The sequence below is a fragment of the Cupressus sempervirens genome, chromosome 7 (assembly GCF_028749045.1).
Source record: "Cupressus sempervirens isolate cs-2001-9-10 chromosome 7, ASM2874904v1, whole genome shotgun sequence".
Taxonomy (NCBI): Eukaryota; Viridiplantae; Streptophyta; class Pinopsida; order Cupressales; family Cupressaceae; genus Cupressus; species Cupressus sempervirens.
The window spans coordinates 792,340,227-792,412,315 of record NC_143124.1 but is presented as its reverse complement, the minus strand read 5'-3'; positions in this window follow the sequence as shown (position 1 = coordinate 792,412,315).

The window sequence follows — 72,089 nt, the reverse complement described above, 5'->3', positions numbered from 1 at the left end:
AACTTATCTTGCAAATCTCAGATCACTTCTCGGCTCATACTCTTGTGTGACCTTCAATCTCTGCAACTCTTAATAGCTTGCCTTTTCTTTCAAGCTTTGTCTCCTTGAGTTTCGATACTCAATGTACTAGTGCAATCATCTCTTCATGACCACTCATAGAAATAGAGCCTTAGTGCTCTTCCTTCTCCTAGATGTCTCCTTCTTGACACCCTTTCAACCACTTTGCATATTTGGCACTTTTGTAGCAATAGTATCAACAACTCTTTGCTTCTTGGTCTATGACTCCTTAAATAGAAGTCTTGGAGTTCCTTTTCCTACTTGATTCTTCCATTTTTAAATTTCAATTCACATGGATTAGGTAGTATTCATTGTATCTAACCCATATTCTATTTTCTCTAGAAACTTCTTGACTAATCCTTTAGAATTTGCCCAAAAATGATTTACATAGGATTCTGTGCCAACAAGTCATCATCCTTATCCTCCAACTGGTTCAAAAAATTCATTGCAACCACTATGTTGGCTTAGATTTGGCGAATCTTCATTATTTGAAATAATGCAGTAGCTCGACACTATTGAAATACTGGTGCTCGACACATACTGTATTACTTGGCATCAACTATGTTTTTCCTGATGCTTGGCACTTGATCTTTACTCTGCAGTTGAAGATTACTTGGCACACACTAAAGTACCTATTACTCAGCTCCCATTGAGAATTTGATTGGCTTCAACTAACTTGCTTGGCACCCACTAAAGATTTTAGTCTAAGCTTTGTAGTCAACATTGTTACAAATTCTTCCTCCAATGTTTCTAAGTGTGACCAACCTCTATGTCTATGAGTATATCATCAATACATTACTTAACCATTGTCTTAACTGATACTTGGACTTCATTACAACATTATGACTCAACCTTTTTCCTTAGGTGCTCTTGTTACATCTTGTCGATCAAATTCTCTTCATCAATCAACTAAGTGATAGCACTTGGATCTCATAAGAAAATGTCATTCCTACAAATAGTAGGTTTGACATCAATGGCAAAAAAATGATTGAAAACATTCTTTTGCAACAATCTCCCTCTTTGATCTTCAACAACAATGAGATTTTCAATCAAATTTCCAACAATCTCCCTCTTTGGCATTGATGGCAAACCAAACTGATCAACCATCAGAATAAACTATTCAACCACAAACTAACTAGGTTAGAATAGTAAGTCAAATGCCAAAAAGTAAATTGTGACATCACATCTCCTACTACTATTTTGATTGATTCATTTCTCTTCTCCCTCTTTGTTGTTGTATCCTTGTTCTTTTTCTTTCTCCCTCTATATTGTTCATATTCTACTATTTTGATCAACCTCTGAAATCTCCCTCTATTTTTATTTGTTTAGTTGTCTACTTCTCCCTTGGTCTGAATCTTTTATCTTCAACAATTTTTGATCAATTGTTCAATTCTCCCTCTTTGAAAATAATTCCAAAGACATAGTAGCATCTTAATATGTAGATGTAGCTCTTATATGTTCAATTAATGTCTCCCTCTATCACCTTGCTTGTGATTAATTTGAAGTTTCAACACTTCTACTACTTTAGGCATGGGTCCCAAAGTAAACATCTTCTGCATCAACGTGTAAAATTTTCAACAATCAACTTATTTGATGCAAGGCATTCTTACTTTTTGGTTCAAGTAGCCTTAGCTAGGGGTATCACCCCTAACTTGCTTCTAAGATACTCAAAAGCATCTTTAGGTAGTGCTTTTGTGAACATATCAGCAATCTATTTCTTTGCACTAACATATTCCATCTTCACTTGTTTGTCTTCTACTAGCTCTCTAACATAGTGATATTTGATGGCAATATGTTTAGTTTTAGCATGCATTATTGGGTTCTTTGATATGTTGATAGAACTTTTATTATCACAATAAAGTGTCATAGGCTCAATGACTTCTTCCTTCATACCCTGCAACAAATGTTTGATCCATACAATTGGTGCAGTTTATAGCAATTGCCACATATTCAGCTTCAGTAGTAGACTGTGAGGTGCAACTTTTCTTTTTTCTTGTCCATGTAATCAACCTCTTTCCTAAGAAAAGTGCTCCTCTACTAATGCTTTTTCTATCATCAATGTTACCTCCCCAATTTGCATTAGTGTAAGCTTTCAGTTCAAACTTCTCATTTCTCTTGTAGTATAAACCAAAGTCATCAGTTCCTTTCAGGTATCTCAATATTCTCTTTACTACCATTAAGTGGTTTTCTCTTGGATTGGTAGAAAATCTTGCTACTATTCCAATAGCTAATGTGATTTCTAGTCTACTATGTACAATGTATTGCAGCTTTCCAATCATTGACCTATACAATGTCTAATTTACTTCAGTAGATTCATCATTCTTAGATAGTTTGTGGCCTACTGCCATTGGTGTGCTAACTAGTTTGAGTCTTCTAGAATGTTTTGAGTATTTCCTTGATGTATTTGGATTGGGTCACAAATATGCCATGTTTCAACTGGTGTACTTGTAATCCAACAAAGAATTTGATTTCTCCAAACATTGACATCTCAAATTCATGCTTCATTTGATTAGCAAAATCTTTGTATAAAACATCTTTTCCTCCAAATATTATGTCATCAACAAAGATTTCTGATATCAAAATGTCTTACCTTAGCTTTGATGTACAAATTTCTATTGTCATCCATTCTTTCAAATCGTATCTTTACAAGATATCTGTGCAACTTTTCATACCATGCTCTAGGTGCTTGCTTTAATCCATAAAGTGCTTTGTGTAGCTTATAGACCATATCCTTGTTCTCCTCATCAACAAGTCCCTCTGGTTTTTCTATGTATACTTCTTCTTCTACTATACCATTCAGAAAAGTTGATTTCACATCCATCTGGTAGACTTTGAAACCTTTATATGCATCATATGCAAGTAATGTTCTTACTCCTTCCATTCTTGCAATAGGGGAAAATGTCTCTCCATAATCTAGTCCTTCTTCTTGTGAATAGCCTATTGGCTCTTGATTTAACAGAGTTTTAATAACCAGGTATATAGGGTAAGATTGCAGATATGGGCAGCTATCTCCAATAATGGACACAATTCACCAAGAACCTTGGCCAACTATAAGGGTACACTCCTTCTACACTTTAGGCTCTGCAAAACCTAGGCAGGTGAACCTCTTAGGATCCAATTATGTGACTAGTGCAATGAGCATAATAAGAATCTAGAATAGCAGATGAAAACCCCTTAATTCTTCTATAGTTAACCAGTACTTCATAAGCATGAAATAGCTAATGACCTGACTCATGAAACTGGTAAGTTAAGTGCAGGTTAAACTTTGAATAACTTTCAACATGAAAGGGGAAAAGTTTGACTAATGATGTTGATTCAACACAATCTCAAATATGCAAAAGTATAACAAGTGATCCTATAACTGATCAATGCCTAATCCATTGGGCAATTTCATGAATTCAAAACATACATCTATGACATCAAGACATATTTCATATACCTAGACATCAGATCTATGTAATAACCTTGTGATTTAGACATCAGTGTTCATTCAGATCTCATTCTCACAAAATATTCTTCTCAAGTAACCAATAACCTTGTTAAACATATCAAGCATTTACTTGGCCCTTTGGTCCAACAGAAAAATATATCAAACATACAACCTGAAGGGGATGCAAATGGATCTTAGATCTTTGTTCCAAGACCACATAAGACTTACAGATTGCTAAGATAGGAGACAAGAACCAAAATGAAACTATAGAAATTATTGCTCATATGTATTCATCTCCTTGAAACTATACATTCAGATGCATAAAATTAAAACATGAAAACACACAACATATTAGAACTTGTTGTATTATCTCTACTACTGTTGTTCACATGAGAGAATTATGTTGAAGAATGGTGTCAAAGTTAAGAAAAAACATGTCAAAATACTGGAACCAATGGTCTCACAGCAATGAACTTTTTCTTCCCAGAAACTGGAACCAAAACCCTAAGAAATAAAGGGAATGATATAGGAAGAAGTGAATTCTCAGATCTGTTGTAAAGATGACATGTGTCCACCCAGAATTCCTTCCCAAGAAGATGAAAAACTTCTTTCTACCCTCTCTCTTCAACTGAATATCAAATATCATCATTTGGCCTCAAAGGTATAAAATATCCCAAAACATGATGATGAAAGAATGCAATTGATTTCTGATGTTAAAATGCATTCACAGTAAAAAGTGAAAAACTAGTTGAATATGGTCTTCAGAATGCAATATAATCCTTTCTAGCTTATTTCCACCACATTCTAGCTTTATAAGTCATCAAATTTTCCCTCTAACAAACTCTGATGCTCAATGATCAAATTTTCTTGTTCTACCGCCAATGCCCTAAATTTTTACAAATTGGCCTATAGTGTGAACTGATGAGGACCTGTGCAAAAACTGACTTCAGATTCAAAAAGTTTGGATTCTCCCGATTTTGTTGGTATATTGGAATGCCTATTTTGATTTAAAAATGCTCCTATTATGACCTTGTGAAGTTCAGGGCTCTGCTCATGGCTTTCAAAGCGATAAAATTGCAAAAATGTATCCCTTTTCAAAAGGCAAACTATAGAATAAATCCTCAGTTGGATTTAGAAAAATTCTTGACTTGCACATACTTCTGAGAAGGAAAAATAAACTTTTAATTTGAAACCTTAAGCATTTATTGCTTTTTCAATTTGGATCAAACTTGGTTGACCGACCTTGCCATGTGTTGTCTTCTGATTGGCTCAGACTTGGGCAAGTGTCACATGTCACATTCTGACTAGCCATCCACATCAGTGCCATGTGTTGTTTCCACCTTAACACTCGCTATGTCACATGTTATTGCTTGAGCAACTTCTCCTTGGTGAGATAGCGAGGACCGTTGGATGTGCCATGTGGCACGATCTCCTTCCTCTGTCTGTGACCACGCCACATCATCTTGCTTGCTGCCACTTTGCATTACTTGATTCATTGCTCTATATCCTATGGCAGGACCTACATGCTTTATTTAATTCTCACCAAATTTTGAATTTTTTCAACAACTCGCTATGTCAGTAGCGAGAGAACCTGGGGTTTTTCAGCTAACAAGGTAGCGAGCTATCAGATTTCTTGACTTTTTTGATCACCTGCAACTTGTTGATGTCACTGGTTTTTTGCATGTCTTCATTCAAAATTTTGCTGATGTCATCATCCAATCGAGCATGAGTTGGACCCACCACACATCACGCGGCTTCACAAAAGCATATTTCTTTAGGACGTGTTGTCTACTATGTGCAATAGTATTTAAAAGTTATAAAACCCCCTCACACAGGTGATGTGGGATTATTGCCTTTTACTATTTTTTGCCACCTACTCTACGTGAAACTCCCCTTTTCTTGTGCGTGAGTTTTTTTTTTTGTCTTCTTGTTGCTCTCCAACAGTTTCTCTTCATTCACATGGAGTTCTTTATGCTATATAGACATCCTTTAGCATTGCTTTCAAAAATGTGCTAGCATCCTTTCCAAATGCTGGCCGTGGGATGCCTCTAACACTACCTTACTCCCCTGCTGAATTCACCTTCAGTCTTCCTGCCACTATGTTTCCTTTTTTTTAAACGTGGCTTTGATGTTGGCCTTTTTTCTTTACTATTTCAAACATCTTTCTCCATCATGGTCGGCTACTTTCTTCATATCGCAGGTTGCCTTCCCTTATGTGTTTTAAAAATTTCCCTCAGCCGTCCCAATTTCTCAATGCCCAACACCTATTGTGGGCACACATTACTGACAACACTCTCAAGGCATCTTATTAAAATTCCAATACCTTATATATTCTGCAGCCGTGGACAATTCTCAATGAAGACAGTCTTCAATGCCTTTAATTCTTTCAAACATATCATACCCTGCATCTCTATGCATTTTTTAATCCAGATTCTCCTCAGCCCCTTCAACTAGTCAATAAGAAGTTTGAACTTTTTAACATGATCCACACAGCTCCCCTGCATCGACTTTGAATGGTGCTGACTGTCTTCCTTAGCTGCATCATCCACAAGATTCCTTGACTGCTACGACCTTGTCTATTGCATGTAGCTGCTAGGTAGTTTTCCTACATGGGAGCTCTATTATTTTCATGTGTGGGGACTCCTTGGCATGTCTTTTACCTCTAATACTGTGGGTTTCTACTTTTCTAAAGTTGACTACCCCTGCAAACTCTAAATCACTATACACATCACCATTAGATTCTTTTGACTAGCGTTGATCCACTTACTTGCATGATCTCTCTTATAAGTTAAGATGACATTCAATAGGAGTTGTAGTTTCTTAAAGCTTTCTTGCCCTACCTGTTAATGCATTGTTTTCTTGCTCATAGCAATGATGCGAGTCTTTGTATTCTTCAACGCTAAGATCTCTAGCCCCTATAACAAGAGTCCATAAGTCCTGGGATGTATACTAATGAAAATGTCTCTTCGTGGAAGATATCAAGTCTGTGGAGGATCCCTCAACATCTGTGCCCAAATCAACATTTGAAGACTTGTCTATAATCCCAAGCATAGAACTATCTGCTCCTTTCACCAATAATTTTAGAGTATTATCAAGACATTAAACTATTACTAACATGCACTTACAGTCATTGTCAAACTCATGAAGCCCTAGAACATCCAATCTCTTCCTTTTTCCATGCACATCAATGACAATGTAACCAAATGTTTGCTCTATCAGATTATACACATAGGCACCTAGAGCATAAGCTAGTGCCCGCTCATTAGGAGATTCACCTTGATACTCAATCAATTTCTCACCTTCTAAAATTTTAGTTATAATGGGCACTACCGTATTACAAGCAGCTAAAGCAAGGAAATAATTATGTACAAATCTTGTCTCCTGTGTGACAATATTTTTGTGAAGCAACTGCACAAGTCTAGGATTCACTTTAACCTCTATTTTAACCTTCCAAGTCTCTCCATCATTTACATATGCCAAAATCTCCTTCTCTTCATTTTTATTTGTCCAAGTTCCTCATTGATATTTAGTACTCAGCATTGAACTTTGATTTAGAAGCACCATCATACATCCTTTTACCCCTAAATTCCAGCATCTTATCAATCTAGTGAAAATTAGTTGGGCCCCAAAGTGGGTCCGACTAAAAAAAATTTTGTCTTCAGACAACTGGTACTCAAATTGATCTTAAGAATATCTCAAACTGATTAAAATCAAATGTGACCACTGAACAATCATTTAAGAGTCACTTTATCTATTTTTTGCAAACTATCAACTTTGCACTAGGAGGTCTATTGACTGGCCTTAAAAACTGACCAGAACACTTGATCGAGCTCTGAAAGTTGGCACACTGAATCTTTGTTCTGCATACTTGTACCATGTCAAATCTCGTCTCATCAAAAATTTGGGGTCAAAATATATTCTCTATCAAACATGACCTTTTAGAACTTCCTGAAAGAGAAACATGTCAGAAAACACTAAATTGTGTTAGAATCGGCTTCAGAAACTGGGTAAACTAACACTTGGGAAGATGAAAATTGTGGCACTGGTTCTCTGTCACAAGAAGAGTATGAATCTAGGATTTGGGCTCATGATGAATAACAGGACACAAATGGCAGACGGTCAAAGTGGGCTATTCATAATTTTGCAGATTGAAACAATGGCAGAAAAATATTTTTTGCAAATGGAATTGACCTAGAAAAGTGTGGAAATGGATTCGTCAAGACTTAAAAACTGGCACACTTGAAGTATTTTTAGTGGAAAACACAATGGTATAATCAATTTGATCTAGGTAATCACAGGTCTTAAGTTCTAACATCACGAATAGGGGTACCAAACAATCTGTATTCACTGACACAAGTAAAAAGATAGAATTTGCGTTAGGAATCGTGTTTTGAAACTGATGAAACGGATTCATCATGAGCTAAAACTTGAAACATAACAAGTATCTAAAGTCTATAATGAAACAAAAAAGAAATTTTAGCATTTTGGTCAATTGGGTCAAAATTACAGCATGTCAAATAGGGCTTCCTAGAAATGTGTGCAATGTGCATCAACATGAAAATAGTAAACTACCAACTTTGAGGGATTCAAAACCTAGTCAAACGGACTCGAAATAACTCAAAATTTGAAACATAGGTTCTCGGGTATGGAAACTAGACACTTCCAAAGAAAAAAGTCACAAAACATTTCTGGATGTGAGGTACTCAGATGCAAACATGGCCTCCTATTACTTTTTTGACACAGGTGAAAATGCAGAATTGACAAGTGCTCAAAACAAGACTTCACAAAATGACTTAGAATCTCAATTTAACTTCATGAAACACATATACACAGTAAATGAAAGGTGTTAGAAACATTAAACAGCTCAGGGGCCTCAAAGGTACAATCGGGTACATATGCATTTATGGGGCTTGATTTGACTCAAAATATCAAATGGACGCTCAAAATGGGAACACAATTTTGAGCGCCAACATAGCCTTTGCAAACTAATTTGGATTTTTTTCTTATTATTTCACCATTCTCATCAAGTTTTTTTCTAAACACCCACTTGGTAACAATCACATTCTTATCAACTGGTCTAGGAACTAGAGATCAAGTCTTGTTCTTCTTAATCTGATCTATCTCTTCTTTCATGGATTTATACTAGTCATCATCTTGTAGTGCATCTTTTATTGTTTTGGGTTCAACCTTAATCAGTAGACATGATTCACTTCTGAGCCTATTCCTTGTCATGGGTCTAGCATCCTTGTCACCAATGATTTGATCTGCAGGATGATGTCTTCTTACGTACATGGCTAATATGGGTTTAGTCCTTCTTTCCATGTTTGATCCTTCAGCTTCAAAGTCATTTTGTTCTTCTTCATCTAGCATTTCATCATTTCTTTCTTGCATACTATTTTAGAACCAGAATGTGCATTTTCTAAATTCTACAGCTCAGCTTCTGAATGTAACTTGACATTCACTAATTGAGACTCGAGAGATATTGAAGTTTGTTGCTAATTCCCAACATGATTTGCAGCATTTTCTTCTATTGTCATTCCTTCATAGAAGTATACAAAGGATCTATAATCCTCTATTTTCTTTGACTCATCAACTTGAACTTCTACATGTTCATCAAAATTTAGATTTGCACTCTCCACAACTTTGTTAGCTTTAGTATTCAAACACTTATATGCCTTACTTCTAGTGGAGTATCCAAGAAATATTCCTTCATCACTTTTTGCATCAAACTTTCCATTTCTAATGTCTTTTAGAATATAGCATTTACAACCAAATACTTTGAAATGTTTAACATTAGGTGAATGACCATACCACAATTCAAAGGGTGTTTCATTTGTACCTTTCTTGACATGAACTCTATTCAGTGTGTAGACTGTAGTACTTATAGCTTCTCTCTAGTATTTTAGTGCAACATTTTTCTTCATCATCAAGGTTCTTGCACAGTCAATCACTGATCTATTTCTCCTTTTAGTAATACCATTTTGTAGTGGAGTTCTTGGTGCTGATGTTTTCCTTTTGATACCTTTTTCATTGAAAAATACCTTAAATTCTCTTGATGTGAACTCACCTCCTCTATCTAACCTTAGGCATTTTAGATTCTTTCTTGTTTCCTTCTCTACTCTAGCCAAATACCACTTGAAAATTTGGAATGCATCAAATTTTTTCTTTAAAAACATAGCAGTCATCATCTTGGAGTAATCATCTACAAATAGCATTATGTATTTGTCTCCTAGGTAGCTTTGTACTTCTATTGGGCCACACAAGTCTGCATGAACTAACTCTAGTACTTCTTTGGAAGTGTATGTTTTTCTTTTGAAACTAGACTTAGTCATTTTCCCTAGTTGACATTGTTTACACATTGTGTTTTTAGGTTTCTTCAACTTGGGTAATCCTTTGACTTTCCTTTTCTTGTTGATACTAATCAAATTATCAAAGTTAACATGACACAACCTTTTATGTCATAACCACAAATCATCAAGTCTGACAATAAGACATGTTGCATCTTCCATATCAAGATAAAACTGATTAATCCTAGTTTCTTCACCTTTTCCTATCAGATTTCCATCAATATCATAGATCTTGGCAATTTTGTTCCCAAATTCCACTTTGCAACCTACATTTCCTAACTGAGATACACTCAACAAGTTGTAGTTCAATCCTTCAACATAGTATGCACTATCACATGAAATTTTCTTTGTAAGTTTGATAGAGTCTTTTCCTTTGATTTGACATGGAGCATCATTCCCAAATCTAATGTTGTTTCCATCATATTGAGTAAAGGTAATGAACTTACTTTTATCTCCTATCATGTGATGTGAGCATCCACTATTTATGATCCACTTGTCATTCTTCTTCACACAAGTAACAAATGTTGTTGCTTCATCTTCATCTTTATCTGATTCATCCTTCATGACTACATAGACTACTTCACCATCATTTTCATCACAGTTCTCTTCAACAATGTAGCATCTTTTGCCTTTCTCCTTGTAATCTTTGTTGTCATCTTCTCTTTTGTTCCTAAACTTGTTTCTTTTTTTATAGTTTTTCTTCTATGGACATCTTGTAGCTATATGACATACTTCATTGCAATTGAAACATATGATAGGAAGCTTACCTTTGAATTGCCTTTACCTCTATGGAATCTCCTGGCCAATAGTGCTTCTAACTGTTCCACATCTTCCTCATTTGTGCTGCTATCACTGGATGCATATTTTTCTTTTCTTCTTCTCTTACTTGACGTGTCCTACTCAGTAACTTTTATTGTCATCTTGGCCTTGAAAGTAGATTCAAGGTTCTTAGTTCTGTAGTTGTCAAAATTGGATAGCTCAAATGCAACTAGTCTTCCAACTATTCATTCAAAGGTTAATGTGTTCTATTGTACACACCTTAGCTCTTGGATGGCTAAAACTCTTATAGCATAGATAGGAAGCAGAGTTCTTAAGTATTTGTTGGTAGATGTTTCTTCTTCCAATTTTCCACCCAAACTTCTTATTGCACTCACCACTTCGTTTATTCTTGCAACATATTGAGTAGCATTTTCACCTTCCTCCATCTTCATGTCATCAAACTTCACTCTTAGGCTCTCTCTCTTTTCTCTCTGGACATTTTGATCACCTTCATAGATGTATGATAAGGTTTTTCACATTTTGTATGTAGTATCATAGTCTTTGACATCATCATATTGAGCATAGCTAAGTGCAGATGCAATTTCCAACATTGTTTGGTTATGCTCCTTTTTGTTTAAGTCATCTACAGTGACAGGTCTTATTGGAGTTACATGCTCTATTCCAATTGAAGTTTGTGTATAATCACCTATTGATCCAAGGTCCAATTTTGTCAAACTCTTCCATGTAGCAAAGTTGTCTTTATTAAGCTTGGGAACTTCTATCTTGGACATCTTGATCTTCCTACTTCTAGTACGTTGAAACTAAGTCAGCACATGGCTCTGATACCAATTGTTGGGGGCGGGGGGGGGGGGGCGTTGAATCAGTTATTCAAGGTCTAAATGTCCAATTCAAACTTTTTCACTAAGCATAGTGAAATTATTTAACCATTCATCCATTCATGCTTCTATTTATCTAATCAACAAGTTACTGTAAATCAACATGTAAGTAAAACACACAAGAAATCAACACATGACACAGTGATTTATGTGAAAATCCTCTAATCCTCTAACAACACACTATTAGATGTGACCTTGTTAGAGGATTTAACCACCCTATTAGAAGTGGTCATAGTTAGAGGACTTTAGAACATTCACTTAGAATGCCACCCTATTAAAGGATTTACAAATGGCTATTAGGCCAACCTAAGTCAATAGGATTTTTAGATCTAATACAATTGCTAGAGATTATTAGAAAAATATTGACCTGACTACAACATACAACTTCTCTTGTAGATATTAGATCACTTCTCAGATCATACCCTTGCCTGGCCTTCAATCTCAGGAACTCTTATCAACTTGCCTTTTCTTTCAAGCTTTATCTCCTTGAGTTTCTATACTCAATGCACCAATGCAATCATCTCTTCATGATCACTTGTAGAAACAAAGCTACAGTGCTCAAGTTCTTCTCCTAGACGTCTCCTTCTTAACACCCTTTCAACAACTTCATAGATTTGACACTTCTACAACAACAATATCAGTAGTTCTCTGCTTCTTGGTCTATAACTCCTTAAATAGAAGTCTTGGAATTCATTTTCTCACTCAATTCTTCCATTTTTCAATTTCAATTTGCATGGATTAGGTAGGATTCATTGTATCTATCCCATATTCTATTTTCTCTAGAAACTTCTTGAATAATTCTTTAGAATTTGCCCAAAAATGATTTATATATGATTCTATGCCAACAACTCATCATCTTTATCCTCCAACTCGTTCAAAAAATTCAATGCAACCACTATGTCAACTTAGATTTGGAAAATCCTCATCATTTGCAATAATGTAGCAGCTCAACACTATTGAAATACTGGTGCTTGACACATACTGTGGTACTTGGCATTAACTATGTTTTTCCTGATGCTCAACACCTGAAGATCACTCGGCACCTACTAAATTTTTTCTGATTCTTGGCACTTGATCTTTACTCAGCACTTGAAGATTACTCAACACACACTAAAGTATCTGTTACTCAGCTCCTACTGAGAATTTTCTCAGCTTCAACTAACTCGATCAACACCCACTAAAGATTTTTGTCTAAGCTTTGCAGTCAACCTTGTTACAACATTTTCCTCTAATGTTTCTAAGTGTGACTAACCTCTATGTCTATAAGTATGTCATCAATATATTACTTAACCATTGTCTTAATTGATCCTTACACTTCATTACAACATCATGACTCAACCTTTTTACTTAGGTTCTCTTGTTACATCTTGTCGATCAAATCCTCTTCATCAATCAACAAAGTGATAGCACTTGGATCTTATAAGAAAATGTTATTCCTACAAATAGCATGTTTGACATCAATGAAAAAACAATGATTGGAAAAATTCTTTTACAATAATCTCCCTCTTTGATCTTCAATAACAATGAGCTTTTCAATCAAATTTCCAATAATGTTGTGTGTGTTATTGCATGTGTTTTCTTTATGTTCACTTAATATGTTTACATGCATGTAGTTTATTTTTAGCTATTTTATTTAAATGATTAGAAAAGGTTAAAAGTGTGGTACTTCTAATTCACCCCCCCTCTTAGAAGTACTCTTCCCATTTTGAACATTCCAACAAACCCAATTAAATTGGTCTAGTTGATGATTAGCTGGGTTGATTACAAATTGCTGTAGAACTATCACCAGATTAGGTATAATAAAATGAGCAATCAACTTTACCAAAAAATGATCTAGTTGCATACATATTCTAGAATCCAAATAATAAAACAATAAAACTCACTCAACTTGTGCTAAGTGACTTATCTCAAGATCCTACACAAAAATAATGTAGACCATGAAACATGGGTAAAGTTGCAAGAAATTTTACAAAAACATGTCATAGCAGATATATTTTAGAAGAAACAAGCCATAACCCAGTTAAATTGGTCTACTTTCTGATTAGCTAGGTTGATTGCAAATTCCTATAAAACTTTCAACATATTAGGTACAATAAAATGAACAATTAAATTTACCAAAAATGATCTAGCTCATACATATTCCAGAATACAAATAATAAAACAATAAAACTTACTCAATCCATGCTAAGTGATTTACCTCAAGATTCTGCAAAAAAATAATGTACACCACAAAACATGGGTAGAGTTCATAAGAAATTTTACAAAAACATATCATAGCAGATATATATTTTTAGAAAGAAACAAGACATAACCCAATTAAATTGGTCTAGTTGCTGATTAGATAGGTTGATTACAAATTCTTATAGAACTATCATTATATTAGGTGCAATAAAATGAATAATCAGTTGTTCCTAGCTAGCAGGATCAAATACAAATTTTGAAGGTGATAAAATTGCATATGCAGATGCATCACTTGCATGCTAGGCATGAAGTGCATTCCCCAAGTTATAACAAATGGTTGGATATGAAGGCTCCATATGATAGCCCAATAATGGAAGCCAAGGATGTAACCATGCATGTATTGGAGTCTCCCTACGAGGATCCCAAGTATCTAGTTCCAATTTTAGTTATGGGTGGTTTCATATTAAAATGTGGTTTGAAGATAATGGTTTGTAATCATAGGAACTCTCTTTGTTCAACTCTCTTTTTTTAGTTCTTATTCATGGCTATATCTTAAGAGTTGTTGGATATCATTATGTATTTGGATATGGCTTATTGGGACCCTTCCTATTTCAAAACTTTATGCAGGACATAGGTTTTCCAAGTAAGCCTTTCAAGTGAATGAGATACATATAAAACTAATGTAATCTTTAAAATTAATAGTATAATATTCTCTTTCTCATTGTCCTATTATTGATTTTTGTGTGGACTAATAAAGTACACATAATGATATTATGTTTAATTCATAATTATACTTAGATACTATATGACTCCCTATTTGAATTTTGTTCCCTCTATTTTTTGCTGAAATTGTATGTATCAAGATATTACTTTGTGCATACTTTAATTGTTATAAGCATGTGATGATTAGTTGGTTTAATATTTCATTAAATAACATTAGAAATAAAAATTATTAATTTAATTTAAATCATTTTTGAGTATTTTATTCATATATTTGTAACCACTTTCCTTAGTGTTATCCTAAGATGATATGGGCTTTTCTAGGCATCTTAAAAACATGGAGAAAGAAATTGAAAATCTATTCTACAATATATAACAATAGATAAACAATACAACTAGGAGAAGCAAGGATTTAGGTGAGTTGAAGATGGAGAAATAATTTTTCAATTGAAAATAATTTGAACAAATTAGTTGTTCCCAGCTAGCATAATCAAATAAAAATTTTCAACATGATAAAATTGCATATGCAGATGCATCACTTGCATGCTAGGCATGAAGTGCATTCCCCAAGTTATAATGAATGGTTGGATATAAAGGCTTCGTACTCTGGCCCATCAATGAAAACCAAGGATGTTGAAGAATAACTTTAGTGAATAGTTGAGTGAAAGGAGTTGAAGAAGCAATTTCTACTTTTGTGTAAATGCCATAATCATGAGGCTCATTCCTTTGTAAAAGCCTCTGCCACAATGACATTACCTCTAAACCTCAAAACATATTGAGAGACATTTTGTGGTCAACATTGAGGCCCTTTCAAATGATGATCAACTAGGACCCTAAGGTGCAAATTTCTTGGACATTAATCTAAGCACCCAAGATCATGATTAAGGACTTCAAAGTCATCGGGATAAACTAGGTGAGATCACCTCAAAGTGAATGTGATGGGGATAAATAATAATAGCCCAACCCATTAGGAGTTAGCAAGGTAGATCTAATATTGACACCATGTTCTTGCTTTTGAGCTAATAGTTATTCAGGTGCATTTTCTTCTAAAATGTTAATTTTGTTGAACAATTATATACTCTTAGAAAATGCATTCTTCTTTTCTATTACCATTGACAGGCTTCTCTTGAACAAAATCAAAATGAAGAGGCATAAATACACCAATTTTTTCATTCAAAATCATATGAGCAGATATAAATTTTAAGTACAATATGTTCAATATTTTGTAGATATACACATTAATAACAAAAAAAAATTCTTTCAAAACCATATATGTAGATATAAAAATTAAGTACAACATGTCCAATATTTTTGCAGATAGGCACAATAATCAGACCATTTTTTCTTTCAAAACCATGTGTGTAGATATAAACATTATGCAAATGATGTTCTTGATGCAAATGATGTTGCTATTGATCACAATGATGAGGAGGAGGGGGATGATGATGACTAGGATAGTGGTGGTGATTATGTCGATGACGATGACAATCTTGATGATGAGATTGATGAAGAATAATATCCATGATCGATGGGTTTGATTAGCTAGCATTGGTGGTGGGTTTGATTATCAATCCAAAGAATGAAATGTACAGCTATGTGATCAATGCCTATGCTATTCAATATTAAATTATTGATAGATCAGTGATTAATTTGATTAACTTTTCATGTACCTTTTACTATTTATAATTCATATGTGATGTTAATATTTGATGTAATTTTGATTATATGTATCATTAATTTTAAGCCAACATAAGACAATTGATTTACTATTGTAGAAATACGAAGCCCTTTCATGAGCATCCCACATGGTCTCATGGATCATCAGGTATAAGTTAGTACACCCCATAGAGATTAATTTTTTTTACCATTTGTAAAATATCTCTCTTATTGCCACCTATCTCTATTATTTCATGGAGTCTAGGTACTAGAAAATAGGTATTTGTCAGATTTGTCTTCCTCGAGGGAGGAAAATGTAGGAATAGAATAAGAAAGTGAGACATTTAGTATGTCTAAATCAAGGAGATCAACTCTAGGTCAAAATATTAGAATGAATTTCAATAAGTGCATGAAAATTTTCCTTTCTCAAGAGGGATAATGTTCTTATGATGATGAGAGTAAATGTGACTCTGATGTACCCTTTAGGTACAAACATCTATAGAAACAATGGGTCCCCAATGAACTTCCTACAATAAACATTGATTTTTGTGTTGCAGAGAGGACATATCACATAAAACCATCCTCTTTACATGGGTTGGGCCTATTTTCCATGGATGGCATAAAGGTCTCTTACAATAAGGTTGTTGAATTGATGAAGCACATCTGACATTGCTATGATTTTAGTAGTTGGATGCATATTGTTAAATATAGAAAAGTATGTGTAGGTATGCACACATGGAAAATTATATACAAAAAAAAGTTATTGAACAAATTTAAAAAGTAACTATATACATTGGCAGAAGGCCAAAAGCATCAGGGAATATTGCAGGTTTATAAATAGTACATGAACTGCATCAACTAAGAAGCGACCCAATTGCATATTTGAGGTGAGCAAGGGAAATCATGTATTTGGATGTGTGATAAAATCAACATATGGAGGCAAAGAGCTTGTCATTTATTACAATTTGAATCACATAATAAAAACAAAGCCAGTATCATGGGAAAGGTGGTACATACGAAGTACTTTTATATTCAACTGTAAGCAATGAAGATAAACATACCATTAGATTTGTATATCTTTTTTGCTAAATTAGAATAATAACATGTGTTTTAACATGTCTCAATGATTTTTTTTCGATGCAAGGCTACAGTATGGATCAACAGCCACAGGATATACATGACAAAAATGGTTCTTCGTGATAGGTAAAACTCATTATTGTTGTACAAATTAGAGACAAGAAATATGTTAATGCATATGCCTTATTATGTTTTATTTTTCACTACTATTTTGAGTTTCTTTTAAATATAGAGCTAATAATATTTCTCTCTAAAATGAGTGCTAATAAGGACAAGGGAATGGAAAAAGTCATCCATGAGGATGAGGAGCCGCATGATGAACTAGATGAATTTACTATTGATTTTGATTCATCCCCTGGTCTTGCGATTGTATTAAAAAGTTGATTAATGATATAGGAAGAAGGTTATCACAATTGACATTAACTCAACCTTAGGCTCATACATTACAAGATATCGAGAATAGGTTGGTGAACCTAGTTCACACATATACAATAAGTATAAATGTAGTTTTTAATTATAAAAAAAGTTCAATAATGGTTTTTATAGTATACTCTTTTATTTATGTCATTAAATAAATACATGTGTTATTTTTTCAAAGGATGCTAAGGATGTTAATGGGTGATCCCCCAGAGAGTGATACTTTAGGTGGTTCAAGTACATTGCATGTTTTGTCCTACACTTGTGTTTTGCTTGAACAATACTTTTTTTTATAACTCTAACAATCTTGTTTTATTGTGCTCTAACAATCTCAATTTTTTTCTCCTACCATCGATCCTATGTTCACTATGCCACCTTCTACAAGGAAAAAAAATGAAGAGGCATTGCCGACTGCAAATTTGGCAACATGTAGCTCGACGACAGATGTAGTGGCACTACCTATTGGTAAGTAGATTCCTCTTTTTCTCTCTCCTTTTTTATGTGTTTATTTCACTTGAACTATTATTTCTTAGGGGGAATTTTGTAATATTGGATTCATTTGATGCAGGAGGCTATGAGGACCTTCCTAGGTGTTCATGTGTTAGAGGTATGAGAACAATAAAGAATTGTGATCAATTGCTCATTACCAATGAAGATGGTCTTCCCTTGAAAGTACCCCAACTTCTAGGTACTTTAAAGATTGATCATTTCTTTTAGTATACAATCTTATACTCATAATCAAATGCACTAACCTCCCATGCAATCCCTTGTAATAACTACTAATCACATTATTAATTTGCAAGGGATAATATATTTTATGAATGTTTTAATGATGAATATTTGCATATATTTGGGCTAACCATATGCATAGGGTATCATATTTTGATTTCATTTATAGATCATGTTTCCTTAATTTGATTAATTTCTTCAAGTAAATTAAAACATCTAGCTTCAGTTCATTTATGAATATAACAATTTTTTCTTTTCTTAAAAGGTGGAATTGCAAGCAAAAGAGTTAAAGGACCAACTCATTGATGCCATGACAACACTTTTTGGAACAATGTCTTTCAAAGACTTGGGCTTCTTGAGAAAGTGAGACAAGATTTGAAATATGTTAGGTTCAACTACATGACCCAAATGAAGAAAAAACCCTTGTTATCAGCGACAAGCCCCTATATTCCCATTATTAAGTGGAAGAATCTTATAAAGGATGCCATTAAGAAAAAAACTTTAGATGATGGAGAAATGATACTATCCAAGGAAAGAAGGTATATTATAATATTAAGAATTAAATTATATAATAATTAATCTTAATACTTATGTGATCTAACATATTTCAAACTTCAAATAGGTTGCCTGACACATCAAAGGCAACCAAAGTAGGAAAACAAAAGCATGGGCAGCACAAGCTCAGCTTGGGTGGATATTCAAAACTTGTTGCACGAGTTGTAAGTATAAGTAAATGAAAAATTATATGCAAATATTTATAAATTGTAAAAAAATTGATCTTTTGATGAAATTGGTTAAGAATAAAATTCATGATACCAAGCAAAAATGTAGGCCATGGAGTTAAAAATAATAATATCTGAAGAGGACAAGAAACTAGCCTACACAAAAGGCTATACAACCATGGTTGAATGACTTTGAGTAATGAGTGTGAAAGGTTCTTTTGTTAGATCTATCGATGAGGTAAATAAGTCAATTGATTTTTGTTTCAAATTGAATACTTTAGCAATTATTGTATTTGATATTAAGTTCCAAAAATATAAGTTTTTATATTTTTTTAAGTAAGGAAATAATGATTATATAATTGTTTAAAAATTTAAACTAAATGTATTCATATGTATTATAATGAATGATTAAGATTTCTTAGTATTTTTCTTGTATTTATATGTATATATTGCTGATAAATGCACCAATTATTTACATTGGATTGCAATATGATGTTATTGGACAAGGTAAAGAGTGCTAAAAATATTTAAAGAGTGCTAACAATTTTTAGTTGCAGAGCAATTCTCCTGTTATCAAAATCTGATAGATCATTGGCAACATCATACATTTTTTCAATATGGTCATGGGAAGACCTTATAACTAAATAACATAAAAGGGTGATTTGTTTCTCCCTTTCTCCTCACTTATTAACAATAGGCTTGAGGGTTTCATCATGGGTTTTTAGTTCCTCCCATATACTTGTTACTCTTGCCAACTAATCATAGAACAAGGGCCATTCAATTTTATCTACTAAATACATTAGGGCCTTTCTAAGCGTATCCTCATATTGCATATTTAACTCTACATGTAATGCCCATAGCTTGCTTTTCTCTTCTTCAAAATCCTTAGCTATCTAATATTCTAGCCTTTGAGGTGTGTCTGGTATTTTTACAAGGGGGGTGGATTTAAAAGGTTCCACTAGAGGATGGGGGTATGTTATTCTTGGCTTGGTAGACTTCCCCATTAGCTTGTCTTCAAGCTCAATTCTCCTTTTTACCTCCTTATTATAGGCCTCAAGAATTGTTTCATATTTATTCTATAACTCAAACATAGCCTATTCCTCCTTCTTAGCAGTGGCCAAAAGAAATTTGGATGAATCCACATTCCAGTGTGTTGCCTGCATGTGTGAAGTATCAACAACCCTTCTTACAATTATGTTTCTCATCAATCTAGACTCATATGATTTTGATGGTGTGGCTCTAGATCCTCTTGTTAATGACCAACTAGCAAATGCAACTTGATCCTTGACAAATTCAGTGCCCCTGAAATCCTTTTCATTGTGATCTTGCAAATTCAATTTATTTGAAACAGAACTAAAAACTAAGGCATCAACAATATCCCAATTTGGTAACAATAAAATGTTAGATGCCTTCACCATTTTCCTCCCCTCCTTAGGGTTTATATTCAAAAATTCTTTCATCATTTCTTCTTTAGTTTGTTTCTGGATGGAAGCTTCATTCATTTCTAGATGCTCTATTTTTAAGCTTTTGCATCTCTCTTCAAAAATATCCATGTTTGCCCTCCATGCAAATTGCTGGAAAGCCCAAGATCTCATGAAACTGTTATCAGCCAAAAATTGATGACTTGCCTATTCTAACACAAGGTCCAATTCCTTGCCTCTATAGTTTGCTATTGTTAGATCCAAACTTGGGAGGGGAGGTTCTGGAGGGTTGTCCTCATCTAATTCTGCTTAAGTAATAAAAATACCTCCCTATGATCCCATCTATTCAATCTACTCACCAGTGAGCTATTCTTCTCCAATCCTTAAAGGGGATTGAGTGGGTGAATATTCCTCAATTTGAGGCCTCTTCTTTCATTACCTTCTACCTCTTGGGACTAGGTTCATTAGGTCTCTCCTCTTGGGTTGTACTGATGGATCCCATTATTTGCTTGCCATTATCTACAAGAGCCCTTTTATTTTGAATTATAGTGTAACCAGGCTTCTTTTGTACAATTATTTGACCAGCTCCTATGTTAGGAGTGAAAGCCAACCTCCTCATGACTTCTCTAGCCTTATCAGGATAAGAATCAATAAAAAAATATCTTCTCATTCATAGCTTCTATTATTTTAGGGAAGTTACTCATGAGCTTATTTATTTTTTCAACCTTTGTATTAACATTATCTAGAGGATTATATTTTTGATCAAAACAATGAATGAATTCTAGGACCCAAGAATAAACTTTCCAATTTTCTTTTTTAGTTTCCTGCTCCTGCAATGAGAATTCATTCCTTATAATGTCCTCTGGATAATATGAATCATGTTTGACCTATCCCAGCTTAATTCTATGCCCCAAGGTCTAATTAAAAAATCCCTCAAAATCACAAAAATGGGGATGGGAGATAGCCATCATATACTGATCCAAAATTTTATGCAAAAAGAGCCAACCCCCTTTGGTAATCACAAACTAATGAGCCACTATACAAGTAGGGAAAATTGACCCTAGTTTCCTTTTCAACAGAAACATTTCTTCTACTCCTTCTAATTTCCACAAAACTTCAACCATTCCTACCTTCAAAGGTACTTGGTAAGGCAAGACATGAGGACTCCCTTTAAAACCATAGATTCTAAAAACTTTAGAAATAGGGTAAGGAATGATATCTCCCCAATTATGTGAAATTTTCAAGTTATAGGGTTTGTCCATAGGTATGAGGAGGTCCATTAATGCCTTAGGGATTCTATGATTGTCTCTTAATATGAGACATCTCAATTTAGAAGCAAAATACCTATCAAATCTGACAAAATTGGCTTTATTTGCATCCCAAGTCATATCCACACTCCACAACTGGACTAGTAGTGCTTCCCCATTCTCTTCTCTATTCAATTCCATTTCATTACCAAAATTTGTCACCCCCTTGAACAAGAACATATGCATCAATAGAGAATAGTGGCCAAAAGTTTTCTCCACTTTGCAATTCGCAATTCCAACTAAACCAATATGAATTTCCTCAGCCAAAAAGGAGACAAAATCAAAGATAACATCTACACCAAAAGAAGCAATCTAAACCATCATATACATAAGGCCAATGGGCATGAAATCCTGCTCATCCTCACCAAAAACATGCCATAGGGTTTTGTATATTTCTACAAACCAAGAAGGGAAAAGACTCTTCCTAAAAGGTTCCCTAGAGGCTATAGTAATTACCAAAAGAGTTCCTATTGTACTAATGTGTGCCCTTAGTGCACCTCCCCTAATCGCATCCTTCTTTTCTTTGTATTCATTTTCTAGTTCTGGTAGATTTATCGGCACATGGTAATCTGACAATGGTTCTAGGTGAAAAACCTCTCTAATTTCTTTATGACTAATCGAGATCAGAGGCACACCATCATTAATTCTTGGCAATGGCTTCAAGAAAATCATAATCCATGAAAACACTTGTGACTACTAGCTTTCCCAAATCAAAATTCCAGACGTTAGCATGTGGGGCAAACAAATTCCTCTTTGAAAACCACTTTTTAAACAAGACAAGACCAATTTGCATAGTTGTTGCATCCCTAACCTAGTTCCTCTTATCATATAGGCCATCAACAATCTTAAGCATAAGGTTGACTTGTGTAGGCTCAATGGTGGATTGTAGGAGTAATTCTAGCAAATCATCATGGACATTTCTATCCATATAATTAATTTTCCCATAAAATGCTTTCTTAGGAGGCATCTTGATCATAATAATAGGAACTAGAATGCTATAGAGGTTGTATGTGAATACTTACTTGACTTGCTAGACTTTTTCTTCTCTAAACCTCTGCAATTGTTCTTCGAACAGATAAGAAATTGCCTCACATCTTTACCAGGCTTAACACAATACAATCAACAAGCTCTTGTGCTCAGAAAATGTGAAATCTTTATTTTGTGAGACTGGAAGTGATTACATCTCCTATTTTGTACTCTATTTTTCTCACACGTGAAGCTTTCATTCATCATAAATGCACAAAGTAGAGAAATAGAGAGGCACCATACTTCCTTTTAAATTTGCACCATTAATCTTCGAAAACTCCTATAATCACGGAATGAAAATTGGGCTGACTCACATTTCCTCTTAACACGCTGGCAGTCAACCAAATAAAATAACTCCATTTGTACCTTTCCTCTAATGCTGGAATTTCAAATTGGGCTCACAGATGACTGAGGACACATGTCATCAACTCACTACCTCACTATACATAACTTTCGAGCACCTTTCTATAGCGAGCTAGCAATAACCATTAATTTTACTTTGATCCTATGGTAGACATTTGATACAACCCTTAAGAGAACAATGGTGGGTCCCTCAATCACTACCTCACTATACATAACTTTCACACATCTTTTCATAGCGAGTTAGCGAGTATTGTCGATTTATGCTTGATCTGATGATTTAGAATCATTTACATGTTCTATGCATGGGGAGTGGGTCCAAGATACTACTATCACTGAGCTAGCTTAACATGCTGGCACACATATATTTATTTAATTTAGAATGAAATCATTTTTCCTTGACTCTATCATGTTTTCCATTTTCAGGCATGTGGCTACCTCGCTACTAGTGAAAAACACAAACTTCCTAATAGTGACATAGCGAGCTCCGATGGAGTCAAAACTTCCAGCCTATAAATGCTAAGTAGGATGCCACTGTGTCATTTAATCTACACAACTCATTTATGAAAAATCATTTGTTCAGGGCCCATCTCTTTTAAAATTTCCATTACATCACAACCCTCCGACTAGTTGCTACCTTGCTACTAGTGAAAACACCAACTTCTCGGCTAGCAAGATAGCGACTTTCAGTGGAGTCAAAACTCTAGTGATAGAGAACAAAAACACATTGATTGAAAATTTGTCAATTAATACTAGTGTCAGAGAAGGTGATCATGCATATTTATGAACTTGCATGGGAATTTCTATGATCACATTAGTTTTTAAAACAAATTGTTGCTTCTTTTAAAATTCGGGCACTCGCTATGTCGCTATCGGCAAGTTGCATAGATTTTTTGATAGTGACTTAGCAAGTCACTAGAGAAACTTCAATTCTAGTGAAACCATTTATGAATTCCTCCTCGTACATCCTTTTTTGATACTGACAATCCTAGGCCAATTCACTAAAGCCTTCTTTAATATTGGCAATCCTAGGACATAGGACGTGATCATAATGTCTTGATATTAACAAACCTTTTTCGGTGCTAGACTTCATTTTTTAGTACCAGGACATAGTTCTCCGATGGTCCCTACATCGCTATAGGAAATAACCTCACAACTTTTTATAATGAGTACATGACATCCATTGATTCTAACAAGATCCAAAGGTGGGATAAGATTTTTCAAAAGGACTCAACAATGACCTCGATGTAGGAAGGAAAGAATATTCAGTTGCTGTTAAGACTTTTGTGCCAAAATAATATTTAAAAGGCAAGACCTAGGGCTTTACACAGATTTTAAAAGATATAAAAATATGAGACCAAAACCTAAAACCCTAGGACCTAATAAAAGAACTCACATCTGATTTTTTCACCATGATTCTAAGAAAAATTAATATGTAAAAAATTAGACCAACAGAATGGTCTATAGATACCATCAGGATAAATTGTAACTATGGATAAATCATCATATTAAAGAATCACAACTATGGATAAATCGTCATTTAGAACTATTTTCACTAGTAGCTAAGATATCAATTTGCATCATACATGGAAGAAGTTGAAGAGTAGTCAATACACATCAACATCATGAGAAGAAATGATTTGGTTAATGAATCAATTACTAAATCAATATGGAGTGATAAAAAATAGCGAATGAGGATTTTGTAATGGGTATTCTGGTTCCCAAATGCTAGCAAGTATGATAGCTACTATGAAGACCAAAAACCAAGTGATAATTGATCAATGATCATATGTATATCCAATGATGGTCCATGATTACTATGTAACAAGATGATACACAAATCAGGAGAAGTTGTATCAATAAACATAAATAATCAAGAGGACATCAATCAACATATGAATGAGTAATAATAAGCATACAACACTCATAACTGATACCGATATGGAGGAACAACAATATGTTATGATAATGATTAAGTGAAAAAATGACAAACTTTGAGATTTATTGAACCAATGAACCATATTATTATACTAGCTCATGCACACTAACTAGTGAGATTATTACTATTGGCATCCAATAAGGAGAATATTATAATCAATAACTAAAGGCTAATTAATTATTGAATGAAAGGATGCAAATCTAACAAGGAAAAGGCGTGTCTAGAAATGATCATGATGGGATACAATCTTCATTATTAAAAAATGTTATACTAACTGATCTTATTGTTAGAAGACTTGTAATGGAAAGGTGCAATTAGCAAAGGAAATGAAGGGACATGAGACATGTCCCATACAATGGCACTCCTCACTCAAGGATGTAGCTATAAAAGAGCTTTTCCATTGATCATTTAGAAATACAATACAAATTATTCAAAATACAAAACAATTTAACACAAATGTCTTATATTCATTTAAAGAGGCCCTTTAAAATCTATTTCTTCTTTCAATCATTTTATCTTTATTATTCCTAGCTAAAAGAAATGAATATTTCTAAGTTTTGAATCTACATGAACAGTGCACAACTTTTATTCAATAGAGGTATGAAGAATACTCATGATAGATAGTCATTGTTAGTACACTCTAGAATACTATCAGCTGGCTTCTTCTCGTATGTTTTGATTGTCTCCAAGTAACAAGCACACAACAATCTCCAAACAACAATCCTAACTAAAGACAAAAATGTTCTCCCATTTAAAAGAAAAGAAAATAGTTTTTCATGCATGTTTGACCCTATGTTATGAGTGTTCCTTGGTGGGGTAGTACAAAGGACCCATGGTGTCTTCCTAGGAAAGTCTGCAAGAGGTTGGAACATAGTAAATTAGAAGAAAATTCTAGTAACAAATGTATAATGTATAGTAATATTAAAACCTAGAAGGATTGCTACCAAAGAGGCAAAACTAATGCTAAAGATAAAAATTTGATTTTGGAAGGTGAAGTAAAAGCAATTGCAATAGATGATCTAGTACTCAATTATGAATTATTTGCTAAGACTTCAAAAATTGTGGCAAAACATTCATGTGAGCTAGTATTTTAAGAAAGAAGCCACATTTTATACATTTGTGAAGTTTTATATTAAAAGCCTTACTCAGCATTTTGACTTTTACTAGCTTTGAGGATGAGTCTCTTTAAGGAAAAGGGCATGTTGTGTGCCTAGACACAAAATAACATTATACTTGTTTTCTAGCCTATAGCCCTAGTTCCCAAAAATACATCTCTTCTTTTCAAAATGCAATAGACAGTTAGGAATTTGAGCACTCTTTTTTTACAGTTAGGAATTTGTAGCTGCAGTTTATCTTAGGAGAGCATGTACTTACCATATTTTGCAAATATGGTGTTGTTTGATATTTTTCTGCAATTCATTCTATGAATTTTTAAGGAACTCCTTAGAATCTGCACTATGAAGGAAAGAAAAAAAATTCAAAACTAAAATGAAAACCATTTATTTCATTGTTAAATAGTAGGGAACACAGTCCTCTAATAATAGAAATGATATCTCAAGGTGAAAAAGGATTCTAAGGAGATGCAAGCAAGATGATTAAAGAATTTTTTCGTTCTTGATAGATAGAATCATACCTCAAAAATCCATCCACATGTTCAATGAGAGGTTCCCAAAAGTCATGCTTTTCATTGTATGACCTTGTCACTAATGACAGATTTACTGTTGAATTTAAGTAGTCGAGTCTTCCATGTAAACTAGACATGATGCCAGTGAAACAAATGTTCAACAATGGAACCATCTGCATGGACAAATGAGAAGTGAAAACTAATGTCAAACCACTGATGGATTCCATGATTTAAACATCATCATATAGATCAAAACTATTGAGATACAAAATTTACATAGCCATTTTCATCACTAAATTGTGAGAGTACATGCAAGCGAATTGTCACATCGCAACATTCTTGCCCATGAAATGCTTACTAGACCCCCAAAATCATCAAAAAGTGTTGTTGAAATCCTTTGTACTTGGGCATCATTCACTAAGTCATCTAGTTCATGGGAATTGGTCTAATCAGCTAGTCTCAGGGAAAACCTTCTTGGTAGCCTTTTTATTCCAATTCTTACAAGCAATTTACCAGCCTATAAATTGCCTCACATGGTCAGATTCTAGAAAAATAAAAAAAGAATCTCAATTATCCTTCTGCAAAAGTGATCAACAAATTATACCTCACTATCTAGCATCCATATGCTAAAGTATTCTCTTGTCTATTTAATTTTAGTTGCATCCCAAATATTGTTATTAGGGAACTGAGCTTTAGTTACTAAATCATTACAAATACAATGCAATGAATTGAATTCACCTAGTTTTGGGGGAGATTTGCTTGCAATGCATCCTCTATGTTTTAACAACTTCCCCTTTGTTCTTTACATAAGATTGAACTTTGACTCTGCATTTTAAATTCCCCTATTTATAATCCATGGCTTGGTCTTTGCTTTGGCCATTTATAGCGTAACATTCTTTCTTTTTAAAATATTGGTTCCTCTAACCTTGCCATTTCACTCAGCACCTGCAGATCTTTTCATGCTGATGCATGGGTTCTTTTTGGTCACAATGTGGATTTCTTCTTTTTAATGCATGGGTTCCTGCTTAGCGCTAGTCTACCCTATGATTCAACATGGAAACTTGCTTCTTTTTCTGGTCAAGTCATCCCTCTAGCTTTTTCCCTTTTGTTTTCATGTAGTGGGTTTTCCCTGCTTCCATTCTTTACGTGAGATTCCTGCTTTGTTTGTAGTGGATTCCTATGGCTTCAACTAGTGATTGCTCATGGCTTCTACCTCTTTCATGCCTTCTCTTTTTTACTTGCAGCTTTTCTTGAGCATGGAGCTCCTTGTTCATTTTTTTGACTATGGTCTCATGCTCCTTTGATCATGGCATTTTCGTCTAGACCCACTGGCGACTGAGGAGTATCGATAGGTCGCTACTTCGCTATACATATAGAACAAGCACCTTGCCATATCGAAGTAGTGATAGCCATTGATTCGATCTTTGATCCTATGGATTACACGTTACCACATTGGTTAGAAGAGTAGTGGTGGGTTTTTATTTGCTACCTCACTATACATATCCTCTGAGCAACTCTTCATAACAAGCTAGCACTAACCATTGATTTTACTTTGATCCTATGTCAAACATTTGATACAACCCTTGAGAGAACAATAGTGGGTCCATCACTTGCTACCTTGCTATACATAAATTTTGCACATCTTTCCATAGTGAGTTAGCGAGTATCATTGATTTATGCTTGATCTGACAATTTAGAATCCCTTATATGATTTATAAATGAGTGGTGGTTCTAGGGCACTAATGATGCATGAAATTTTGCATTGCCAGTAATAAGAAAAACCCTTTTTAATCTTAGTCATCTTTCCATGTTGCTTGAGGTCCCACCACGTGTTCATTTCACGGTTCCTTGCTATGACACGCGGCACAAAGGCACATTCCCACATTCCTTAAATTTTGAGAAATTCTTTATTGTGAGCTTGCACTAGCTCTTAATCTTTGAAGGATTTGTGGCTGACCAAACTTCAATCACATCTAGCAAGGAAACCTCCTTAACACCACAAGTGGTAGTACATGTCAGCAATCACTTTTCAATTTGGTACACCACAACATATACTAAGAACTCTTGATCCCCCCTTGCTATGCATCCAAAAAACCGCTTGCCTGCTTTATTTAAAAGCCTTGCATCTCAATATTGTGGGAATGCGGTACCCATTGATCTGAACAAGATCAACGGTTACACAAAATTTGTATCACATTGGGCTTTTCTAGAATAAAATAATATGGTCAATAAGTTTGTAAACAAGCTTTTAAATAAAACCATGCTCACGTAAGCCTGACCTTAGGGTAAAATGATATATTTTCAAAATCATTTTTATGAAAAACTATTTCGAAGGCTTTTCAAAACTAGGGTAAAATAAGGCATGGTACTAGGGTTTCTAAGAAATTCTCTGAAGACAAACCTTGAGAATTTAATAGGATTTCAAAGACATAGAGACCAAGCTATGAACTAGGGCAATCTAAGGGTTTGAAAAATAAAAGGAACAAAACCCTAATTTGCAAGACACAAAGACTCAAATGATTTTTCACTAAAAATTTTCAAAATTTTTGCATTGTGAAAAATCAAACTCAAGTGATACTTGGATAGTTATGCGAAGTTTTGGTTATGATGATGAGATTAAGCCAAGAGATGAACTCCTTACAACTACACAATTCAAGTGAGCACCTGACCAGGTTTTTTTAAAGATTATATAATTTTTGAGGGTCCTCATTCATGTTTGACTATTACCTCATATAAATCAATAATCCACTTGGATATAGAAGCTAAGTGACTATTACCTACCAAATAAGGGTGTGGCAATAATAGCAACTAAGAGTTGTGCAACATAAACAAGATATGGTTGGAAGTAAGTCTTCATGTATTTTGTGCAGCTGGATAGTCTACAAATGTCCCAAAAGGGATCAGACATATGTCATAAACAAAAACAATGTTGTATGGTAAATTTCAAAATGATAACCAATATGACCAAGCCTCCTTCATGATGCTCTTGATTTTCCTATTCGAATATTGCTAGTTTTTTAAATGCAAGGTAAATACCATTCAATCACCTTTGATTACTATATTATCCATATTAAAAGCTTTGATCATTTGGAGGACAAGAAGCAGAGCTTCAACACCTATTTTTCTGGGACGAAGTACCAATGGTGGTCAAGTCTTAATTTCATAATTAAGAGAATGTTGAACAAAAAGATATAACTTATATATATATATATATATATATATATATATATATATATATATATATATATATATATATATATATATATATATATATATATATATATATATATATATATATATATATATATATATATATATATATATATATATATATATATATATATATATATATATATATATATATATATATATATATATATATATATATATATATATAAAGTTATATAATAATAAGCTAATACAACTATTCTGAAAAGACTAGATAAAATTTTGTATTAAGAGAAATTACAAAAAGTTTACCCATAGACTAGTTTGCATAAAATGTTGCATGGCCTAGTTTCCTTGATCTCTTGTGGGCTCCATTTTGAGAGGAATCTAATTTTCCTTTGTCTATTGCAGCTGCACTCCTGTCTCGTGAACTAGTCAAGGATCTTTTAGAAGTTGATTTTAATGTTGCCACAACCATCACTAGTTTGAGCACATGCCAACCTAATTGAAAAGAAACAACATATATAATATTAGATTACACGTAAAATTTGGTAATTCCCTAAAAAGGAACTAGAGGATGTAAAAGGCACTAAAAGTGCAATATTGCAAGTTTCTTCTAATAGATCTATTTGAAGTTCTCTGCTGTCACAAGAAACGTGACAACCTATCACTATTTTGAATAAATTTAAGGAAATATGCCTCTCCCACTTTTTTTGATTAAAATGTAACTTGTGGGAGAGGTAATTAAGCCTATAAATATGATGTTTTTACTATGATTTAGATGTAGGTGACAGTGAACAGAGAAAGGAATAGTGGGTAACTGATGAACAAATAGTGAGGGTGCACTTAGAAAGCATCACATGGTGAATATAGTGATCTGAGGGTTGGAGTGGATAAATGAGTGTTGGAAACAATTGTGGGAGTGTATTGTAAGGTGTCTAAAGCATTAGAAAGGTTTTGTGAAACTATTAAGGGTCTTTTCTAGAGAGCCCTAGGCTAGAAACCCTTAAAATGAGGGTTTGATGAATGAATGCTTAGATGTGAGTGGAAGTTCAAAAAAATTTAGGAATACTTCTATTTAATAGATTCCTTAAGACTATGTCAAGGTTTGGAATGTTGGAAGTAAGAGAAAAATGGAGTTGCTTTGTAAATGGAGGGCTAATTAGGCCTAGTTACAAGTAGGAGCAGTCATAGAAAGGTTCATCAGTCAAAAGATGAAAGGATTGAGATTCATAGGGTTTGAAGAAATCAATAAAGGGTATTTGAAAAGGTGAAGAGGTTACTAGGTTGTTTGAGAATTTCGGAAGTAAAGTGCAGATTACTTGCAAGACAGGGCTAATAGGACAGGCCTATTCAAGGCAATTTTAAGTTTGAGATAAAACTAAAATTTGGTAGGAGTTGGAACTCCTTAGTTATGATATTTGAAAGGTATTGAAGCATTGTAATGATCAAGGGAGTCTTTGAGTACAACGATCAAGAGTTGGTATTGAAGCATTGTGATCCTTAAGATTTCTAACATTACAAGAAAAGGTGTTAAATAGGGCTTTTTGGAATATGGAAACATTTTTTTTAGGGCATTGTATTGAAAGCTTTAGCTGACTCCTTTTGATGTCAATCATCATAAGTATGATGCTCAAATGGCTTTAGGTATTGAGTGTTCTAGCATTGGTCATTAATCTCATTTTCTTTGAAATTGTTTGGTGAAGATTTGCACATGAAATTGAATTTAACCCTAGCTCACCTAGATGCTAGGGTTCTAATTTTTGCAAACCTGGTATAAGTTTTATTCTTCCGATTAGACATATGGTTATTCAACATAAATTAATTTAATTGGGAAATACCTTTTTTCTTTGTAAAAAGAATGACTATCAAAGAAAAAATTGTCCTATTTCAAAGTAAAAATGTAATGGCCTAACCCTTGAATTCTTATACATTCTAAAGTCTCAATTTTTTGTCAAGAATAGGATAAAATGCAGGCAAAGTAAGCACATACTTCAGAGAACTGTAGCTTCTGTTGAGCAACCTAAACAAAATCATATTATATTAATGGGAAGTCTAAAAGGCAAACACCTACCTTAGAAAAACATACTTTTTAGAGGAATCCAAGAATAAAACAAGCTGCATGAAATGTGATGATAATGAAGACAATTAGAAGAATAATAAACTCATAGAGATAAAAGAGGAAACCCTCTAAATCTAACATCATAACCGAGAATCTGGTCAAATAGTTAGAGGGAAAAATAGCGAGTTACTTTGAAACAATACATATGGATGCCAAATACTCTCCTCTTCTACAATATAAATGAAGATAAATTATGTTTATTGAAATTTTGAAGGCCTTGATTGATTGTTACTCATTTAAACATTTTGCAACTCAAGGGACAATTTTGGTTTAGTATGCTTTAGCAAGTAAAACTTGCTAGCTTTTCTTTGGAGTGTACACTGGAATTTATTTTGAAAAAATCATCTTTTGTAAATATATATTATGCAAAGAAAAGAGGGTCTACTATTTTGTTGTCTTGGTTTGTTCACATTGGCTGCTCCCCATGTAACAGAGCCATGTGGGTCATTATTGAGTGTCAAGGTTATAAATTTGGGATCTGTTCTTTATATTTTTCCATTTTGGTAATGGCTATTATAGAGAATTGATAGAGGAGAGGAGTCAATTAACCTCTAGCCTTCCTAAAGTTCCTTGGATTCTTGATGGGCCAGAGACATGGAATTTGTTAACCTATAAACTTCCTAAAGTTCCTTGGATTCTTGATGGGATAGAGACATATAATTTGTTAACGTATAAACTTCCTAAAGTTCGTTGGATTTTGGTGAGGACATCAATATGATAGGAAAATAAAGATACAATTTGTTGTAACAGAATACACTTACTTTTTAGACTAAAATGAAAAGGGTCCTTAGCTTGTCTGACCCTCTTGAACATAATGAAAAAGAGTCCTTAGTTTGAGCTTCACTTGGTTTCAAGAATAATATAATATTCTCTACTTAACAAGGCCAACCACGTGAAGGTGGAAGCTCATATGGCCTCACCCCCCTCCCCCTAACATCAATCTAAAGTACCCATTATCATCTAATTACATACCTCATTCATTAATTCATCCATTTATGAACTATAACATTCAATCAATACAATCACATAACACTCATTAATACGATATAAAATTCATTAATACACAATACTAATCAAGACATCATTAACTCATAACAATATTCATTAACATAAAATAAAAATCTGTATTAATACGCGCATCATTCATACATAATTACTTAAAACAAAGTTCTTTCATTATCCAACAAGGTTTATCAAAGAAAATTTTTAAAACATCATTTTATTTTTTATTTTTTTCTGAGCTCTCTTAAGAAAAGTGCTCATAGGAACATCCATATCTGCATCATTCTCCTCCTCTTCTAGCATGTGTAATGTCAAATTACAATGGCTCCTTCTCTTTGGAGGAGCAGGAGGCTGCTGCACTAAAGGGGGCTTTGTTGCAAGAACAAGTGAATGGGATAAATTGGCATACTCTTTTTCTTTTTCTAATGTTACAAGTCTATAATTAAGTACAAATACAACATAACATGCATTTTTCTTACCTGACAATGCCACATCATGTACATTAACATTTTGATCTACCACTGCATCAACATGTTGAACACTTGGAACATGGTCCACTCCTTCAGCATGATGTTCAACATGCTTTGAAATATTCAAAAAAAGGATACACGTCAAATTGCAATTGAAGATGTTAAATTGTATTCATAATTACGTAATTCATTTCCAATAGAAAATTAATACCTCCACCACTATAATCTACATCATGGCCCTCATCACGAGTAGGTTCTGTGGTAGGATATGAAGGCTGCAATAAAATGTTATGCACATTGTTATGTAGTCAATTTACGTTTAAAACTAATACCAAAAAAGAATCTTCTCAACTATTCAATTTCATTTACTTTTCATCTGACCAATTTACCTATGAGATATCATTTGGTACACTAGATTCTTGGGCAAGGCTTATAGATTTTTTGTGTAGGCATGCAACCACAACTTTATAGCCTTCCTGCAAGGCAATTTTTCTATCTTCATCTGTGACCTCCACATTGAATTTTGTGCCCTATATTTTTTCTTGATAATGTGAGTTTTCCATTTATGGTTTCATTAAACAAAACTGTTTGCAACATTATATTTTTAAAAAAATGAAATTTTATTGCTCTACTTACAAGTCGAGACTAGAGATTCATATAGCCACCAGAGCCAAGTTTGTGTTGGCCAACCTTTTCTACTCTCGCTTTTGTAGCCACGCATGTGTCCTGCAATCTATGAACAATTACAAACATCTTAGATTATATATTTACAAATATCAATAATTACTGCATGATTACAATGTACTCAATACTATAATGACATACCTCTTTTTGCCCTATGCTACTTCATTATCTCTATCTTCACATAGCCTTTTCTCCTTTGCATCTATTATTTCATTCCACTCCATTAGTGGAATCATAGGAGGATAGTCGTACTTTGGGTTATCCTTAAGAACCCTCCTATATTGATCCCTCATAGTCTTTATATGCTTTGCTGCTCTTTTCAGAAGTAGGCCTTGTCAAAAATGTTTTTCACAAATTTCTCCTCAAAAGATGCAATCAGCTAATTTTTAATTCCACAGCTTGTACATTTCACCTTTTTAAAAACAAATAGATTGTTAGATCAATAACTTTAATATATTTCAATAAATGGACAAAAAGAAAAATTATGTAGCAATGATATAAAACTACATACCTTTTACGTATGGTGGGTCCAAATAGTCTCAATGTCATATGAAAAAGATGTTCAAAGAAAACATTATTACCTACAAAAACATAAAGGATTTATCAGTCCAAAATGAGTAATGTAGAAGTAAACTAAATTTACACTTTAAATAATAACAATTTTAAAGCACCTGGAAGCTTTCGTTCTTTTAACAAAGATATAGTTTTCTTATTCAGCAATAATGTCCCTTCATACAAACCAGTACTAATCACACGAACTACTCCAAGAAATGGATCAGCTTCAATAGTACTACTCTCTATTGGTCTATCAAATGAAACATCATGAAAATTAAACGACAATTCTAGTACTGCACACTATTGGTCTACCTCCATGCCTATCTCCATGTCTCTCTATGTTTGGGTATATATATATATATATATATATATATATATATATATATATATATATATATATATATATGTATATGTATATGTATGTATGCATGGTATGTGTATGCATGTGTTTGTGTGTATGCAGGCTCTTGTAGACATCATTTAAGCACTGATATGCTACTTCATTTTTCATCAACTTGTAGAAATACATTACAAATAGCACATTACAAAATATAGAAAAATAAGGTTTTACCAGTTCTAGTGGGCATAGATGAGGATGTTTGCATGGTCCTTGTTGCCGACAATGCACTAGGCAATACTGGACCACCAACCGAAGGAGGAGTCCACACTTCATCATGAGCTAAAGAATAGAATATTGTTAGCAAAGAAATTTGCAATGGATAAAGATCAAATGGGATACTAGCGAGAAATGTCCACAAAAAAAGAGGTAAGTGTTATAATGTTGATAAAAAAAAAAAAATGTTACTTACACAAAGGTTGTGCACAACAACGCTCACCATGTTCACCATGTAATGTCGCAACTAGAACATATGTCTATACAAGAACACATAAAATTAGAGATCATGATCCATAAGATACTATAAAATATTAATATCTATTGAACTTCTATTACTGCTTTAGTTGAATTACTACTTACTTTCAAAGATTGGATTCTACAGTCCAATTCTATTCTTAGTGCCTCTTTCTCCTCACATCTGTCACCCTCGATGATAATGTTAAAAAGTTCATCAGTGTATCTTTACTTAATTTTTTGGGTGATGAATACAAGGTAAGTACTAAGGGCAATGTCATGTAGATATGATGCTCATATTTTAGATCGCATTTGATTAGTGATCATTCTAGCTTTTTCCTATCATTTGTGACATCAAATATCCATATAATTTCATCAAAATAACTCCAAAGCTATAAAGAAAAGAACATAATAACATGGCATTTGTTTCTATATTAACATTAAAATTTACAATAATTAATGTTTACCTCTATTGAAGGTGTCTGAGATGGTGCATCCATATCGCCCTGTGAAAAAAATTAATAAGTCTTAGAAATCAGCAGAAAAATTAAAGTAATAGACTTACCAAAAAAAAATATTAATAATAAAGTAGATTGTATATGTAAATCATTTGTCTTAAGTTAAAAATTTAGTGTAACTAATTTTTATATCTAAAAAAATATTTGACATGTTCTACTTAATGTTTATATGTGCACATATGGTTTGGAAAGAAAAAATTGGTCATACTAGACCCCATCATAGTTGACATTGATCCTACCTAGATGTTTCATTGATCATCATGATCTTCAACCATGTCATTTTCATCATCATCATCATCATCATCATCATCATAAATCACCATCATCATCATCTTGATCACTATCATCATCATGACAATCAATGCCATGATCATCACCATCTTTGTCACCATGGTCATGATCGTCATTAGCATCATCATCATCATCATCACCATTATTGTTAGCATGACCAAAGTCATCACCATCTTCTTCTTCTTCATCATTGGGTAACTATCATTCCTGATAATCATTTACTTCCTCTTGTTCTTCTTCAATATCTTCTTCGATCACATTATACTTTATCAACCTTCCTCTTGGGTCATGTCTAACAAAAAATGACCAACCTAGTTTGTGTGGAACACCAAAGTAAAACACTCGCTCACATTGGCTTGGAAGAACATAGGGCTCATCTCCAACTAGCTCAAATGACCTTGTATTAATCATAGTAAATCCACTATCGTATTCAATAATATTCCTATTAGGATTATTTTGATTCAGTAATAACCTAAACCATTTGATTACAAATAGAATTATTTTGAATGAATTAAAGTCGCAATCAAGTATATCATCCAAAATGCCATAGTATCAATTTTTAGATTATTGACGATGTATATCAGTTCTAGATGAAATATTGGTGACCGTGAAGACAACACTTATCCTGAAATCACACATTTTCTTCATTTCATCTAACTTTTTTGTGCAAAATTTATAGCCATGGTAGTACATAGCTTTGTGCTATTTGACATACAATTATTCAAACATGTCAAGAATCTTCTCATTGATCTGTGAGTTGATATTAAAATTATGTCTCATGATTAGTAATATTATGCATACCTTTGTATCTCTTAAGCCATATATTAGATCAAGTACCATTGGCATAAAATTGGGATCTCCATTACGATGAGCTTCTTTAACTAATGATGCAACACCATCCCAGGTTAATGAGCGACCATTTTCTTGAGACTATTCAATCCATACTTTCATCCAATCAAGATTGTTTGCAATATACAAGTGTAGTGCATCCCACTCACGAACAACTATAAAGAAGACAATTACACCAGTTAGAAACAACTTATATATATTGATAAAAAAATTATAATTACCTCTCACCCTCCTCAATCTACCTTTCCCTGTCAGGTACTCCCCTTTGAATTTTTTATTATAATTGGGATCCCAAATGTGATCTACATGGATATCTGTTGCAAACTTTGGAAGATATTCACTAATATACACCATGGTCTGGTATATAATATATCCCTCTATCATAGAACCCTCAGGACATGCTCTTTGTCAAACCAAACCCTTCATAAATTTTAAGTGCCTCTCAACCATCCACATTGATCTAGCTTGTATAGGTCCACATAATTCAATCTTCTCAACTTGATGTATGAGGTAGTGTTCTTGAGCATTGAAAAATGTTGGAGGTAAACACTTTTGCATTTCACACATAAGTTGTGAAATTTTTCTCTTCCAATATTTTATATCTTTTTTTATCAATTTCTTTAGATGATAACCACCTAAAAGAGATTCAACACACAAAAACACATAAAGGAGGTTTCAAATAAAATTATACAATAGATTTCAGATAAACAGCTACAAATCTAAGAAAAAACACTTCTAACCTCATGTATTTTCAAAGATCATATATAACTTGTTTAATACTGTTGTCAAACTATTGTGAAAGGGATAGAGGTAGGACGAACTACAATCATTAAAAAATGATCATTTCAATATATTATTAAATAATGCAATTGGTACTACATGCAATCTTACAAATATACTATAAATAGAGAATATGACTTACCTTCAGGAAGGTATGCCAATCATGTGTTTTCAACCCTAGCCCAAAATCACCTTTCTTTGATAGAAGAGTGCTTATATTTGCTACAAATCATGTTGGAAGTTTTTCTTTTTTTATGACTTCTTTTAATGCATCACTTTGTTGCTCCATTAATAATCAAGGAAGGGCACTTGTATTTATGCGGTCTCCATTGCTATTTGATTCAATCAAAAAATTTAGTGCATGATTGGATTCATGAATGTCAGTACAAATTTTGGCAATTTATTCTCTATCATGCCTTCCATCCAACATTTTCCATAGTGTCTCTGTTACATTCTTTTCAATATGCATAGCATCAAACAAATGTGACATCGGGAGATCCTTGTAGTATGGTAACCTACTAAATTGAGTAGGATAACTTTTCATTCCTCTAGGAAGTTGGTCATTGATGCCTTGACAACCTTCATGAGCATCAATTATAGCATGAGTAAATATAAAAAAATATCAAAATACAAATTTTAAACTTCGGACAACAAATTGGACATTACCTCGATGATTTAGTCGATCGTATTCCAACTTCCATAAATGAAGTATCATTCTTTGTGGCCTTGATGATGTCTCTTCTTTCCCATTGAAAAAATGTTTTTTGGTAATTTGATACCTATTATTATTGTAGAGAAAGTGTCTAAACTTATCAAACACCTGTTTTCCTAAACTTCTCGAATGATGACATTTCGTCTTTGGACCACAAATTGGACATGCAAATTTTCCCTTCATATGAAGACCTAAAAGATCATGTAGAATTGGATCATATAAAATTATCATGTGCAACTTAAGCATTAAATAATAATTTGTAAGCACTATAACAGACCAAAAATATGTGATCTTAACAATATAACATACCACAAAAATGAGTTAGCCCAGGGGCATTATGTATTGTCCATACAAGCATTGCATGGAATTGAAATTGTCGATGTCCTATCAGTCTAGAGATGTCATACATAGTGATGTCATTCCATAACTTCAACAACTCATCAATTCGGGGCTCAATATACATGTCCATATATTTAACTTGGCATTTACCTAGAAATTGAATGAACATAAACATTACATAATTATTATAACTATTTTCATGCACTATTTATAAATTAATTTAGATAACTATAAAATAAAAAAAATACTTGGCACAATCATTGACAACATTATGTGCTCCCTCTTTATGGACATTCAAGGAGGAATGTTATTGATAATAACAAAATTAGGCCACATTGAGTAAACAAATCTCATATCTCCATATGGATTGACACCAGTTGCCACCAATGAAAGCTTCAGATTACAAAGTTCTTCTTTAAAGTGTGACTATGTTTCCTCGATCTCTTTAAATGCAGAACCATCGACAGGCATTCGCATAATGTCATCTTGACTTCTATTGCATGCATGGTAATCCATAAATTGTGCCAAGCTAGCACACTTGAATAACTGTTGAAGATGTGGAATAATGAGAATGTATCAAAGAACCTTGTGAGTCACTTTTTTTGTTATTTGATCTAACCAATATCTACTAACATGAAAATTAGGGCATTCTCTTGCAAATTCACATTGTTTATGATATAGAATGTGATCATTGGAAAATGCATGTATTGTTTGATACTTCATTCCAATTTGATCCATAATGTTAGATAATTCTTGGTATGAACGAGGCAAAATGTTTGATGGTGGTAAAAAAAACTCACTAATCAACTTAGAACAACAAATATGCATTGTTAATATAATGAATAGTAATTGTATGCTAACACTGAAGATGACAAAAATGACATACCTTAGCATACGTGACATTGCTACATTGGATATACCATTCATAACCTTTAAGTTCACCAACAACATTATAGCCAAGAGTAGAGTTGTTTGGGAGCCTTCGTATAAGGGCTCGTGTGCCTTCTCAAGTAAAGGTATATCAAAACCATCTTCATCATCATTATCAAATTTTCTAGTACCATCATTGTGAGCCTCTTCATCACCTTCCCCAATACCATCTTCTTCAATCATGTCCTCTGGCACATTATCTTCTTCTTCCATGGGAGTGTTATCCTTAGCTTGGATATTCACACCTCCATGTTCCTCCTGTAGGAAATCCACATTTAGCAATGGATGAAAATCGTGGCCCCCTTCAACATGACCATATTTCCTACAATGACTCTAGGCTGTTGTGATTAGAATTCTTCAATTTTTTAAGCCCTTACACTTTTTGCAAGGACAATATCATTTATTAGGTTTTCTTTGGAGCTAAGCCCACAATGCAGCCATTGTCTCATTATTTAGTTTTGGGTTCATATTTTTAGGCATGGTCTTTCTTCACAAGAAAATATACCTGCAGATAAATTGGACATGTTGTAGTTAATGTTTATATCTGCACATATGAAAATTGTTGATTAATGTTTTCAAATGTAACTAAAATGATCCTATAATTTCTAGAAGGCCTAGATGTTTGCAAAATGTGGATTTATAGACAATGTATCTTAATTATTTGCAAAATGCCTCAAAGAGATGTCACAAGGTGAAAGTTACTTAGGTGCTAATAGCAACATGCCATGACTAATCCTGATACCAATAACTAATGTGATTAATGCATCAACTAATGAAGATGAATAAAAGATTGAAACATATTAATGCAATCTTCAAGCAAGAACATGTGAGCTCAAAAGATGGGTAAATCTCAAAAAATCGTGAGCCTAAGATCATTACAATTTCAGCCATGAAATAATTGCAATTGAAATTTGTTGAAAAATAGGCCTAAGTGGGTTGGCCTAAGGGTCAAAAGAAGAAATCAGATTTCACTTAATTATAAATCAATTAGCTTATACAAGTTTGGCCTCATGGTGGTTGTACAATTAAAAAAAACTTAATCCTTAGACCATTTGGGCCTAACATCAAGGGACATGAATTTAGGACTCAAACATCTATAAAGGTTGGATGTTGAAATTCTTTGGAACATCCAAAACAATTCCATAAGCATATAAGAAGAGCAGATTGGCGAGTTCCACCTTGGAGGATGATTTTGGAAAAGAAATTAGAGATCAAGATATCTAAACTCAAATGGATTTAGTGTTAAACTTAGAGTTTATAAAGGACTATTATATTTGGAGGGTTCAAATTCTTGTAGATCTGAGTTTAGAAATGTAGCATTTTGTTACAAGCAACAAATTAAGTGTTGATAAATATTTTGTGAGAATCATAGGTTTGGAGGTGTTACTAGGTGTTGGGACAGTCATAGGTCTAGAGGTTCCATCTAAAGGAGCATTATATTTTATGACAAGGAAGGTCATGTTAGGGCTATATGAAGGTGTTGGATCAATTGGAAGGATCAGGAAATGTTTGGAAAGGTGAGTTTGGTAAAACCCTTGGTTTAGGCACCTAGGAAGGAGGGTTTTTTGGTTGGGTGTGTAAAAATTGATGGAATCTCCTATGAATTTGTAAATCCTTTTTTTAGATGACAAGACAACTCTATTTGAGGTCAGATGGTTTGTGACATGAGATATGTTTATCGTTGCTTTGTAAGAAAAGGGCTAAAAGAGGGTTAATTGTGGGGCAACAGTGTTGGTTTGGGCATTTGGTCCAAGCGAGTAGCATGAGCATTTGAAGTATGTTGTGTAGAATCCAAAATGGTATCTAGATATGGCCTTATTTTTTTAAGAGTTTTGGGAAAAGTGAGAGAAAAGTGTGAAAAATTGATTAGGTAGGGCAAATTGGGAAATAGGCCCGGTGAAGGGCTTGTAGTGGGTTTTTGGTATCAGATAATAAGATGAGCATTTGATAACCTTGGAAATAAGTTAGTTGAAGTTTTTTGAGGTGTGTGAAGGTGACAAAAAAACCTAGTTGAAGTGAAGTCAAGATTGGAGCCTATTGAGGCATTGTGGGCATTTGATGGTTGTTAAACAAGATTGCTTGGTGAATCCATTTGAGGGACATGAGATGATTTCTAAGATATAGAGCCTATGGTGGCACAAGAGAATGGTATGTCTACTCTAATAAGGTTTGGAGTTGATTGGATTAAGGAGAGTGATCCTATGAAGAAGCTTGATTGTGTTATGAGAACACTAGGAAAGTCCCTCATATTGTGAATGACTGAAAGTCCACCCAATTCTCTGTATCAATGTCGAGAGCTAAAGTTGGAATGATTTCAATGTAGGAGAGAAAGCTCCAATAATTCCTCTTTAGAATTTTAGCCATAGTCCTAAGCATTCCAATCCAAATGATTGTGTATCAATAATATTTAACACAAAATAATCCTAAGAACATTAAGTAAGTTAAGCTAAAAAATATAAGAAAATGAATGAGAGAAATTTTGTTACCTATTACCTAAAAGTAAAACCAATTGAGGAGGCAAGGGTGCATGAGTTGTCAAAACTTCATGTGATTCTCAATCAGTTTCTGTGGATAATAGACAAAGTCTTCACATACCCTCATAGATTTTAATATTGAAACACAATCAATATTTTGTTGATAGGGAATGTTTAGTAAAATGAAGCAGAGAAAATGAAACATAGTTGTAGTAGAAAAATAAGGTTAAATGTAGTAGTGATCATTGCAAAAATTCCAACAAGATCACCATGAACCATCTAAGAATCAAAAAGATCAAACATAGAGGTAGCCCAGTGTCCATCATGCTCTTACAATCTTGTCCTAATTTTCTTCCTATATCCAGATAACCACACTTTCTCACTGCGATGCTAACATTCTGATCTGATACAAGCCACAAGAAATTGGAATTTTTTTAGTGTTTTCATTTTGGAATATTGTTAAGGAAAATATATGATAAAGGTGATGATGAAGCTAGAATGATGAGAACTCCATTAGTTTCCTAATTTCCTTTCTTATTCATGTGCACTATGTTGTAATGTTATTATATTATCTAATCTACTATCCCCTAGTTCTTTACTATATTTATCTTCAACTAGTCAAATCTCTTGGACTGTTATATCCATTACATATTTCCCTCTTTAAAATTTTAATAAACCTTCATCCTATATAAATGCAACTATATTTTCTAGGTTTTTGTCACAAAACATCCAGCTACTTTGTGGTGATTTGCTAGTTTACAAAAATTGGTTTTGCCAATATGGAAACACAATCCCAAAATTAGTCTGGTTGGGTTTGTTGTACAATATAATATATAATTTGATATTGTTAGTCTCAGAATGGTTTTGACATTTGAGTGCCAACACACTTAACCACTTTCTACATTTGAGCCGAGCACACTATGTATGCCGAGTTGGAAAGTCACAACATGAGCTGAGTCAGAAAATCCAATAGGTGCCAAGTGATCTTCAGGTGCTAAGTAGCCTTCAGGTGTTGAGTGACTTTAGGTGCCAAGCATGATACAAGTGCCAAGTAATATTTAGGTGTCGAGTCATAGATGATGTCGAGCAAGATAGAATCACTATAGCAGCCGAGTGTGCTAGTTTCTTATATGTGTCAAGCATCAAGAATCAGTAAATGCCAAGTAACACAAAATGTGTATATGAGTTTGAAAAGGCACAAACTCAGATGTAAAACATTTTTATGGCTGACATATGATGAATCTCAAAGGATCTAAGTGATAAGATTGAATCTTTTGTATTTCCTATGCAATCTACATGGAGCCAATAAGAAAAATAGAGAATGCATGCAACCAATAATAAAAGTGCAAGGAATGAGTAGGAAATAGAGATTCAATATGGATCGTAGATCCACATCTAACCCTAAGTCTTCGAATGTCTTTATAAGGAAGATGAAATCTCATTGTATCCAAGATGGATGAAGGAGTGTATAAAAAAACTATAGTGGATTTTAGAGTGAAGAGCTTAAAGAATTAGAGGAAAAGAGAAACAATTAAATATTCAGTTGATCAGAACTAAGAAAGGAATACGAACAGATATCAGATTTCAAAGAATCAAGATCAGAAAAAGAAGATCAAGTGCCTGAATTCAGCAATCAAGGATTGTAAGCTATCAGGTTTATTGTACCTAATACTCTCTAGAAATTGCATTAGAAAGGAAATCCTATGTTGATAGGTTAGCTTAATAGCTAGGTTGTAGATCCTTTGAAGAGGTGATTAAATCCTTTAATAGGGTAACACTTCATGTAAAGTGTTTGTAAATCCTTTAACTAGGTCACTATTGACACAGTGTAAAGCCATTAACAAGGCATGCCTTTAATAGGGTAGACCATTAGAAGTGGTCAAACATTATTGTTGCAGTGATTTTGTGGGTATCATCCCCACCCCAGTTTTACCTTCGTATTCCTAGAGGGTTTTTGGGTTACCAAAATCTTAAGTGTTATGTGGTGATGCATATTTGTTTCTCATGATTGCTTAATGTTTATATGCATGCATGTTCATTTCAATCAGATGTTATTAAGGGTTTAAAAATAGGCTAAAAGCTAGTACTTCTAATTCACCCCTTCCCCCCCTCCCTCTCAGAAGCATTATTTCCGTTAAGACATTCCAACAATTGGTATCAGAGCTAAGTTCTCTCAAGAAGAAGCCTAACAGCTTGGAGGAAAAGATCTAAAGATGGAAGTTTTCAATCTTGGAAAGATCATTGAGAACCAGGTGATAGATGTGCATCTCACTCTACACAAGGTAGAGGAAGCTAGAGGGGAATTAAGAAAATCCTTGAAAAGAAAAAAGGAGATAGCCATAGTTGAAAATGATATAAACTACAAGGAGATTGATACCACACAAGTGTTTACCAATGGAGAGACTAAAGAGTTTGATACAAAAATAGTAGAACTGATGGAGAAAAACAAAGTTCAAGTAGAAGAGATAAGATCTCTCAAGATGGAACATGAATCATAGGCCATAATGTTATGTGAAATTACTGAACAAAAGAAAAGAGTAGTTGAGGATAGAGTCATGATGGAAGATGACAAAAGGAATCTTGCAAACAGACTGGAAGAAAAATGTACTAAATTAACAAGGATCTCAAACATGCAGATGGATACACTTGCCCAAATGATGAACCTTCATCATGAACTGAATATGAAAGATATTGAGATCTCTACTGTGAGGATGCAGAATGAACAACTACAGAATGAATTGAACAGAGAAATAGAGATAGCAAAGAATCTCAACAAGTCAAGTGAAGCCATCAAAGGATCTAAGTGATAAGATCGAATCTTTTGTATTTCCTATGCAATCTACATGGAGCCAATAAGAAAAATAGAGAATGCATGCAACCAATAATAAAAGTGCAAGGAATGAGTAGGAAATAGAGATTCAATATGGATCGTAGATCCACATCTAACCCTAAGTCTTCGAATGTCTTTATAAGGAAGATGAAATCTCATTGTATCCAAGATGGATGAAGGAGTGTATAAAAAAACTATAGTGGATTTTAGAGTGAAGAGCTTAAAGACTTAGAGGAAAAGAGAAACAATTAAATATTCAGTTGATCAAAACTAAGCAAGGAATACAAACGGATATCAGATTTCAAAGAATCAAGATCAGAAAAAGAAGATCAAGTGCCTAAATTCAGCAATCAAGGATTGTAAGCTATCAGGTTTATTATACCTAATACTCTCTAGAAATTGCATTAGAAAGGAAATCCTATGTTGATAGGTTAGCTTAATAGCTAGGTTGTAGATCCTTTGAAGAGGTGATTAAATCCTTTAATAGGGTAACACTTCATGTAAAGTGTTTGTAAATCCTTTAACTAGGTCACTATTGACACAGTGTAAAGCCATTAACAAGGCATGCCTTTAATAGGGTAGACCATTAGAAGTGGTCAAACATTATTGTTGCATTGATTTTGTGGGTATCATCCCCACCCCAGTTTTACCTTCTTATTCCTAGAGGGTTTTTGGGTTACCAAAATCTCAAGTGTTATGTGGTGATGCATATTTGTTTCTCATGATTGTTTAATGTTTATATGCATGTATGTTCATTTCAATTAGATGTTATTAAGGGTTTAAAAATAGGCTAAAAGCTAGTACTTTTGATTCACCCCTTCCCCCCTCCCTCTCAGAAGCATTCTTTCCGTTAAGACATTCCAACAATTGGTATCAGAGCTAAGTTCTCTCAAGAAGAAGCCTAACATCTTGGAGGAAAAGATCTAAAGATGGAAGTTTTCAAACTTGGAAAGATCATTGAGAACCAAGTGATAGATGTGCATCTCACTCTACACAAGGTAGAGGAAGCTAGAGGGGAATTAAGAAAATCCTTGAAAAGAAAAAAGGAGATAGCCATAGTTGAAAATGATATAACTACAAGGAGATTGATACCACACAAGTGTTTACCAATGGAGACACTAAAGAGTTTGATATAGAAATAGTAGAACTGATGGAGAAAAACAAAGTTCAAGTAGAAGAGATAAGATCTCTCAAGATGGAACATGAATCATAGGCCATAATGTTATGTGAAATTACTGAACAAAAGAAAAGAGTAGTTGAGGATAGAGTCATGATGGAAGATGACAAAAGGAATCTTGCAAACAGACTGGAAGAAAAATGTACTAAATTAACAAGGATCTCAAACATGCAGATGGATACACTTGCCCAAATGATGAACCTTCATCATGAACTGAATATGAAAGATATTGAGATCTCTACTATGAGTATGCATAATGAACAACTACAAAATGAATTGAACAGAGAAAAAGAGATAGCAAAGAATCTCAACAAGTCAAGTGAAGCCATCAAGTACTTTGAATAGTTGTTGAAATTCCCAAGATCAGCCCATGATACATTAGTACTTGGATACAATAGCATTGAAGTTGGGGAATCATCAAAGAGTGTTGAGCAAAGAAGTGACAAAGGTAAGGATTCTAAATCTGCTTGTCATTACTGTAATAAAAAGGGGCATACTGCTAATGTGTGCAGGAGTAGAAAAATCAATCAGTCAAACACACCCAAAAGCAAGGGTTACTGTCACAAGTGCAACATGCAAGGACATATGACACAATATTGTAGGACTAAAGTCACAAGGACACAAAGATTTGACAGACATTGCCATAATTGTAAGAAGTATGGACATAAAGCATTTCAATGTAGATCAAAGCCTATGTGGACATCAAATCAACCAGCAAAAACAAAAGGAAATGAAAATCACCACCATTAGGATTACAACACCAGGTATAGCTATCATTATTGTCAAGAATATTAACATATACTCTAGAACTGCATAAGAACACATTTCAAAGTGAGCTATAAAAGATGGTTTAACCGAACCACATATTTCAATTGCTTGAAGAGTGGTCATATTAGTAGGAATTGCCCAACAAGGTCCAACGCACCAAGTTCTGAGTTCAACAAAGGAAAGGCAAAGGTAGGCATTGAACACATAAAAGAAGAGCTGAATAAGACATGGAAGAAGAAAAATGAGTGTAGCACATCAAGTGAAGGGATCACTTCACCCAATGGGTCAAGTGATCACACTTCATCAAACTAAGCATGAGAAAGGTGCATGGGACTGATATACAAAGTTATATCATACACTAGTCCCAAGACAAAGAAGTACTAAAAAGAAGAAATCAGCATAAGCAAAGATGCCAAGTCATAATATGAAGATACTTACAAAACTGCTGAGTTGTCCTCAGAGACCAAGTAAAACTCTAGTGGGTGTCGAGCTCCTAACATCGACCGAGTTGATAACTGATGTCGAGTTGAATAACTCCAATGGAATTTGAGTGAACTAGAAATGTAGTGCAATCTGAGTAATGTTAAAAATCCTTCAAAAGTCGAGTGGGTAGTTGAGCATTTAATGCGATGGAAATAGGGTATATTATTGCGATTTTAATCACTTTTTTCTTCATCATGATAGAGAAGCAAACAAGAGAAAGAGAGTGGAGTGACTTCATAGCAGAGTATCCACTATTCCAAGTAGTTTCCAACCTCTTACAATGCATTTCCATCAATCTTGAGGTATTTTCGTTTGTGTCGAGCTACGCAGTCTCATATTTCTTTGTAAAGGAAACCCTAGTTTGCACAAATGGCCTTGAGTTCTAAGAAAACCCATGACAAAGAGTCATTTGAGGTTCAGCTAGTATCTAATGAGGTTAAGCAGCCTAACTTTCATCCCATTCCTAAAGTTGCATATAAGAACAATCTCGCTAGAGCCCTTTCCTGCATTCCCCCAAAAGTTGTAATGGTTCAGGACATAAGGAGATGCTATAATTTTAAGATAGGAGCCATAGGAGATATGGAAATAAGGGAGGCCTATGAAAATTTATGTGGCGATGGAGTTTTGAAGGATGAATAAAAAATTTCTAAGAGGTAGAGTTTAACACGAGCTTTGAGTTTTCTCACTGTATTTAAGATAGAACGGATTAGACTTGTGTTAAGCAAAATTCATGATGGTAGTCCGTGGCTAGAAGATGTTCCCACTAAGATCAAAAAAAGAATCATTCATAGGGTAACTGGATATCCTACCCTAGATTGGTACAAGACCTTGAGAAGTGATTCCAAAGAGGTTATTGAGAAAAACATAGGTGCCCAGTGGAATAAAAGAGGAATGACAATTCACACCATTCAAGATCCTCTTGTTGAATTTTTTGTTAGAGTTATTGCCCATAAATTCTATCAATCCAATAGACTCAAAAATGTGCCATGTATTGCAGTAGATGTAGGTTACAAATTGGTGAAAAAGGATCATACTTATGATCTTACAAAACTGCAACTACAATAGATTAATGAAAACCTAGTAGCTATAAGAAGGACAAAGGGTGCCCAATGCAAATTTGGTGCAAATTTGGTTTGTATATTCTTCTATGTTCAGAATGAATTTCCTTCTTTTGGCAAAGTTGCATGGAGAAATGATAGAACTATCATAGCCCAAATTAATGAATGTATAGAAAAAATGGGAGATAATTTTGACACACTGATGACAAGTTATTTTAAAGATTTTAAGAAATCAATGAAGCAACAACTCAGGATTCCAGTTTCTCTAGTCAAGAAACATGTAAATGATGTTTGTTTTCTTGTGGATATTGACTATACCTATATTCAAGCTGTCATACCAAGGGTGAGATGGTTGAGGCCTTTTGGTTATGAGATTAACATAGATGAAGCATCTGTAGCAATAATTGCATTATTGGTAGAAGAGATAGACAAGAGTGCCCCACACTTTGGCACTTATGATGTGGTAAGGTCAAAGGTGAATATGGAGTTAAAGACTGCCTCCACACTCAAGAAAAAGGATAAATTGATTGAAAAGCTAAAGGAAAAACTTGGTGAAGGCACAACAAAAAGGGGATGAAGAGGATGAGGAAGTAGAAGGAGAAGAAGAAGAGCAAGAGCAAGGACCACCTACATTAACCCAAGGCATAGGTGAAGATGTTGAAGAAGAGGAAAGTGTAGAGAAGGATGCACCCAAGGCTGAGACCAAGAAAAGGAAAGCAAAGAAGCAACCAGTTGTACAAACTAAGGCACAGAAAACTATGACAAAATCTAGCCCAGCTAAGCCAACTACAAGGGCAGATACAAGGGGAATAGCCCAAGAAAAAAAGAAACAAGAAAATAAGAAGGAAATAGAGCAAGGTGGGCTTGCAGAGAAAAAGAAAAGAAATTTTGTTGCACCACAGGAGTGGGAGGAAGAAGAAACAAAATTTGATGAAGAACAATTTAAGGTGGTAAGATGCTCTACTTCATCTAGATTAGAAAGTATTTGTAATGATATTAGAGATAATGTAGATTTATCTAGTCTTAAGACCATAAAGTTCAATAAGTTGTCTATAGAACAAAAAAATATAGTTGAGGAGTCAATCTACACTATGATGGCAAAGTTCAAGACTACTCCACTTGAACTTGATGACTCAATACCCAAAGAGCTAAGCACATTAATTGAGAATAAGTGGCATTACCACCTCAAAATGGAAAAGGAAATAAGAGAGTCAACTTTGTCTCATGTAATGCCAGACCTTTCAAAAGGTCAAATCAGTAAGGCAAGCAAGAAATATGCAAGCAAATCTGTACCTAAATACTAAGCCTTTAGTATCTTGTAGAACCAAATTGAAGATGTTGTTAAAAAGTCAACACAAATATGGAAGGTAATATATGGATAGACTACAAGGAGGGATAAGAGGACCCCTTTAAAGGGAGAAATTAAGAAGAAGATATTGATGAAAAGGAAAAAGAGGAAGATGTGGAGAAAGATGCCCAAGAAGGTGAACATGCAACAGCTAAGGAGTAGCAAAAAGAACAGAGTGTCCAAGACACTCAATTGCCACCATCTAGTCCTCCACATATTGCCACTACACCTGTAGAATCTATAAAAATAAATGATGTTCTTGACACCTCTTGTCAGAACATCAATCCACTCACTGCATAGGATCTCAAGAAGATTCTTCACCAAACAACATTGCAATCACAGTTGTACAGTAGCCCTATTTTAGTGAGTGTAGATGAGTTACAGAAGGTAGTAGCTGAAATTACCAAGGCAAAGGTGAATCCACAAGAACCACCTTCACAAAGTCCTACAACTGCTAGTACTCAACCTAAATAGCACAAAGTCAAAGATACAACTGCTAAGGTTGACACTTTAGTAAGTACACCTGCAAGGGAGACAACAAAAGAGAAAACTAGATAGAAAGATACCTCTGTATCTACAACACAAACACAAGGTTCATTTCCTAAGATAGTTGTCATTGATAAGGCAAAAAAGAATAGGACAAGGAAGGGGAGAGCCCTAAGGAGAAGGAGCAGCAAGCAATTCAAACATTGGCCAACTTGCCTAAAACAGGGACTCCCACTGAAACTTCACAGTAGCCAAGCTCTACAATACCATTGCAGATATTTGTACCAGGCTCGAGTTCTACCAAGGTTGCAAGGGTACTTCACTATGGAGACCCTACTCTTGATGAAGAAATAGTCATTCCAAGGTATGACTATGACACCATGACCATTGCCCAAATGACTAAAGTGCAAGAGGCACTTGAAATGAAGAAGAAGCAAGAGGTACTTATGTATGAGTACAAATAGAGGCAAGCATTAGTAGAAATTAAGGATATATTTCTAGATGCTTTCAATTTATAGGTACCTAATGAAACAAAGTCCATAATGGAGCCCAACATAGTGGAACAGGTACAAGGTGAAGACCAAGAGACCAATGTAAAACTCATGGAATGGTTTGAAAAGAAATTTCAAGGGAAAGTAATCAAGAAAATTTCAAATGAAATAGCACTATCACAAGTTGAACTAGCCAAGAAAATTGAAAAGGTCAAATAGGTACTTGAGAATATATTCTCATTGTACAAAAAGTTGTGTGACTTCTCATATTTCACACAAGAGACTAGCCAAAAGATAATGAGCTTGGAGAGGAATCTGAATATTTCAAGCATGTAGCTACCCAAGGATCCAACTCAAAGTGAGAAGCATTTTTCTCAAACATTTCATACTTAGAAGGAATTGGCTGAATTAACAACATAAGAGGGCACCATCAAGGCCAAATTGCTACAGCTTCAATCTTCCATCACCCCACACTTGGAAGTCCTCAATATGGAACAAGCCTGTCCATAAAATTTTCTAAAGAAAGACCCTAATCTTTCTACTCTAGATGGACTTGTTCATCTTGCTGCAGAGACTGCCATCCAGCACAAATCTCTTGAAATTTCTTTGAGTAATTGGGATGCTTCTCTTAGGATTATTATGGAGGTAAATAGTATATTTTTGGCAAAATATGGTCTTAACCCTTAGTACCCTCTGACATAAGTGTCAAAAAGGGGGAGATAAAGAGAATGGGAGAGATGAGATAAAGGGGGAGATATAATGTTATATCAGCATGAGACATATTTAGCACATAGATAATGGCACATTAGTACATAGATAATGGCACAATCAACTTAGGGGGAGTTACAACCATTTTGCAATATATATTGTTTCTTACAACAATTTTGATCACATTTTTTTAACTTCTGTATATATAGTGAATATACTCATAAGGTCAAATAAATAATGCTTAGTTAAGTGTTTTTGTCACTCATGTCAAAGGGGGAGATTGTTAGTCTTAGAATGGTTTTGACATTTGAGTGCCAACACACTTAACCACTTTCTACATTTGAGCCAAGCACACTATGTAAGCCGAGTTGGAAAGTCACAACATGAGCTGAGTCAGAAAAGCCAACAGGTGCTAAGTGATCTTTAGGTGCAGAGCAGCCTTCAGGTGCTGAGTAACTTCAGGTGCTCAGCATGATACAAGTGTGGAGTAATATTTAGGTGTTGATTCATAGATGATGCCGAGCAAGATAGAAACACTACAACAACCAAGTGAGCTAGTTTCTTATATGTGTCGAGCATTAGGAATCAGTAAGTGTCAAGTAATAGAGAATGTGTATATGAGTTTGAAAAGGCACAAACTTAGATGTAAAACATTTTTATGGCTGACATATGATGAATCTCGAAGGATCTAAGTGATAAGATCAAATCCTTTGTATTTCCTATCCAATCTACATCCAGCCAATAAGAAAAATGGAGAAGGCATGCAAGCAATAATAAAAGTGCAAGGAATGAGCAAGAAATAGAGATTCAATATGGATCGTAGATCCACATCTAACCCTAAGTCTTTGAATGTCTTTATAAGGAAGATGAAATCTCATTGTATCCAAGATGGATGAAGGAGTGTATTAAAAAACTATAGTGGAGTTTAGAGTGAAGAGTAAAAAGACTTAGAGGAAAAGAGTAGCAATTAAATATTTAGTTGATCAGAACTAGGAAAGGAATATGAACAGATATTAGATTTCAGAGAATCAAGATTAGAGAAAGAAGATCAAGTGCCTGGATTCAACAATCAAAGATTGTAAGCTATCAGGTTTATTATACATAATACTCTCTAACAATTGTATTAGAAAGGAAATCCTATATTGATAGGTTAGCTTAACAGCTAGGCTGTAGATCCTTCGAAGAGTTGATTAAATCCTTTAATAGGGTAACACTTCATGTAAAGTGTTTATAAATCCTTTAACTAGGTCACTATTGACATAGTGTAAAGCCTTTAATAGGGAAGACCTTTAATAGGGTAGACCATCAGAAGTGGTCAAACATTATTGCTATAGTGATTTAGTGGGTATCATTCCCACCCTAGTTTTACCTTCTTATTCTTGGAGGATTTTTGGGTTACCAAAATCTCAAGTGTTATGTGATGATGCATATTTGTTTCTCATGATTGCTTAATGTTTATATGCATGCATTTTCATTTCAATCATATGTTATTAAGGGTTTTAAAATAGGCTAAAAGCTAGTACTTTTGATTCACCCCCCACACCCCCCCCCCCCCCCCCCCCCTCTCAGAAGCATTCTTTCCATTAAGACATTCCAATAGATATTCCTATATCAATTTATATGTAAATACAATAATGAATAAACTAATAGGAAGATATATATTTCACATCCCTCCTATATATCTTTATAGGATTACAAGAATATTATATTAATTAATCAGTTTACTAATTTATAAATAAATTTTTTATATAACATGATTTTGGGTTGTACATATTACATGCATGTGATTGGTTGTCCAATGGGGAGTGTAGATTATCTAAAACATCCAATGCTATTGCTGTCAACTCCATGACAAATTCCTCTACTTTGGGTCTGTCCTACCAAACTCTAGCCCACTTGAAGCATTCAAACATGGTTGTTAAGCCTTGGAGAACCTTCCATAAAATTTAAAACAATGGGCACCCAAATTTTTTTTTATTAACAACATTTTGAGCTCCTAGAGGTATAGAACATTTTCTCCTTCACACTCTCCATGCTTTCTTTTGTGCAGATGCAAAAAAATTTGTACTGGTCTTGCAACATCAACACCAAATAAATCTCAAATGCTTCAAATGTATGAGGATCACATGGATGCAATGAGTGCTAGTTGGACTATTTGTAATCACAAGAGATGAGCTCTTGTAAACCACTACTCTTGGAATTGTTTCAAGATCGGTACTAATTAAACATCACATAATTTGACATGATGAAAAATACACCTAGTTGTTAATTAAGGAACTGAGTAGATCTACGATCAATGGTTCATAGGGCACATAACTTCTTGAAGGTTTTGCAAATGGCATGGCAAACTAAGAAGGCTTAATCTTGGGAAAAACTTTATGGTCAAGGAAAGTTGGATCATCATGGAATTGAGTAGGCAGGCCTTCTAGGAAGTTACAATACTTCAACCTTGTAAGTGTCACCTCAATGCAATGGGTACTAAAAAAAAAATTTAAGTTGATGGGAAATGGTTGTTATGAATTCAACTTGTAAGCATCACCTCAATGCATTGGGTATTAAAAAAACAATTCAAGCTGATGAGCATAGGTTTTTATGAACCACAACTCATGAAATATGCATTAAGTCCTAATAATGCATCTCAATTAAAATCCAACAATTGGTATTTATGAATGAAAATGGAAAAGAAGAATTAAGTCCATAACCAAAACTTTCTGAGATTCGACATCACCTAGAAATGAATGAAAGTTATATCTTTATTTTCAAATATGAGCCCCATCCTATAGGATGAAGGGAAGGTTAAGAGGGCATCAATAATAAAAATAAATCATAGTTCATAGTGCAGCCTATGGATTATCTCTCATATTCTACACAAATAACGTAGAATATAAAAGGTTTATTTTGTTCCATATTCATATTTGAAAGACTAGGAGAGTTTCATTAGGACCAGCTACCCCATAGTATATGAAAGACTTGTAACATATTATTTATCAAGGTATCAGAAACAAAGATGAATGCCTCACATTGAGTATGAGTATGAAGACATTCATTCGCAAGTGGAAATAATATATTAATCAAGATCAACATTTCCCCAATAAGTGTCATCAACTATCAATTGATACTGTGGTCTAAGTAGAGTTTTGCTTTAGAAGTATTCTCTTATAATCAAATCATGAGTGAATAGTACCTTCTTCTTAGAATATATATAGAGGAAGGACATTATAGGTATAAACTGCCACCATTGCATGTATACAAGTAAATATCAGAGGAAGAGTCTGTAACTAATAGTTCCATCCATAGATATCTGAATGATTCTTTCCATAAACCATTATAAAGAGTCTGGTCTATTAGTAAGACTAGAAGATTATATTTGAAGGAGATTCTAAAATAAGATTTAGTGATCAGATTATTATATAGTGACTACATCAAGTCCTTATCAAAGTTAGTGACCATCAGTAAATAATTTAATTACTTTTCAAAGGGAAGAAAACTATAGCTGAAGAAATATTGATTATGTGTGAAGAAAATACTATGGCATATACATAAATCTGATATGAAAATTATATTATTTAAAAAAATTGTTAACTAGGACAAAAATAAAAATTGAAATGATGTATAACTTTTTTTACTGAAGTACGAGAATGGCCAGAGTGAGTAAGGAAAGTAAGTTATTATCTTAATATTCAAGGGCATATGATTAAGGATGATTAAGATCCCAAATTTATTTTATTTCTTTCCAAACTAAGCAAATAATTTGAACAAATAGTGCGTATTGAACAATTCTCTATCGATTAATGCCCAGATCCAAGAAATACTCATAAATATGTTATACATCTAAGTCGAATGTTCAAAGATGTAGTGGAAGATATTTCTATAAGAAACTACATAAGAAGAAAAGAATCCTATCTTGTTTATGAATAATGTCAAGAATCCTACCTTGTTTTGTGAAGAAAAGATGCAGTGGAAGATAATGTCAACCCTGGCTGAGTAAATGCCTCTGACTGCAAGTATGAAGATGCAAAAAATGTACACAGTGACTTTTCTTTCCCACATCCACTACTACAGTAGATTTTGAAGTCTTCACACGCATACAAGTTTCTCATAACAATGAAAGAGGGAAACTAATGTTTTTCATTTTAACATAAGAAGCTCATGTTGGTCAAAAATTTGACCAACACGGGCTTCATTTAAAAAAAAGAAGATAATTTTTCTTGCATATATTAACCAATCTAAAACATTTTAATAGATGGTTGAAAATTTTGGTCTAAAAAAGGGGTCAAATGTACTAGTGTAGGGATCCTAGGGCCCCTAGGGACATAAATTGTCATAAAATGTGTCGATAGGGGTCATAGGTTAACATATGACCCCTCTTGATGCATTGAAACAAACCAAATGCATCCCTAGGGGCCTAGGGCCCCTAGGGACATATGTTGTCATGAAATGCATCGAGAGGGGTCATATGACCTCTCATGATGCATTAGAACCAACCAAATGTGTCCCTAGGGGTCCTAGGGACCCTAGGGACATACATTGTCATGAAATGCATCGAGAGGGGTCATAGGTTAACTTATGATCCCTCTTGACACATTGGAACCAACCAAATGCATCCCTAGGTGCCATAGGACCCCTAGGGACAAATTTTGTCATGAAATGCATCAACTTTCAAAAAATTGGAACCAACCAAATGTATCCCTAGGGTACCTAGGGCCCCTAGCGACATATATTATCTTGAAATGCGTCGATAGTGGCCAGAGGTTAACCTGTGACCCCTCTTGATGCATTGGAACTAACCAAATGCATCCCTATGGACCCTAGGGCCCTTAGGGACATATGTTATCATGAAATTCATCGATAGGGCTCATAGGTTAACCTATGACCCCTCTCAATGCATTGGAACCAACCAAATGCATGGACATATTTTGTCATGAAATGCATTGACAGGGTTCATAAGTTAACCTATGACCCCTCTCAATGCATTGGAACTAATCAAATGAATCCCTAGGGGATCTAGGACCCCTAGGGACATATGTTGTCATGAAATGCATTTGACGTATTGGAATCAACCAAATACATCCCTAGGAGCCCTAGGGCCCCTAGGGACATATGTTGTCATGAAATGTCTCAATAGGGGTCATAGGTTAACCTATGACCCCTCTCGATGCACTGGATCCAACCAAAAGTGTTCCTAGGGGTCCTAGGGACATATGTTGTCATGAAATGCATCTATAGTGGTCATAGGTCAACCTATGACCCCTCTTGATGCATTGGAACCAACCAACATTAATATGAAATGTGTCAGTAGGGTTATAGGCTAACCTATGACCCCTCTCGATGCATTAGAATTAACCAAATGCACCCTAGGGGCCCTAGGACCCCTAGGGACATATGTTGTCATCAAATGCATTGATAGGGATCATAGATTAATCAATGACCACTCTTGATGAATTCAAACCAACCAAATGCCTCCCTAGGAGCCCTATGGCCCCTAGGGACATATGTTGTCATAAAATGTGTCGATAGGAGTCATAGGTTAACCAATGACCCCCTCTCTATGTATTTGAACCAACCAAATGTGTCCCTAGGGGCCCTAGGACCCCTAGAGACATACGTTGTCATGACATATGTCAATAGGTGTTATAGGTTAACCTATGACCCCTCTCGACACATTGGAACCAACCAAATGCATCCCTAGGGGCCGTAGGATCCCTAAGGACATATGTTGTCATGAACTGTATTGATAGGGGTCATAGGTTAACCTATGACCCCTCTTGACACATTCCAACCAATCAAATGGACCATAGGTCATAATAATAATAACAATAATAATATATATTGTCTATAATATATTTAATAATTATAGTAAAAATCAAAATAATATAATATTATAATCATATATATATATATATATATTAATTTATTATATTTATAGTTCATAATAATAACATATATTACATTATTATATTTAATAATAATATAATATAATAATCATATATAATAATTATTATAAATAAATCATATATAATAATAGTCCTACATACATTAATCATACATAATAGTAATCCTATATATATATATATATTCATCATACATTGCCCATAATTCCCTCCAAAATTTGGGCATCAATATCAGATATCTAATTTATTATTGGGTATCCAATCTTAGATCAAATACCTAATTAAACTAGCATGATTTTCTCAACATATTCCCTATCACTGCAGACTCGAAAACATCACTTTTTGTGGCCCATTTTCACAATTTTTGAGAAAACCAACTTTTTGGGGCCCAAATGATCGAAAAAGGTTGGATAGTATATCATTAGATGTCTAATATTCTCCTCTGAATGGGGAGAACTAGCCATCAAAAGACTAAATGCAAAAGGAAGCTATCCAATAAAGATGTTGCCAGATATAGGGAAAGGGACAAGATAAATCACCGAAGGTAAAAACAAGGTTTGTTTAATGTGAGTCAAGTTGACGATGTATTGGTTAGGTGAAATCATAGAGTCAGATAATGAATATGTGCAGTTGGGGAATGAAAATGTACCAATTGATAACGATAATGTCAGGATTGAAAATTTAGAGAATGAAAATTTGGAAGATGAAATGCTACCAGGTCATAATGTAAATTGCATGATTGACCATGCCGAACATGATAATGCACAAGAACCTTACATATCTCTTAATTATAATCAACATGAAGGTTCTAGAACACCAAAATAGATAATTGAAATTGATAAAATGATTATTACCAATTTGGAAGGGAAAAAATTAGAAAGAACCATTCAATTATAGGCTTCAAGACTGTATAAGAATGTTTTTTAGCAACAAGACAGTGGTGTAGCAATTTCAGCTCTTTATGCACTTATTAAAGATGGAAAAGGTGAGACCTATTCTTTCCAAATTGAAGATTCATGTCAATAAAAAATTGGAAAGAAATGCCATTATTGTGAAGAATCTTTTCAGTGCCCTCAATAGGATTGGAAAAGATAGTAGGGAGAAGGATAAGAGAGCTTCTCGAAGGGTTATTACAACCTCTTTTGTAAGTCATCATTTGAGAAAGGGTAGATATATGAGACAAACTTGTATTAACTTGAACCTAAATCATACTACTCTGAGAAGAGTACTTAGTAGATGAGAGAGAATTGACGATCCTGTACAAAATGAAATATGGACTTTTTGTGGGAGACTTCCACACTTTGATAAGAAGCTATCCAATGATGTGAAGGAAGAAATTACATAATTTTAACACTTTAGCTCAAGAGTATCAACCAATGCTAAATACATGTTAAAGTTGAAAATTGGCATTAGAGACTGCACACCACATTCTAAACATTTTTTGAAGGTAAATCAAACTACATTGTTGAAACAATTTAGAGAGAGTCATCCAAGTCTTCATATATCACAAAAGGCTTTTGAATCTTTGAAGCTATTATATTGTGTGTAACTTAAAATTTGAAATACATGTTGTTGCAAATATCATATTGAGTTTTTTGTGCACCATGAACTATTACGTTCCATCCATTCTACTTTGCATAGTAAAGAAATTTTGGAGAATTGTGGTGCTAGTGGGCTTCCAAAATCATCAAGAGACTTGCTAGATCAATTTTTATGTTGTAGAGTTAATGGTTGTTTCTTTTATAGAAATTTTTAATTAAATGAGAAGTGTTCAGAATTTGGTGGCTTATCCAAGTTTGACACATGTTTCCATGAGGGGTGCGAACAAGATCTGGGAAAGACAATAGTAAAAAAAAATTTATATGAAATGGTGAAATACACATTGAAGAGCGAGAGTGAGGGCTCTAGATGTGAATTAGTTGCAAAAGAAATAAGTGTGGCTAGTTTTGTTTCAAATTTCAAGATAAATCTTTTCTACAAGTATTCAAGACATAGTCACAAGTCTTAGTGGTTAGATCAACAATTTAGAGTGTGTAAGGAGACTTTTCCCATTGGCACTATTATATTAGTTTTTGACTTTTTTGAGAACTACACATTGCAACCTCAAAATGAGACACAATCTCAACATTACAACTTGATTCAAATTGTTATTTTCATCCACATAACATATAGACATGCCCCTGATAGTGTGCAAGATAATAGGAATATTATTAGAGAGTATCATTTGTATATGAGTGATGATAGATCTCACTCTTACAAGTTTGTGCAACATTTTTTCGACAATTATTATGATTTCTTACAAGAGCATGCAATTGTTATAGATAGACATATCATTTGGTCAGATAACTATACAACTCAATTTAAGAATGCTCAAATATTTTAATGGTTATTTAGGATGCACGTAGAGAGGGGGGAGTCTCATATTTGGAGTTTTTTTGAGTCTGGCCATGGGAAAGGGGAACATGATGGAGTAGGGGCATGTGTGAAGAGAGCTTTAGTTAAGGAGCAATTCAAGATTTTAGGAGTAGAGCTTCTTGATACTCATAGTATTATTGATTGATGTAGTGTAGCATTATCATAGGGGGGTACTCTTGATTCGGTAGTATGCAAGATTTTTTGGTTGGTCGAGGAAGGGTCCATAGGTGATAGATCATATTGTGCTACAGTGAGAGACTCATCAAAAATCCATTCATTTTAGAGCTTTGATTCTAGTACATGGGCCATTTGGACATGAAAACTAGCTTTCTTTTGTCCTAGTTATTTTTCAGTGTGACGAGGATCATTGTGAGTCGAGTAAGTGGGTGGACACATAGGCTCTACATTATCTATGTCTATCATAGCCTCTATTAGAAATGATGACCTGGAAAGTTCACTTGAGCATAACCATCTATCAGATCTTCTTTAGCTAGGACATATCTTTGCATTGGTTACACGACAAGGGAATGATGAGAAATCAGATTATTAGTTAGTACATTGTGTAAGAGGTAAACAAAAGCTTGCACAATCGATCATAGATGATGATAGATTCACATATCCTACTAGTTTAGTGATTTTCACTAGAACATGGCTCCAGACATACATTTTTAGAAGGATTGGAATTCTTGCATTCGAAGACTATTAGAAGCACAAAATGATTCTCATATATTCACATCTTATTATAGCAACAAATGTAAAGTTGTTGAAGCATCAAGGAAGACCAAAAGTAAAACAAATTTTTACTATTACTAATGTTGATCATGAGATCTTCTTGGAGACGCTAAAATAGAGAGAAGACCCTACTAGAACACTTAATTAGGTATATTTACTTCTAATGTCATTTTATTCATAATGATTCAATGAACCAATGATTATGTTGTTTAATACAATAAGTTACTAGTATTTTTTATGATATTGGAATGTAGGTACATCATGAAGAGTAGCCATGCATGAAGATAAAAAGCTAAATAAGGAGTAGAATGAAGAAAAATCTATTCTATTTTTGACACTATGATTTTTGACAATACTTTTATTGACACTATGATTTTTGACATTACTATTTTTGACACTACAATTTTTGGTAGTTGTGTATTGATGTAATAATGATGAAACACTTGATATATTGTAAATTTAAACTTGTTGATTTAATGTAAGAAACAAAGATGATTTTACTTAATGTAATTTATGCAGTGGGACCTAAAAAAATGATGATTCAAATACATACTAACACCAAACTTGCATTGTGCCAAATGCCAAAAATTTGAAAGAGGTAAAAAAAAAATGTTTTTTCTTTTAGTACTAACCCTAGAGAAACCATTGTTCTAGGCATAGAGAGCCTCCATCATCCGTGACCACCCTGTATCAAGGAGTCTGCAAGGTGCTCTAAGTTTGTATCGAGGTCAATCTTTCAAGGGTCATAACTCAGAGCTTGTGAGGGCTATTGATGAAATGTTAAATGCTACAGGACAGTCATGCTAAGGCCTAAAATAACCTATCTCATTTTTGAGAGATCACATTCCATTTAGATTCGACACAACGATCTCGCTTGATGCCAAAACTCGTAGTGTGCCTCAGTTCATAAGTACAACACAACATAACTTTGAAACCACTGATCTTGATGTTGAATCATTAGTTCCATTAGCTCCAAATGGATTGGTGAACCTTTGTGACACCCTTGTTTTGACCATGGAGAGCCTCCATCATCTATGACCACCCCATACTAAGGAGTCTCCAAGGTGTTCTAAATGTGTTTTGAGGTTGACATTCCAAGAGTTGTAAGTCCAAGCTTGTGAGGTCTATTGATGAAATGTTGAATGCTATAGGATGGTTATGCTAAGGCCTAAAATAAGCTATCTCATTTTTAAGAGATCACATTTTGTTTGGATTTGGCATAGTGATCTCACTCGATGCCAAAACTTTCAGTGTCCCTCACTTCATAGGTGCACCACAACGTAACTTTGAAACTATTGATCTTGGCATGGAATCATCATCACCATTAGCTCTAGATGGGCAAGTGAACCCTAGTGATAATCTTGTTCCAGTTGAAAAGAGCTTTCATTGTTTGTGGCCATCGCGTACCGAGGACTCTCCAAGGTGCTCTAAGTGCATTTTGAGGTTGATCTTCTGAGGGTCATAACTCTAAGGTGTTGAGGGCTATCGATAAAATGTTGAATGCTATAGGACGATCATGTTGAGGACTAAAATAAACTATCTCATTTTTGAGAGATCACATCCCATTTGGATTTGGCACAATGATCTTGCTCGATGCCACAATTCGTAGTGTAACTCAGTTCATAGGTGCACCACAATGTAACTTTGAAATTAGTTATCTTGGCATTGAATTTTTAGTGACATTAGCTTTAGATGGGTGGGTGAACCTTATAAAACCCTTGTTCTAGTTACAGAGAGCCTCCATTGTCTATAGCCACCCCATATCGAGGAGTCTCCAATGTGATCTAAGTGCATATTGAGGTTGATCTTTCGAGGGTTGTAACTCACAGCTCATGAAGGCTATTGATGAAATGTCAAATACTATAGGATGATAATCCTAAGGCCTAAAATAACCTATCTCATTTTTGAGACATCATGTTCTGTTTGGATTTAGCACAACAATCTTGCTCGATGCCAAAAGTCACAATGTGCCTCAGTTCATAGGTGCACCACAACATAATTTTGAAACCACTTATCTTGGCATCGAATCATCAATGCCATTAGCTCCAGATGGGTAGGTCAACCCTAGTTACACCATTTTTCTAGCTATAAAGGTCCTCCATCACCCACGACCACCCCATACCAAGGAGTCTCCAAGGTGCTCTAAGTGCATTTCAAGGTCGATCTTCCAAGGGTTGTAACTCAGAAATCATGAGGGCTATCAATGAAAAATCAAGTGCTACAGGATGGCCATGCCAAGGCCTAAAATAATCTATCTCATTTTTGAGGCATCACATTCTATTTGAATTCAGCACAATGATCTTGCTCGATGCCAAAACTTGTAGTGTGCCTGAGTTCATAGGTGCACCATAGTGTAACTTTGAAATTGCTAATCTTGGCCTTGAATAGTTAGTGCCATTAGCTTTGGATGTGTGGGTGAAATTTAGTGATACCCTTGTTCTGGATGTAGAGAGCCTCTATTATCCGCAGCCACCCTATACTAAGGAGTCTCCAAGGTGCTCTAAGTGTGTTTCAAGGTCGATCTTTCGAGGGTTGTAACTCAGAGCTTGTGAGGGCTATTGATGAAACATTGAATGCTATATGATGGTCATGTTGGGGCCTAAATTATCCTATCTCATTTTTGAGAGATCACATTTTTTTGGATTCGACACATCGATCTCGCTCAATGCCAAAACTCATAGTGTGCCTCAGTTCATAGGTGCACCATAGCATAACTTTGAAACTGTTGATCTTAGCATTGAATCATTAGTTCTGTTAGCTCTATATGGGTGGGTGAAGCCTAGTGACACCCTTTTTCTAGCTACAGATAGCCTCCATCATCCATGACCACCCTGTATCAAGGAGTCTCCAAGTTGCTCTAAGTGTGTATTGAGGTCTAACTTCTGAGAGTTGTAACTTAGAGCTCCTAAGGGCTATTGATAAAATGTCAAATGCTACAAGACAGTCATGCTAAGGCCTAAAATAACCTATCTCATTTTTGAGAGATCACATTCTATTTGGATTCGGCATAGCAATCTCACTCGATGCCAAAACTTGTAGTGTGCCTCAGTTCATAGGTGCACCATAGTGTAACTCTAAAACTACTGATTTGACATTGAATCATCAACACCATTAGCTCTAGATGGGCTGGTGAACCCTAGTGACACCCTTGTTTCAGTCGTCCATCATCCATAGCCACCCCATACCAAGGAGTCTCCAAGGTGCTCTAAGTGCATATCAAGGTCCATATTCCAAGGGTCACAACTCGAAGCTCGTGCAGGCTATTGATAACCCCTTACCAAGTTTGGTGAACTTGTCTAATTAGGAATTTAAAGTTATAGCAAAAATTGCTCAAAATTGCAAAAGTTGAAAAATCGCAAAAAAGTTATAGATGTTATTCATATGGATATGGTATTGGGGAACCAAGTTAAAAAGGTTTGATCCAATCAAGTCTCTTAAGTTGGGATATTTTGAGGTTATGTTGAAATTGAAAATTTGTAGAATGAGTCTAGGAATGAGTTCATGGTTTGAAGTAGAATCCATGGTTGAGGAGTGGAGTCCTTAAGTGTGTTGAGATTAGATTAAAGCCAAGAATTAGTTTCAAGGTTGAAGGTGGAGTTTAGAATCAGATTTGGAGTTATGTGAACCTTGTGTAGGAGGTTAACAAGTGTGTTTATGTCATGATAGCACTTCAACTTAAAAATTGCATCCAAATTTGATAATAAAGGTTTTTAAAATGTTATTCACAAATTATTAAATTTCAATCGAATATAACAAACATGATCAAAATTAAAAATATTCCATAAACATGAACAATACACATGATCCATGGTAAATTGAACAATATTAGATACTAAATTAATATGTATATCATTGTGCACATAAATGACAAAAATATATATCAAAATACATGTATCCATAGACAAATTACTCAAATATATCAAAGTTTATGTATCCATAGAAAAATTACACAAATATATATCAAAATACATAAATCCATATACAAAATGTGGCTGATCATGCCAGTGAAATGTGCATAATATCAATGTTTTTGTAAAAAAATGTGGCATATTCCATCTCAAAATGTGTCATCACACATCCTATGACAACTATACTATCCTAGGCTATTGGTGGATGATCAAAATGTAGCCTCTTTGCTAAAGTAGGTGGATCAAATGCCTCCTACATAAACAAAGAAGGAAAACCCAAAGTTAGACTACTAAATTCATATGATTCTTTGTATCTAACATTGAATTACTCAAATGCATAATGATCTTATTTTAATGAAGATTTATACTATTAAACTTTCATCATAAATACCTCTCTCGTCGACCTCCTATGTTAGTCAGGAGTCCTCTCATATGCTTTCAGTAATGCTTGTACATTGTGATTGTGGCTTGTATATGTTCAAATATGTTTTTGAGATAAATCTACAACTTAAACTATAGCATTATAATTCATAGCATGCTAAATTTATAACATATAATCGAGAATTCAAACTAAAACTTACTAGTGTAGGCTCCTCCTCAGGATATAATGGTTGTATCATCAAAGATACAAAACTCTCTCATCCAACCTTGTGTGCACTAGGAGTTTCCTATGCGATACAAAATACTAGTTGTTAATATCACTGTTAAACACTAGAATTTGCACCCTAAAAATAAGCACCTAAATACATAGAAATTATGGATAACATGGGAACAATCACAAGTTTGTGGGAAAACTATGTAGGTGATTGAACCTTCGGATACTAGGTTGGTTTCTATTTGATGCTATGTGATGCTCCACCTATACTATGACCTTATGATGAAAAGGGTTAGGAAGTACAAAAATAGAATTATTTAAACCTAAAAGGTGATGCACCAAAACAAGATGAAGGATTTGATATTTTAATAACATAATGAGGGAAATACAATCAAATATGCAAAACAGCTTTGATGAAAATCTCTACATATAAAGTGTTTTAGAAGAAGGCTTTAATGAATAATATCAAATGATCAATATTATTCCATTAAACTGCACAACTTAACCTATGCATAAAATTTTTACTAATACAGATAGGTGTAGAAATGAGACATACATTTAAAGGTTCTTGAGAAAACACAAAAAATCAATATCAATCACAAGCTTTGCACACAAAAAATGAGTCACAAAGTAGATCAAGCTAACTATATTATGCCTTCAAAGGCAAAAGAATATCAACGTCCAAGATACAATTCAAAAAATGAGCATACAAAGGACAATGGAATGTCACAATAGTCTTCTCTCATTTAAAAAACTACATATTAGAATCCGTGCAAATCAAAGCTCAGATTACTAAATACAAACCCCTTAGGGTCAAATTGAGGAAATAAAGCTACAAAAAAGAAGTCAAATCTTATGAAAAAAAATGATTCACTATCTGATAACTTTACTAAGTCAAAATAGAACCTATGACTCAATCTTAACTGCCCTCAAAAGACTCAAAATGTCAATAAATGGCCTCAAATTGTCAAGACAAGGTCAAAATTTGACCCGCAATCCTGAAATGTCTCAAAACTTCTATCTAAGAAGTCCAAATAGTCAAAAAGATCTATCTGTGCAAGGACTAATAATTACTACTTTAGTCTAGCCATAACAACCCCCAAAGAGACTCCAAATGGCTCATAAAAGAGTCCAGTTTTCTAACAAACATAAACACCAAGTCAGAATGCTAGCTTTATCTCATCCACCTAATCATATTTTGACTTTTCAACCCCCTTTCCTCTCAAATCCAAAAATGGATTTATATCTTTGATCTAAATTTGCACAATTTAATAACCATTAATTGATTTATAATGATATCAATTAATTTTTATTAATTACAATATTTGCAAAAACTTAATTAAAATTACTCATTTATAAAAACTAAGTAATATAATAATTTGTCACTTGGTTAAATATATCACTATACTATTCAATGAAAATAGAAATGAATGAGCTAATCTTAAAAACAAATTTCATGTAAGACATGAAATCAATTCATATCTACTATTGGGTCTCAAAGGATATATAAAATGGTTAAATGTGAAAGTCTTAACCTAAAATAAAAAAGGCAAGATATTTCTCTCATTTGCATTTGAATCTTCAGAGAGAATACATGGTAGCTAAAAAGGGGGTTTTTAAACCCTAAGGAAATGTCAGAAAAAAATGTGATGCAAGAGCATCTTGCATGGAAAAATTATTTCTAAAATAAATTTTTTAAAAAAATCTGGAGGAGAGAGAAAGTGACAAAAATAGAAGCAAATAATAATAATAATAATAAGGGAAAAAGGAGAAAAGAGGAATTTCTATTTTTGAGGTGCAAAGGAAGCATAAATAGAAAAATAAAAAAATAGTTGTCATTCCATTAATCGAAGCGTGTAGGTGGCATCTTAGAAGTTTTTGGAAAGTTCCTTAAATTATGCATTTAATATTTTTTGTGATCCACAAAAGAAATGTAATTTTCTAATTGGGCTACATGGTGGTGCTCAGTTGTATTTAGGTGAAATTCTAGAAAGTTATGGATATTGTAGAAAGTTGTGGATATTGTAGAAGGTTATGGATGTTGTAGAAGGTTGTGGATATTGTGTAGGTGGAATTCTAGAAGGTTGTGGATAAGTCATGCATGGGGTGGTAAGTGCCTATTTAAGCAAGGCATATGAGCATTTCTAATCAAGCTTTGGAAGGTGAAAGCTTCAAGGTGTGAAACCTATGGAAGGTGAAGATTGGGAAGGTAAAGCTTTGGAAGGAAAAGCTTCAAAGTATGAAAGCTAGAAGGTGTGAAGGCTTCAAGGTGTGGTCTCTTCTTAGTAGAAGCTTGGAGAGAAGGTGGAAGTGAAGAGTGAGTTTTCCTAGGTTTGTGGACAGAGCGCCGAATGTGAGACAATTTACAGCAAGATTGTGATGGAGTTGTGAGTGTGTAGATAGAGCACCGAATGTGAGGCAGTTTAAACTTGGATCTTGGATAAAGTTGGAGAAGAAATAGTGACTACGGCTTAGAAATAAGGAGGTTGCTTGGTGGCTTGCGAGCACAAATTGAGATCTCAGAGGTTTCTACTAGAGTGTGGATCTGGACTAGCTTGGCCTTGGATTGGATCTTGAGGGATCTTTGTTGGAGTTGATAAATTCCAACTCCAAAGATGCCCAAGATCACCTACATGTGAAAACCTATCAAAGGGAAGCCAAGGAAGGAAGAGCGTGGAGCAAGGGAAAAAACCTAAGCAAACATGAGAGAGAAAATATGCAAACACAAGAAAATATGTATTTACAATGGAATGAGATATGAAATACAATGAGGGAGAGACCAATTATAAAGGCCTCAAGGAATCTCCTAGAACAATCTAGAAGATGCTAGGAGATAAGTTTGACAACTAAGCATACATCCACATAAGGTGGAAAGTCCTCGAACAAGGTGAGAGGATAAGTATGACTTAGGAGAGAACAAACTCCTATATTATCAACAACTTATAAAAAACCCCTAGACTACAACTAATTAATAAAATGCATTTACCTAAGTAAGCTTAAGTAAATAGAACAAATAATTAATTATTTACTCTAACATCCCCCTTAAGTGCAACTTAGGTAAATGCTTTAAGCTCACAAAACTAAGAAATGCAAAAATGCAGAATGGGTCCCAACAATGAGGCCATGTTAGGTATCCATGCACAAAGCAAAGAGATGGAACCTCTAAAAATGGGGAAAGAGAGAAAACCATGTGGGAAAAACCCTCCCCCAAAAAGAGGTAAGAACCTAGTGAAGAACTAAAAAAGCCTCCAACTAGGAGAATGTCCCTTAAAATAAGAACAAAAAGTGATCATGAAGAGCATCACTGAAACATGAAGAAGCCACAAAATCTGCCATCAAGAAATAAAATTGCTGATCTGAAGAACCTCCATGGAAGAAGAAGGCATGAACCAAGGGTGTCTATATGGTAGATGATCCATCTCACCGAAATGCATAGGTAGCCAGCCACTGCAATCGCATTGTATATAGGATCAACCACTGAATACATAGTTCATAGTATCAACCCATCGAACCAAGGATGCATTAGACAATAACATAACCCCCCCTTAATGTAGATGGGGTGAGATGACATGCAACTAAGAAGGTGGGTCAAAGTCTCTTGCAAATGAACCAAGAATGACAAGAGAGGAAGAGGTACAGACACCTATAAAGACATAGTCACACTGATGCTACATGGGGCTAATGTTGTGGAAGGGACATGCACTTGACAAAGGAAGAAGGCCTAAAACAATAAACAAGTATCCCCCCCATGGTGCTTTATAAAAATAGTCCATGTACAACTGACTCAAAAACAACATTGATGAATCTGAAATGCAAAAGTGACACTTTATCTTAGTGCATATACAAAAGTTCTTACAAATGATGTCTACAATGATCAGATCAAGGAAAAAGCTAACAAAAAGAAAAATACAACCTAAACAAAAGAAACCATGCCAGGAAAATGATCCTTGAACCTAAAACACCCAAGATATTCACCATATAGAAAAAATGCCAAAAATATGATAGAAAGAGCATGGGCCAAAATCTAAGGAAAATGACTACATTTTTGAAAATATGACAAAACCAGCTTTCCAAAAATATAATGTTTTCAAAAAATTGACATGGGACACAAAAGATATGCAACCTGGAGTCAAAAATAGAACTTCAAACTTCAACTAAAAAAATAGGTAACAAAAATGCATCAAAACCTAAAAATACTTGCACCAATGTCTCTGTCTCGGAACCAACTTTTTCACACTTTTTTCAAATTGGAAAAATACTTCTGTATGCTCAAGTTATGGACAAAAAATTACAAGTAGGTCAAAAAGGACCTTGGAGAGGTGCAAGGGGCACATGATGTAGTGATGACATCATGTTGATGTCAGTATTTTGCTAGCTTAAAATTGATGGCTTGAAGGTCATTACAGGAAAAAGAGAGGCCACGTGGTAGTGCCACGTAGACCCCATGTGGAAAAATGTTGAGTCATCAGGGTGACATGGCAGGGGCCATGTAGCAGATGCCAACATGACACCCCATGCCATGTGTCACCACCACAATGCTCCAATTGGCCAAAAAAATCCACATTAGTTGAGGTTGTAGGTAGGGCCACAAAGTAGTGGTGGCCACTAGTGGTGATGGTTGCAAAGGCGACAGATGCCGGTGGTTCCATTGGAAAGGTTACTGGAGCTAAGCAGCAGACCAGTGGAGAATAGGAGGAGCAGTAGAGGAGGTGCTCAGGCTAAGTGCTGGTGGAGATCGGCAGTCGAGGTGGCGCTGCTTGCTACGACCACTATGGGCCATGAGCAAGTGGTGCAGTGGTAGCCCCACGGTGGCGTGATAGCAGTGCTGCAAAATTTTTAATTTTTAAATTTTTTTTGAACTATGCGACCATACGACCATACGAAAAAAGCCTCCGACTGAAAAAAATTTGCCTCCTAGAGCCCGGTCTCCAAAATTGACAAATTTTATATGGATCCTAGCTGAAAAGTACCTTCTAAATCCAATGTGCTCCAAAAATTTGTTGTCCCCCCAATTTGAAGAAAAATGCACAAACAAGCTAGGGTTTCTGACTTCAAACCATAGCTTCAAAAATCCTTCAAACAAGTAGCAGCAGGAAGGCTCTAATACCATGTTGGAGTTGATGAAATCCAACTTTGAAGATGCCCAAGATCACCTACATGCAAAAACCTATCAAAGGGGAGCCAAGGAATGAAGAGCATTGAGCAAGGGAAGAACCCTAAGCAGACATGAGAGAGAAAATATGAAAACACAAGAAAATATGTATTTAAAATGGAATGAGATATGAAATACAATGGGGGAGAGAACACTTATAAAGGCCTGAAGGAATCTCCTAGAACAAGCTAGAAGATGCTAGGAGATATGTGTGATGACTAAGCATACATCCACATAAGGTGGAAAGTCCTCAAACAAGGTGAGGGGATAAGTATGACTTAAGAGAGAACAAACACCCATATTGTCAACAACTTATAACAAACTCCTAGACTACAACTAATTAATAAAATTTATTTACCTAAGTAAGCTTAAGTAAGTAGAATAAATAATTAATTATTTACTCTAACAATCTTGTAGAAATGTTATTGTAATTAATATTGGATTTTTAGGTAGAATAAAATAGTTTGAAGCATTTTGTCATCTCTTTGTCTCTATATTGTTGCATTCTTGGTTATGAGTTGGTAAGGGTGGTGTGGTACTTCATCAAGTGGTATCAGAGCGTACTTTCATCAAGCGGTATTAGAGCATACCTTCATCAATTGGTATCACAACATACCTTCATCAATTAGTATCAGAGCGTACCTTCATCAAAATGAGAAAGCCTATTTCTTTGGCTGCCATTACTAGTTATTCCAAGTTATTCTCGTCCCTTTATGGAGTCCTTTCTCTATGATTTGGTGGTCACATTTCAAGTTGCAATATTTCATTTGCATTTGATTTTGTACTGCTGGAAGCTACCTCGGCTAAAAGCTTCGATGTTTAATTTTTGGGTTGTCACTAAATCTCTGAAAACTTTGGAGAGTTTCTGGACATGTCTCAAGAAAACACCATGATTATCAAAGCATTTGGTAGCCATATCTAAAAGGTATTACTATTATTTTAATGCCATCAATTCATCCATTACATTTTTTTATTTTGCTAGTTACAATTTTCTAGGCACATTTTTGTGTTTATGCCACCAATCCATGAAGAAAATTCAGTTGTTGTTGTTCTAGGATTCTCTTGTACGCTTTCTTGTAACTGTTCATTACTTGTTTCTCTTATTTGTAGTTGTAGATGATATTTGAGCTGTCATTATATTTCTTTATGTAAGTTGAGGTTTTTTGAATATGCATACCAGTGATGTTATAGAAGCAATACAATTTTCTAGGCGTTATTTTTGTTTCCTCTGCTGTTTGGGTTTCCATTCTTAACATTAAAGCTAGAAGTATGATTTTTCATTATTTGTTTGTAAGATTTCTACCACATCAAGAAACTCTTTGAACTTCTGAAGATTCACATCATTTGCAAGATGTTTAGCATATATGAAGTTTTATGTACAAGGGCCATCTTTTCCTCATTCAATTTTTACATTTATGCATTTCTTTGCCAAATATTAGCATGCTTAGTTTTCTATCACAATGGAAACTAGATTATCTTGAATTGTTTCATTTTATCTACAACACATTGCTAAGATTTGGTAAAGTAATATGTTGGTTGGGTTTTCTTTCTGAATCCTTTTCTTTCCATGAAGAATCTCTAACATCCACTATGGTCTTGGACTATTGTTGGTATTACACACATATTTTTCCATTC